Source organism: Martes martes, assembly GCF_963455335.1.
Source record: "Martes martes genome assembly, chromosome: 16".
NCBI classification, from domain to species: Eukaryota; Metazoa; Chordata; class Mammalia; order Carnivora; family Mustelidae; genus Martes; species Martes martes.
This window is the reverse complement of record NC_137904.1, coordinates 49583623-49653891: the sequence shown is the minus strand read 5'-3', so window position 1 is coordinate 49653891 and position 70269 is coordinate 49583623. Positions and strand designations below refer to the sequence as shown.

General features: G+C 54.1%; 1 protein-coding gene across 2 annotated transcripts; it reads right to left on the bottom strand.

The window, feature by feature from the left end:
- Positions 1-11561: 11561 nt before the first annotated feature.
- On the bottom strand, positions 11562-66852 carry MRC2 (mannose receptor C-type 2; the record flags this gene model as incomplete). Of its 2 annotated transcripts, none has more annotated exons than XM_080826831.1 (30): positions 11562-12918; positions 13049-13075; positions 13568-13747; positions 13901-14020; positions 14347-14496; positions 14592-14760; positions 14919-15157; positions 15700-15808; positions 15955-16118; positions 16255-16369; positions 19850-19992; positions 20287-20387; positions 21076-21143; positions 21242-21402; positions 21724-21759; positions 21871-22009; positions 22277-22379; positions 23482-23624; positions 24591-24808; positions 25369-25517; positions 26172-26287; positions 28388-28495; positions 29447-29601; positions 29743-29931; positions 32612-32755; positions 33133-33246; positions 33465-33629; positions 33834-34007; positions 34678-35079; positions 66714-66852. In XM_080826831.1, the coding sequence occupies 30 exons, from the start codon at positions 66850-66852 to the stop codon at positions 12695-12697; spliced, it is 4464 nt and encodes a 1487-aa protein (XP_080682957.1). In that variant the 3' UTR covers positions 11562-12694. The 2 variants fall into 2 exon arrangements, with proteins under 2 accessions (XP_080682957.1, XP_080682958.1); XM_080826832.1 differs by having other exon boundaries at positions 11568-12915.
- Positions 66853-70269: the final 3417 nt, after the last annotated feature.

Below are 70269 nucleotides of genomic sequence, written 5' to 3'. Positions count from 1 at the left end.
GCCCCAGGTGCTGAATATCATCACAGCCCTCGGCACCTCTGCCCCTTTAAGGTGATGTAAGGGATTCCCAGAACTTTCCGGAGAGCGGGGAATTAGACATCTGTTCACCATTGCTTTGGAAAAGCAATTCATTTTTCATTGTCTTCTTTCTCACAGTTGTCAAGAAATTACCCACAACCCAGACCGGAAGAAAATGAAAGTAGGTTTGGGGGTCAGTTCTGCCATTTTGAGGGTGTTTGCTAATTTATTCTTTTTCTGTCACTGTGTCGAACCTCATACTGTGGAAGGAAGTAATGACCACCACCCAGAGGCAAAAATAACCCCAAGAAGCTTGGGAAGCTCTAGCCGCTGTGGTCAGGAAGGCGAGTCCCAAGTCCGCTGGACGCGGAGCAGATAAGGATTTTAATTTATCCTGAAAGCGAGGACGGGGGCCAGCGAAAGGGAAGATGGTATTGTCAGGCATGACTTGCTGCAGGCTTCTTTCCCTTTTCCTTGGCGGTGATTTTTCCAGCATCCAGTCCTTGGGGAGCCTCTGGTTATCTTCTAAACCCTGGAAGGGTGCTATATAGCCACTACGGGAAGGGACCCCGCTCATCCAGGATCTAGTGCCCGCGGAGCTTATCCCCCTGCGGCCGGGTCACGTGGGTCTGCTGGACTCACAGGTTGAGCAAAGCAAACAGGTCTCCTGAGAAAGGTCCCCCAAAGGAGGGCAGGACAGCTGTCTTCCAACAGGTTCGTTATCCCATAGAAAACCCAGCTGACGAGGATGCGCTTAATGAAAGCAGGAGGGCGTGCGGCCAGGCTCTGGAGTTTCTCCCGCAGCAGGGAGAATAAACATCGCCGTGGACCAAGGCGGGGGTGACAATTCCATCTCCAGAAATTCTTCAGGGGAGAAATCTTAACAACTGCCTGCCCGAAGGCAGGTTTAAGGTTTAGGAGAGTGATCCCCACACTGGCTTTGCCGTCAGAATCACCTGGGGAATTTGCCGGAAAATTTCGAATTCCGCCCCACCCCCTACTCCCACTCCCACCCCACGCGGCAGAGATTCGGATTCAGACCCCGGGGTGGGCCCCTGGTCATCCCGACGCTGCCCGACCCGGGGATGCTGTGGGGAAGCCCCCCTCCCCATAGGCCGGCCCGGAGAAGCTGGACCAGCTCAAAGCTCCGTAGGGTGGGGCCCGGATTACGACCCTCGAGAAGCCAATTTATTATGCAGGGCACGCAGTGCTGAGAACCCAGCTGACGGTTTTCGAAGAAGCTGGGAGGGGACGCTTGCCTCCGTTCACAAAAGGACCCCGGAGCGCCAGCCCTGGGCGCGACCACGGGGTCCATCCACGCCGGGTGAGGGGCCCGGGGCGCACCCGGCGCTGCTGCTCCCCCTCCGACAGCCGGGAAGGGAGCGAGCGGGAAGGGAGCTGGAAGATCTAGAAAAGACCTTTGTGTCTCGCGGAAGGCGCGTCTGCGCCTTGCTCGCGGGTCCCAGCGGCGGCCTTCGGCGGGAGGCCCTGCTCCGAAAGGGCGCGGCCGCGAGCCAACCTCGGGGAGCAGCGGGGGGCCCCCGCGGCTCGGGGCAGGGTCTCGGGGGCGCCCCTCCCCGTCCCCCCACCCCAGCCCCGGCGGCGCCGGCGGCTCTTCCCGGTCCCGGGAAACCTGCGGCCCGCGCGCCCCGCGGTTCGGCTGGGCGGGGGCGACCCCTAGTGCCCAGCGCGGGCCACTGTCGCCCTGCCGTGCCCGGGACCCAGCCTTTCCCCGGGGGGTCTGGCGTGGGCCGGGGGCGGAGGGGGACCTCCGAGCCCCGGCCGCAAGGGAAGGCTCCCCTCCCTGGAGGGCTGGAGAAGAGCATCCCTGGGGCGATGCTTACAAAAACCAGTCACCGCGGAGGAGACCCGAGGGCCCTCCCTGCGAGTGCCGGGCGCTGCGCTGCTGCCCTCCTGCGTCGCTCAGAGGCCGGTGGTCCCACTGATAGTCGCCCGCCATCCCTCTTCGGGAAGCTGTAGGATCCGCCCCAATGTGGGAGCAGTCAGATCACCCCTGGAATGGTAGGTCTACGTTCTACCTACCGCCAGCCCCGGACCACCCCGGATGCCGCCTGGGTAGAGGGGGGAGCCCCGCACAGAGGGACTGTCCTGGCACGCTGGTCAGGTGCAGCCCTTGCCTGGCCGCCAGGGCTGCGATCAATCCAGACAAGCCAGGGCAGCCCGAGGCAGATGCCCCCGCCTCCAGGCCTCCCCCTGCCCACACACTCCTCTGGTCCCCAGCAGCCTGGCTTGACTCACCTGGTTGGCGGAGCTGAGTCACAGCTGTGACCTGCTGCCCTGGCTGGGTTCAGGTGAAAAGGGAGGAAAAGACCAAACATCAGGGCCCACCAGGTGGCACCAGGAGATGCCAGCCTCTTTGTGGCTCTGTGGTGACCCTGCCAACCTTCTTGCTGGGGAGCCCCTCCCGGACATCTGGAACACACACAGGCCACAGGAAGCACCGGGGCAGAAGCAGCTAGGGCGAGCCCTTGGGTGTGTGTGTGCCCAAGCCCCACAACTTGCCCCATGGCTCTGTGACCCAGCCCCCCAACAGCCGCTTCCCAGATGGCACAGATGACTGTGACCACAGCCAAGTCCAAGTCCTGGGAGGGGAACAATGCCTCCTGCAGCCATCCATCCAGGTGTGGACAGGAGCAGGCTTGCGGGTCTTCAGGCCAAAGGCTTGGCCAGACCACCTTACCCCCACTCCCATACATGCAGGTCAAGGCAACTAGTACTGGGGGACAGAAAAGGATAAGTGAGGGCACAGGGACAGCTCATGGGGCTTCCCTGTAGCAGAGGTAGAAGCTGAGAGGGTCCTAGTAGGAATGGGGGGATGTCAATTGCTCTTGCCCTTTGCCCTTGAGTGGTTTCCAGATAGTCTGGGAGCACTCACTCAAGCCAGTGGGAAAAGTATATTGAAAACAATTTCCCCCAGGAATAAAGACCGCTGCCCCCAAACTCTACCTCCTCTACTGGGACCCCACTGCCTTCTCACTGCCTCTTTGCTCCCCTTCCTCCCATCACATGACCCTCTCTACCTCCAGTCATTTGATCTCTGGAAGATTTCTTTAAGACCTAAGTCAGCCCTCCCCCCAATTCCCTGCGAAGTTAAGGAAAGGGGCGTTCATGTGGGCGTTACCCTGAGAGGAGGCAAGGCTCCCCAAGGGATTCCGCGCACAAACATTTGCAGCCCCAGGTCAGGTGAGGATGTGGACCTAGGTACTTCTGTTGGGGGGCTTACGGTCTCTCTGTACTGGTCTGGCTAGAAGCTCCAAGGGGCATTCGAGGATTTCAGAGAGAGCAGGCCTCTGTTACTCACACTGTTCCAGGCATTGTGGCAAGTGTGTGTGTGTGTGTGTGTGTGCGCGCGTGCGTGCACGCACACCCAGGGCTGGAGTGGGGGCAGAGCTCACCATCCACCATGGCTCTCCAGCCTGAGACACCTTCTTGCTTTCCAGATTCTGAGCTGGGGGATGGAAATGACAGCAGCAGCCACATTGTCTAGCAAGGGAGCTGGCCCCCCTGGAGCTCTGCGATGACATCTCCCCACAGCCGCTTTTTCTATGTCCCCATGTGCCTCCCTCCCGCCTCCTCTTTACTGAAACTGAAACCACAGTGTTTACAGTTACCATTTTCACCCTGAGTCCCTCTGTCCTCGGGGTCTGGCCTGAGCATTAGGGACAGCAACAGGGACCCGCACAGTCCCCAACAGCACAAGCCGGGCAGCCGGCGCTTCTTGAGTCCCCGCCTGCAGCACTGCTGCTGCCCCACCACACTGCCCCCAGCCGGAAGCACCAGGCACCGGCAGCCCTGGCAGCCCCGCAGCCTGGAGGCTCTCTGTACAGGGCACCTGTTTAGGCCTCCCTCCACCCCGAGTGGAATCCGGCCACATCTTCAATAAAATGACTTTATTCACCTAGCTTCCTTCTGTGCTTTTTTTTTTCTTCTTTTTTTTGGTCTCTACTTTACTCCGCTATTTACACCTTAGAGCCCAAAAACCAGATCAACATGCAAGGTTAAAAAAAAAAAAAAAAAAGGTCAGGGGCTCCTGGGTGGCTCAGTGGGTAAAGTGTCCCGACACTTGATCTCAAGGTCATGAGTTCAAGCCCTGCACTGGGCTCCATGCTGGGCTTGGCGCCTTCTTAAAAAAAAAAAAAAAAGTCTGGGAAGGTTAGTGAGAAAATGGAGTACGTGCTTATGAGACAAAGATAGGTCAAAAAATAAATATGGAGGGAATGAAGTAGGGATCGGTGCAAAAACATGATGCTGAAGGAGGCCAGACACAAAGAGCGACATGGTGTATGCTTCGATTTACACGCAATTTCTAGAAAAGGGAAAACTGTAGAGACCAATCAGTGGTTGCAGGGTTGGGATGAGGAGGACAGACCGCCTGCAGATGGGCTCAGAAGGATCTGGGGGACGAGGCTGCTCCAGGACTGGGTCCTGGGGAGGATTCTCCAATGTCATAAATTCACTAAAGCTCACTGACCCGTGTGCTCGCGATGTGTACGCCCTGTGGTGTAACTGTAAGATGGGCTTCAGTAAATTTTCTTTACAAATGGAGGAAGGGACAGAGAATGAGAGAGAGAGAGGAGGGACAGAGAGGGATCATGAAGAGAAAGGGGGGCTTCTCCCTCCCAGCTTCAGTACCAGGAGCGGCCATTGTAGATTTTGCAGCAAAGAGGGTTTTGCCCAAGAGGAACAGTGCTGCCAGCAGGGTTTTAGGAATTCTGGACTTGATTGAATTCCCTCTAAATCTTGTCCATCCCTGACATGCTCCACATTGAAAGTGACTCTCTTCCTGCGAGCTGGTGGATACAGCCAGGCAGCCTAGCGCCAAGATCCAAGAGCAAAGCAAAGGGACACCCTCGAATGTTAACAGAACCTAAGAGCCATTCCAGTTGAAAACATCTTCCTGATGTCAAACAAACAAACAAAACTCCTAAAACTTCAAATTTTTCCATTCGTAAATGCAGCTCCAAGCTCTAATCATTCTACGAGAAAATGGACCTTTATTTTTCAACTGGACTCCCAGGTTGACTGAAGATGATAGATTTGTCCAGGAGTCAACGCTGAGAAATGTCTAAGAAGGAACAATGCATATTTAAAACTAAGTTGTAGGGGCACCTGGGTGGCTCAGTGGATTAAAGCCTCTGCCTTCGGCTCAGGTCATGATCCCAGGGTCCTGGGATCGAGCCCCACTCAGGCGCTCTGCTCCACGGGGAGCCTGCTTCTCTGCCTACTTGTGATCTCTGTCTGTCAAATAAATAAAATCTTTAAAAAAATTAAAAAACTAAGTTGCATAGAGAGCTTGATGGAATCTGAGTGTGTGTGTGTATAAATGTTGTTTTTTTTTTTAAGATTTTTATTTATTTTTGACAGACACAGCGAGAGAGGGAACACAAGCCAGGGGCGGGGGGGCAGGAGAGGGAGAACAGGCTTCCCGCAGAGCAGGGAGCCCAATGCAGGGTTCAGTCCCAGGACCCTGGGATCATGACCTGAGCCGAAAGCAGACGCTTAATGACTGGGCAACCCAGGTGCCCCACGTAAATGTTCTAATGGGCTAAGTCTGCTGTAAGATGTGACAGTGTTTGGGGCAGCTACACTGAGACCTGCCCAGGTTCCCATCAGCTAACGTTGGGTTGTTGAAAATGATTTCAAGGGCTGACCCTGGAAACCAGGAGTGCTTCCTTGGAGGTTGGCCTGGGCGGGGGGGGGGGGGGGGTTGGGGGGGGGTGCGGGGAGACATGACCAGACACACCACAGAACTGATGTCTACCTGCACCATTAATTCCACATCACGATGGCCCAGGGGTCTGCTGATGGGTTTCTCATAGGCAGTGGTGCCCAAAGAATCAAGTCGCATTTATTAAAAGACCAGTGGGGGCACCTGGGTGACTCAGCCTCTGCTTCGGCTCAGGTCATGATCCCAGAGTCCTAGGATGGAGCCCCACATCTGGCTCCCTGCTTGGCGGGGGCCTGCTTCCCCCTCTCTCTCTCTCTGCCTGTCCCTCTGCCTACTTGTGATCTCTGTCAAGTAAATAAATAAAATCTTTAAATAAATAAATAAAAGAAAAGACCATGGTGAAAAGGACTACCTGGCCCCTTTCTGAGTAGATATTGCCAAAGTCTCTTAGAGGTTGAGACCCAGTGGGTGGAACATGAGTTGTTTTTTTTTTAAAAGGCTTTGGCTTCATCAAGACCCTCTAACATGTAGCAAGCATCAGTCATAGGCCGGGTTGTAGGGACACATGACAAACACACGAGCCCCCCCCCCCCCAGGAGCATAGTCTGACTTGGGCAACAGGTCAGGGCAAGCTGCGCCCACAGATACCACTTAGAGAGCACTTTCCATAAGCTGGGCCTGGGCACCCACACTAAGCCCGTGTGGCAGATCTTAACTCCGTGTGACATGAGAGGAAACCTGTATTCGGGTTCTCCAGAGAAACCGAGCCAGGAGGATAGATTTATAAATATGTAGAAAGAGATTTATCATGAGGGATTGGCTCACACCATTATGGCGGCTGAGAAGTCCCACCTCCTGCTGTCTGTGAGCTGAAGTCCCAAGCGAACCAGGGAGGTCCTTCTGGTTCGGACCTGCAGCCCTGAGAAGCAGGGAGCCAACACTCTGAGTCCCAGCCCAAGTCTGAAGACCCAAGAACCAGGAGAGCTGATTCTCTAGAGCACAGAAGGATAGATGTTCCTGTTCCAGCAGAGAGGAGTTCACCCTTCCTCTGCCTTTTTGTAGCACTCAGGCCCTCAACAGACTGGGGAACGCCCACACGGGCCAGTGGAGAGGGAGATACTCTTCACTCAGTCTCCCCGTTCAAACACTAATCCCTTCTGGAAACACCCAGAAATAATGCTTTTCCAGCTTAGCTTAATGCTTTCCCGCTTATCTTAAATGGACCCATAAAATTAACCATCACAAACCTGACCTTGGGCAAGTTATGTGCTGTGCCCAAGTTTACAAGGTGAGGTCAGTCTGGCGGCCAAGGCCAGGCTCCTGGCCCTGCCGGAGAGAGAGGGTAACATCCTTAACCAACTCCAGAAGCTGGAAATAGGTGGTCACCAGAGCCCGCGGGAGAGGGGCAGGGAGCCCTTATGGAGGAGAAAAGGGCCTTGAAGGATGGTGGACAGGCAAGCAGAGAGGTGGTGGAGGGAAGGGCGAGTGGGGGAGTGTACACAAATAAGTGGTGCGGTGGTAGCAGGTGGCTAGAAAGGGTTCATCGGGCAGGGGAGCCAGGGGACTTGGGGGCCAAGACTGGGAGCAGTGAGTCCACACATAGGCAGCTGGGAACTTCCGTAGCTACAGCTCAGGCTGGCGTGAGATGTGGAGAGGAGGAGCTAGAAGAGCAGGGGCAGGAGGAAAGAGGGGAGGGCACCCTTGGCTACAGTGCCTTGGGTGAGTCAACTCCCCTCGAGGGGGCGGATAGGAGCTTTAAAATGTCCAGGGCCCTGGAAACGCCTAATGCTTCAATCAAACCCCCACCTCATTTCTCTGCATTCAATGCCATTCTGTGCATTGTAGCCCATGGTCCTACCCCAGCCAAGGCTGCCCAGGTCTCCCTCCTCCCCTGCTTTGGAGTGGAAGCCATGCAAGACCAAAAGGAAAGCAGCCATTCTCAGCCCTAAAACTCACAAGAAGCTTCTGAAACTCTCAGCAGAGATAATAGCTTGAGATAACGTTCTCGAGTCTCAGAGCCTGACTGCAAGATTCCAGGGGCTCTCCAGGCTCCTTGCTGGTCCCACCACAATCTGTATAGCTGGGGGTTGGGGGGCTCTGCAAAGAGGTGGCATGGCAAGCCCTTCCCCTCTTGTGCCTCCATTCCTCATCTGTAAAGGGGGACAACAGCCCCTGCTTCATATATGTGTGTGTGTGTGTGTGTGTGTGTGTGTATACACATACACACATATACATATTAAATATATACATAGGGGGTGCCTGGGTGGCTCAGTTGGTTCAGCGTCTGACTTTTTTTTTTTTTAATTTTATTTATTTATTTGACAGAGAGAGAGATCACAAGTAGGCAGAGAGGCAAGCAGAGAGAGAGGAGGAAGCAGGCTCCCCGCTGAGCAGAGAGCCCGATGCGGGGCTTGATCCCAGGACCCTGAGATCATGACCTGAGCCAAAGGCAGAGGCTTTAACCCACTGAGCCACCCAGGCGCCCCATCAGCATCTGACTCTTGATTTCAGCTCAGGTCACAGTCTCAGGGTTGTAAGATCGAGCCCCACGTCAGGCTCAGCACTGGCCATGGAGCTACTTCAGATTCTCTCTCTCTCCCTCTCCTTCTGCTCAGCCCCCTCTTAAAAAAGAAAGAAAGAAAGAAAGAAAGAAGAAAGAAAGAAAGAAAAGGGCTGTACCTAGTAAATGTCCTGAGTCCCCTACAGCACCAGTGTGGGGAACGACACCATCCAAAAGTTTCCCACATCCCAGAGAGAGACACAAAAGGGCAAACGAAGGGCATCTTTGCATGACCCAACTTTGCATGACCCAACAATGACCAAGGACAAGGTCTCTGGACATGCCGCAGCACCACAGAGCTTAGAGGTCCCAGGGAGAACACCCACAGGGATAGAAAGCCATAGTGGAGCAGAATTTCCTGGAAACGGCTAAAACCAAACTCCTGCCATCTGATGACATCAGAAGATAGGCAATTTTTTTGCACAGGGTGCCAGCGACGAATCCATTTCCAGGGGTTGGGACGCCTGCTCCCTGCTTGGCTCTTCTCCCTCCCTCCCTCCCTCCCTCCCTCCAGAGCTGGCCGCCCGCCTGCTTCTCTGGACAAGGGAGGATGGCCATCGACCGCTCAGGTGATGCTGACTCTGGTGGGAGTCATGACATCACGCCAGAAGTCAGCCCTTTCCTGAGGCCCCTTGGCTGCCCTGTCCCCTAAGACAAAGGCCAGAACGTCTGGGCGCTTTCATCTCCTAGTCCCCTCCCCCAGGCTCCTCCCGATTTCCTCTCCTTTTCCCCTTTCCTCCTCCTGCCCCCCTTCCTCCAGGTCAGCCCTCTAGACGCAAAGCTCTACCTTGTGCCTGTGGCACACCCGCGGCAGGTGCTCAAGGCAGCTTGGCCGGGCTCAGCGGCCCTGCTCCAGGAAAGCCATGTGGTGTGGCTGGCTGGCTCCTCTCCCCTGCCGCCTCATAGTGCTGCCCACTGGGCCGGGCCGGCTCTGCCAGGACACCTGGGAGGAGGCCATCTCCGCCCTGACAGGGAGAGGCGGTGAGCCGGCCTGACGCTGTTCTCTGGAGAGTGGCCCCGTTCTCTGGTCCATTCATGGATTCAGTGAGCTGTCGCGGAACACCCCGGGGGCCAGAGCTGAGCCAGCTTAGCCCTGCAAGTGAAGGTTGGCCTTGGTGCCTGGCGTAGCGTGCCCCCTGGGCTGGGTCTCGGGGCATCCCCCACCCCAGCAAGGGTGGAGTGCAGACGAGTGCTTACTGCTTATTGAATTGAAAGGAGCACGAAGGCAGGAGGCTGGGTACCCCCCTAGAACCAGCCCTATCCCGGAGCCAGAGGCAAATGCCACCCCCCACCACGCTGGCCCAGAGCCTTCCTTCTGCCCTGATGGAGAACTGCCAGGGCACTCCCTTCCCCTCCTTCGGTGGCCCCCAAGCAGAAAGGCTCAGAACAAGGTCTATGGGGAGCCCCCAGGTGCCTGTGAAACTGCCTAAAATGCTTTTGGATGGGGATCAGGGCTCTGGTGAGGAGGACAGCCCCCGAGGGAAGGAGAGGGGAGCTAGGACAGGCATTTCTGGAATGATTTAAACCTCTGGGCGATCACCATCACTACCTCCAGGCAGCCCTGGGTGCCTCGGCTGCTCCTCCCATCCCCAGGGATCCCGTGACCCTGCCTTCACTCCTCAGTTTTGCCCCCCCTCCTAGGGCAAGGGTCAGCAGCCCACTTCCCAGAGGGCCTCTGGCGGGGGTGGGGGTGGGGGGGAGGGTGGAGGGGTGGGCAGGGGTGGGGGTGGGAGGGTTCCCTGGGGCCTGGTGCAGTGGTCTTTGAGCTGCACACAATGGCAGGGCACTTACCTCCCAGAGGGAGCCGTTAACCAATATGGAGAGCAAATCACTTCAGGGTGAAGTGGATTAATCATTAAGGTCCCCCCCCCATGGGATAGGGGCTCCCTCCCCAAAGTGACCAGATCCATCCATGGGACCCTGCTCCTGCCCAGCAGGAGCGCCGCTGCTGGGGCTGCAGGGCCAGGAGAGAGTAGGAGGAGGGCATCTGGCTCGGCCTCAGTCATGGACTCACCAGCCGCCCCCCACCGGGCTCCCCAGCTCAAAAACAGGCACCCCGTTAACCCTGCTGACCAGGCCAAAAGCCCGGGACTTGTCAGCATGTATCTGTTCATACGGTTTAGGTTTAGGCCTTGAATGAACCACGTGGTGGTATTACCTACTCAGAACAATAGAAACTTCTTTTAAAAACTCCCGAACGAGGTAAAGCATGTGTGCAACCCACACCCGCGTCCAGAACATGACCACGGCCAAGGCACCGATCCACACCACCGTCCTTAGGGGACAGCGGGATTGGGGCTTCCTGCTACACTGGAATAACATCCATCCTTTCCACCAGGGCCTGCATGGCCTGGGGCAATCCGGCTCGTCCCCCACTCCCCTTCCCCCGCTGTCCAGCCAGCCTGGCCTCCTAGCTGGGCCTCTGCAGGGCAGGGGCCACCATGGGGAGGTCCCCTCCCACCATCCTGCCTCCACCTGCCTAGATGCTCGAGTGGCTCATTCCCTCACCTCCTTCAGGTTCATCTCACTTCCTCTGATGAGCCCCTACCCCACCACCCAGCCCAAACACACACCCCCCTCCCACGTCCGGTTTCAGCCTCCCCCACAGCAGCCCACAGGACAGGCATAGTCGCCCATCACCTCCTAGCAGAGCCTTCTCTCTGTTGGCTACTCTGTCGCCAGCTCTGGTATCCTGAGTGAATACTGGTAGGAGGGAGGTCCTGAGAGCCCCTGCCTCAGCTCTGGTGGTTTCCAGGCGAGCCCAAACTCCACAAGGACAAATGTGCGCCTGCTCACAGCTCAGAGGCCGGTAGGACGGCCACCCCCCGCCCCCCACCTCCCAGGGCTGGCCTGGACACCTCAAATGCTCCCCCCGGGGAACCACAGCCCCCAAATAACATGAGCAGCGGGTGTTATGGGGCACTTACTGTGTGAGCTCGGAGCCTCTGGGCTCGCTGCCTGACACAGATGATCTCATTTAATCCTCAAATAGCCTTAAAGCGACCCCAGGAAGTGCGTCCCGTCCCCCCATCTCACACACGGTGAGAGGTGAGCTAAGCTGTCAGAGCTCACACAGCTGTCCAGTGGCTCCTGACTGTCACCTGGACACTCATCCCCAGTCACAGACAACAGGGTGAGCAGGCCCAGAAAGGAAAGGGCCCGGAAAAGACAAGAGTCCAGGTGTCCTCGTGGGGCCCAGAGATGGAAGCAAAATGACACGACGCGAGCTCCACACACGACATTTCTCTGAGGCAGTGGGAGGAACAAGGCTGACAACAGAACAAAGCCGAAACTCTCTCTCAAGCCTCTTAAAGGTGTGTTTTATTTGTTTGCTTTTCTTTTTTCTTTTCTTTTTTTTTCCCACAATAATGGCACATTAAAAAAATTAAGAACTACAAAAAAGGACCATGTCTTTGAGTCTGTGTTCACATTGTCCCATGCCCCATGGCACAGGGACTGGCCGTCGCCCCAGCCTGGTCCAGGCACGGCCTCTTGGAAAGGCACTGAGTCAGCGCCCTGGGACTGGGCCCCTCCGGAGTTGGGCACTGTTCCTCTGGGCCCCACTAGAGGGCGGTCTCCTGCTTCTGAGGCCCCAGGACTCTGGCAACCCCCTCTGTCTCTCTTCCAACCAGAGCCAGGAGCTGGAAATGTTAGGGAACTTACTTTGGTCCCCACAGGGGACTCTTTAGGGATAGAGCCTTCCCCCAACCAGCAGGAGATGACACCTCAGCCCGGTCACCCCTGGGGGTCAGGGTGTCTCTCCCAGTCCTGTTTCCAGCCCAGCTGACACCCCAGTGGGGCCCTGGTTCTCAGGCCTAACCCAGGCCCCTCCTCCCTGCCCCATGGGCCACCCCAGCAGGCACAGGAGTGACAGATGCTTAGCCCCCTTAGCTGACACCCACCATGAGCAACAGGGCTCTCCAAACTCTGGGGCCCTGGTTCAGAAGGAAGGGCTACAGGAAAAGCAAGGGGAGGGAAGGGGGAGAGGGGGCTCAGAGCCAAGGCTGCCAGGAAGGAGAGAAGCGACAGAGGCTAGCTGAGTGCCCAGGAGGATCCTCAGGCTCTGCAACGAGAAGGGGGTCCCATGACACGGGGTCAGCAGGCCTGGGCAGGGGGGCCTGGGGAGAAAGGGGCAGAAAGAGGCTTCCGTCCTGCTTCTGGTCACCGTGGGGGCACAGGCCCAGGTGACAAGACCATAGCCTCCCCCCAGAGGGAAACACCACGCTGCACTCAGCCAGGTCTCAGCCCAGCCCTCACGGGAGGGAGGGACCCCACCAGCCAGGCCCTGATCAGCCCCAGCTCCCAAGAGTGGCTCCCAAAGGCACTCTCCATAGGCCACCTGGACTGGCAGCTGGTGGGGGGCCTGGCTGACCCAGGGCCCGGCCTCCCCAATCCTCCTGTGCCCACCCTGCCCACCGCCCTTGGCTCTACTCCTGCTGCTCATTCATTTCCATGTCAGACACCAGAATGTTCTTCTCGGTGGCCTCGCCAGGGCCAGAGGCGCTGCGGCTGTAGCGGGCACCCTCGAAGGTCCCACGCTCCGCGCTCTGTCGCCGCCGGTAGAGGATCAAGGCCGCAGTCAGCAGGGCCAGGAGCAGCAGCACGGCCATCAGCACCACCACGAGGGCGGCCGGGTTCTCGGGGAGCGCTGCTGTAGCAAGCCCAATACTCAGTGGACAGGCCACGCTCCCGCCCCCCCGAAGCCCCCCACCACCCCCTGCTGCCTGGCATTCGGGACCAAGACGGGAGAAGGCTCACCTGGGCCCTGCCTGGGAACTTACCTGATGGTGAGAAGCTGCTCTCCTCAGCTGCAAGAAGAGGGAGGGACCCATTAATCACCAAAGTCGTGAGAGTAATAATGAGCAAACACGCAGAGAGCACTTCCCGAGTGCCAGCCGCTCGATTAGCCCACTTGGTCTTGTAGGGACTGCTATTATCCTCATCTGGCATCTGAAGAAACTGAGGCCATCGACTTTAAGGAACTTGCCCAAGGTCACAGAGTTGGTAAGTGGTTTGCCCGGGGCTTGAACCCTGCCCATGCCCTTAACCGCTACAAAATGACGGGTTGGCTGTCTCGTTTGGAAATCTGTAGGAAGGTCCAGTCCCTTCTACAGACCCATTTATCCTGGGGGGAGGGTTCTGGCGGCCCTGGGCCTGTCTCTTTGGGCCCTCCCATATCCGCTGTGTCACCGGCAGAATAGAATCAAGCCCGGGGCCCAGGCCCAGCAGCGGCTGGCCCTGTGGGGGGCAGCAAGAGGCCAGGAGGCGGATCTGAGGGCGCTCACCTCCGGGGAGCTCACCTCGGGGGAGCTTGCAGACGACGCCCATGGTGACGTTGGTGCAGGCGCCCGGGCGCCAAAGGCCGCTGCTGCTCTGGATCCAGTAGCAGCTGTTGTGGCTCAGCATGCTGGGGCCCAGGCCAGGGGGCCCCCAGTTGGAGTAGTTCACAGCTGTGTTGTCCTGCCAGACCAGGGTGCCTCCTGCGGGGAGGAAGACACTGAGGGCGCGAGCGGGTGGGAGAGAGCAGGCCTGTTCTCGAACCAATGCTCACTCCCCCTCAACTCCCCGTGGAGGCTCCCCCTACACCTGGAGGCATCCCCCCTCCCTTCCGATGCCATGTACAGGGTACCCACCTTTGGGGTTGAAGTTCATGCCCAGCCAGGCACCCCGACTCTGGCCCTCAGAGCTCTGCATGTGCTCCCAGACAAACACGTTCTCCATCTCATCCAGAATGGACAGGACCGCCCCACCCGCTGGACACAAGGGAGGCCCACATCAGGACAGACAGTGGTCCCCCTGGGGTAGCAGACCCACCCCCCAGAGAGGCCCCAGCCCTCTTCTCCGGTGGCCCAAGTGGAGGATGGTGTGGAGTGTGCCTCTGTGTGTGGGCGCCCGGGGTCCCTGACACGCAGTGCCCCGCGTGGGCTCCGTGTATTGGAAACTGACGGGGCGCTTCTGTGTAAGTGCCGCCTGCGGGCGGAGCGCAGCATGGGGACAGTGTTCCCGGAGCCTCTAAGTGCCCGACACAGGGGTCGCCACCTGAAATGACCCGTGGGGGCTCTGGCCTGCACTGGCCCACCTCGCTGGCAGCGCTGCAGCGCCTCCTTGTGGCCCAGCAGCAGCTCCATGTGGAAGGAGTAGCAGTGCTCCCGGAAGGGAATCCACGCTGAGTCCGCCAGCCCTTGGGGACAGCTGCCGTGGTAGCTTATTCTTCGGGGAGGAGGGGGCCCTGTGGGGGGTACAGGATTGAGGAAGTGGCCCGGAGTCCTCCCTGGGACAGCCTGCACCCTGCCCACCCCTCAGCCCCAGCAGCGGGCTACTTACCGCCGCTCGTGCTGCAGACGGCCCCCTGCAACTTGGTGTCGCAGCTGGCAGTGCGCCAGGCGCCATCCACGTCCACGTAGGCGCAGCCCCCTGGCTGCTGGGGCTCCCCGTCCTGCCAGCTTGCGTAGCTCAGCGGCTCCTCTGAGACCCAGGAGTACCGTCGGGAGCCCTGGACAGGAGGGGGCCGTCAGGGTGGGAGGAAGGAGGAAGGGGGCTGGCGGGGGGTGGGGAGCAGAGGCAGGTAAGGTAAGGCAAGGAGTTGGGGGGGGGTTGTTAATCAGGGGAGTGGTCCCGGCCACTCGGGACGGATGAAGTTCAGGGGCCCACCTCCTCACTGGCCAGCCCGATCCAGAGTGGGGTGCGCAGCCCTCGGGCAGCCTGTGTGAGGAAGGCCTGGGTGTAGGGGTCAGGCACACGGGCCAGGCTGGCGTTGCGGCTCTCACACAGCAGGAGGGCGTCCTGCCAGCGAAGAGGCTTCTGCAGCAGCCGGAAGGTGCCGTTGAGGTAGGAGAGCTCAGTGCCCGGGGCAGGGGGCGATGCTGCTGGGGATGGGCTCAGGGAAGGGTCTACAGGGAAGGGGGCAGGGCTCAGGCTGGGCTCTGCCTCCCTCACCCCATTCCCAGGCATGAAGCTGGGGGAGCATCAGACACCGGGCAGAGACCAAGTCTGCACTGGGCCCAGGGCCTGGCACGGACAGACAGTTAAGTATTAGCCAGTGTTCCTAGTAACACATTCTTGCTGGTCCACAGAGGAGCAAGCGGGAGCCTTGACACACTCCCACCCCGGGAACCCCTGTAGAACAGGATGGAGCCGCGGGGGCCTCAGACACACAACTTCAGGTTCCCTGACACCTAGCATGCCTGATGTCTAGTTGCCCCTGGCCAGCCCTCCAGAACCCCCGAACCTTCTTCCTGAGACCCCTCGGTCCTCACTGCCTTTTCCTCTGATTGGTACCCGGTCTTCCTGTGGTCTGCTTCCCAAGCAGCTATTGGACTCTGGGGGTGACCCCAGGGACCCCCTGAGTCAGGGAAGTTTCATCATTCCTCCCGGCATGGCCCACAGCATCGGGCCCAGTGCTGACCTTCCCAAGTTCACGGGTGATGTGTACCTGCGCCCTTCTGGCAGATGAAGCCGTGTGTCTCCTCTGCGCAGCTCCGATCGTCCCAGCGGCCAGTGAGGTGAGGGGAGGGGCTGTGCAGGACCACCACGCAGCTGGTCTGGGGGGAGGGAGCCGCTCAGGGGAGCGCCGGCAGCTCTGCCCTTGTGCCACTGCCCCCAAAGGGCTGCCCTCGGAGGAAAGAGGCTGGAAGAGGGGGACCGTGCAGGTTTGGGGGGCGGGGAGCAGAGGGAGGGGCTTCCTCACCGGGATGTTGCCGCTGGGAGCGGGGCTGGGGCCAGAGGGCTCCCCAGGGGCCCAGTTGGTATACAGCAGAGGCTCCTGCTCCACCCACCGGAAGTCCCTCTGAGAGGCATGGAGGCCAATCCAAAGGTCAAAGGTCACATTGGGCAGGCTGGCTGTGATGAAAGCTACAGTCCCCCAGAAAAGAGAGTTATGAGCAACAGGACAGCTCCTTGCCGCTCTGCTCTAGCCATGTTATTTGAGGCGGGGTGGAGGGAGGGCTGTGTCAGAGGACACTGGGGCCTTCCCATGGGCTGGCCCTACCTTGCTCTAAGGGGTTTGCAATGGTGACCAGCTGGGCCTCTTGCTGTTCACAGGAGAACTGTGCCTCGGACCACTTCACCCGGTCCTGGGGGTCCTGGCCCTGGATTCGGAAACACTGGGGCGGAGGGGGAGGCGTGATGTCCAGCTCCACCACCCTGGCCCGCAAACCCAGAAACTCATGCTGTTTGGCCCTCAGCGGCAGGCCCTGGGGAGGCTGCAGGCGCTGAGGACAATGAACAGAACCAGGACATCTGGGGCTTCCCGAGCAAGGCTCTGGCGCCCTCTCAGCCTGGCACAGCACGTTCATGTCCGCCGGCCCATGCTCAGGGGAGCCTGTCAGTCGCAGGAGGTCCTTGGGCCACCAAAGGCTCTACTACCTCGGACAACAGTACCTGGGCCATGCGCGGGGACAAGGTCGGTCTGGATTTCAGCTAACCTTCCCAAGGGTTGCCTGAACTCTCTTATTTTGTCCTGTGAACTTAACATTCATCCCATACGACACTCTTTTTTTTTTTTTTTAAGATTTTATTTATTTATTTGACAGATAGAGATCACAAGTAGGCAGAGAGGCAGGCAGAGAGAGAGAGAGAGAGAGAGAAGGAAGCAGGCTCCCTGCTGAGCAGAGAGCCTGATGCGGGGCTCGATCCCAGGACCCCAAGATCATGACCTGAGCCGAAGGCAGAGGCTTTAACCCACTGAGCCACCCAGGCGCGGCCCATACGACACTCTTATCTTCACTTCTGAATGATCTTTGTTTGGCAGCAGCTGGGTGGGAAATCTCTCAAAAGGAACAGGAAAGATTTCCAGTGATTCCCCTCCTCAGTGTGACAGGGTCCGGGCGGGGGGGGGGGGGGCGGTGCGGGGAAAGGAAAGGAAGGAAGCTTAGGAGCCACAAAGAGGGCCAGGGACACGGGCAGGTCAGATTCGACTTAAACTTTCTGTAAAATGGGAATAAAAGTATCAGTCTTTTGGGGTCTCATTAAGTGTCAAAGAGAACAGTGTCCACCGCGAGAGTAAGTGCTGAACAAGGGGACGCTCAGTTACTGTCGGGATGAGTTCGAGCATCAGTTTACTGATGCCAGTGTCAGATTTGGGGTAGAAAACTGTATATCCAGAAATAATGCAAGAGTTTGGGGGAGGTTTATCACCAAGCCCTTGCATTTCATTTCACAGAAGTAGTTCAGAGATACTCCAAGGCCTCCTTTAAATAACTAAATTTAGGGGCGCCTGGGTGGCTCAGTGGGTTAAACCTCTGCCTTCCGCTCAGGTCATGATCCCAGGGTGCTGGGATCGAGTCCCGCATCGGGCTCTCTCCTCAGCAGGGAGCCTGCTTCCTCCTCTCTCTCTCTGCCTGTCTCTCTGCCCACTTGTGATCTCTGTCAAATAAATTTTTAAAATCTTTAATAAATAAATAAATTTAGTCATAAAATTAGAAGCAGCGAGGTCACGCCAGTATCAGCAACGGAAGAGAAGAATCAGCTCAGTCCACCAACCCTTGGGGCCTCCCTAGCACATGCAAGTGTATTAGGTGGTATATTCGAGGCCGGGGGAGGTGCCCTCCAGAAGCTTAAAGCCAAGGGAGAGGCGGGCGCTCACTCTGTCTCCCTACGCCCAGATGCTGTGGGGCTGTAACAAAGGGCAGAGAACTAGGAAAGCAAAGTGTCTGGGGCCAGGCAGTGAAGGGGCAGCCTCTCGTACTTCAAAGGCTTCTGGCAGGGGAGTAACTGGTATTCCTACCATGATGCTGACACATCAAGAAAGAGACCAAGTGCATATATACCATATATTCTGTTTTCTATCCGGTGGAAGAAGCCACAAGAATAAATAAATAAATTTTTCTAATGTAATGACATTAGAAAAGTGTTCAAAATAGAACAATGAGGGCGCCCGGGTGGCTCAGTGGGTTAAAACCTCTGCCTTCAGCTTGGGTCATGATCCCAAGGTCTTGGGATCGAGCCCCACATCGGGCTCTCTGCTCGGCGGGGAGCCTGCTTCCCCTCTCTCTCTGCCTGCCTCTCTGCCTACTTGTGATCTTTCTCTCTCTGTCAAATAAATAAATAAAATCTTTAAAAAAAAAAAAAGAACACTGAGAAAGAAAAGCTGGATACAAAATCCTGTGATGTAGTATGATCTCAATTAGGTGGAAAAGGCAGGAAGCAGAGTAACAAATATTCATAGGGCTTATTTCTGGAAAGGATGAGTGAGTTGTATTTTCTTTCTTTCTGTTTTTTTTTTTTTCCCAAATTGTAATACTACGCGTGTTACTTTCTTTAAGGTCGAAAAGGTATAATATGTGCTTAAATATTCTGAAGACAGTAAGAGCTCCAGGACGCTAAGGGGCTGGCTACCCTCCAAGGCAGGACAAAGATTTACGGATTATAGGAGCTGGTGTTAACTAATCTAATCCTCACAATCCGGTTAAGTGGTTTTATCACAGAGAAAGCACGGATGGGAGCTCAGACTCGTGATGCCAGCATGAAGGAGAAAATAGTGCGCCTCTCTTCCTGGGACAAGCTCTTGTCGCCACCGGGTAAAAACAATAACAATCTAATCAGGTCTGATCAATCAGCCCAGGAGTGCAAAAGTAACTACTATAGGAGAGAAACCCGCTAGAAGGAACAGTCTGCAGACATGTCTAGAAACGTGTCCCTTCTGATTACTGTTACTGCCCCCCAACTGTCCCATCTACACGCTCAAAACCCTTGGGAAAAGAATTTCCTAAATGTTGTTTAAAAAAAAAAAAATCCTTCAAAGACTTGTTCTTAAACCGTCTTAATCAGGTCTTCTGATTAGTTTATGAGGCAGATTAGTTTAAAATACAGCAATGTACTAGCCAATTTTTACACAAAAACCTTTGTTTCATTGGTAGAAGGACTGAAAAATGAAGAAGGATGGACGGGCTTTTCCATTTTTATATATTTGCCTTTATGAGGCAACTTTTTCATCTACAATAACCACTAAACCCATGTGGTTTTTTTTTTTTTTTAAGATTTTATTTATTTATTTTACAGAGAGAAAGAGAGAGAGAGAGAGATCACAAGTAGGCAGAGAGGCAGGCAGAGAGAGGGGGGGAAGCAGAATCCTCGATGAGCAAAGAGCCCAAGGCGGGGCTCGATCCCAGGACCCTGAGATCACGACCTGAGCTGAAGTCAGAGGCTTAACCCACTGAGCCACCCAGGTGCCCCTAAACCCATGTTTTAAAGTAATTCGGACCTCAAACAAGACCTGTGAAGTACCAAATCACAAAGTATCAGATCAAAATTTTATAAAAAGAATGAAATATATGCAGTCACCTTGCTCTTACTAAAATTATTTAAAGGTGAGTAATTATTATAATTGATCATTTTTGAGTACTTTTCTCATACCACTAATAAAAATTTTTTTAAACTTAAAAATACTCTTTTTTCAGGGGCGCCTGGGTGTCTCAGTTGGTTAAGCATCTGCCTTCAGCTCAGGTCATGATCCCGGGGTCCTGGGTATAGGCAAGAAGCCATGACTTTGATGTTGCCAAAGAGCCAGGCCTCCTGAAGCTCGGCCTTCCCACGTTCACAACCTCTCCCCTGACACTATTGGGTGGCCCCTCCCCACCTCCTACCTTGTTGAGGAACTGGTTCCAGCCGGAGGGGCAGCCCCCTAGGGCTGTGGGTGGTAGGTCCGGGGGCTGGGGCTCTCCTGTGCTGTTACTGCGTTTACAGATGTAGGGCAAGGCGGTCAGGCACCTCTGGTCCCCCCAGTCCTCTGCAGAAAGAGGAGGGCAGTCACTCTAGCACAGGGCAGAGCCAGCAGCACCCTGGCCTCATGCCCAGTGAAGAGGACATGGGGGTCGGGTGCCCGTGTCCAGCTCTGAACTCCGGTCCTCTGTGGCTGCTGGATCATGGGGCCAGGTCCCCTCTCTGGGTCTAGCCCCTCTTGGGTTGTGGGAACAAAGAGAATGAGAAAAGACTGATAGGCCTGCCCAAGCTCACCACAATGACCCCAACATCAACCCTCTCCCCAGCTTCTGCACCCGCTCTGCCCCGCCCTCACCCTCACCTCGGCTGGCGGTCATGTACACACACTTCTTATCCTTGCCGATGGGCCGAGGTTTACCCGGCGCCCAGGAGATGAAGTTTATAATGGAACCATCGGTCCACCTGTAACGACACAGAACAGAGATGACTCGCCCCGGTCCCAACCTCTGTGGTATACAGCAATGAAGGCCACCAAGATGGGGGGGGGCAGGGAAGGGTCCAAGCCCAGGGGCTCAGTAGCTACAGGCTAAGCGTGAGGCCACTGAGCTCCAGGCCATTGGGGACCCAAAGACCTGGTACTTGCGTCCAGGTAAGCCCCAGCCCTCCCTGGGCACTTGCTCACTAACTAGAGAAGCCCAAGAAGCCCAGAGCAGAGGTCCAAAGGCAACAGTGTCCTCAGATACTCTTGTGCTCCTGGTCCTTCCTGTCTCGAGCTCCCTCATGCGTGGTAGGTGGGTACTGCATACAGAGACGCCCCTCCAGAGGACATCGTCTGTTCTTCCCCATGTCCTGAGGGGGCCTTACCCATGAGTGGCCCCGGCATAGTAGCAGCTGCCTTATTTGGTGCCCAATTATGTGCTCTATGTTGTGCTAAGGACTTCGCACACCTTATTTCTAATCCTACCAAGCAGGCCTCCTTATGCTCATTTTTAGATGAGAAAATCCAGGCCCACAAAGGTTAAGTCATTTGATCAAGGCCAAATCCACGTCTGTCTCCGTGGGCGGCCTCCCTAGTTCCCATATGGGGTCCCGGCTGGCCATCCAGGCACCCGCCCCCCTCCCACAGCTGCTGACCCTGGAAGGCTCCTACCTGAAACGCCCATCACTCTCTGCAGTGTGCAGGCCAATCCACCAGTGCTGCTCTTGGCCTGGGGACAACTGGGGAAACCCGTCAGGCAGATAAGGGTTGGCAGGGCCTCTCCTCCCTGGGCCTGCCCTCCCACTGCCCCAGGGCCCAGGCTCACCGGGGTGCTCACCTTCTGCAGGTTGTGCCCTAGGAAATCCAGCTCAGCCTGGCTGTGCACGGAGACCAGCTCGGCCTGGAACCACGTGCAGATGCGCTGCGCCTGAGCCCACGTGGAGTGGTGCTCGAAGAACTTATATTCAGCCTCCTGGAAACGCAGCCACTCCCGCCGGCCTGCAGGGACAGTGGGAGTGTGGGAGCAGAGGCCAGGCTGGGATTGCCCACTAGAGCCCTGCGGACAGGGCGGGACAAGGCCCAGGCAGGTCCAAGGGCAGGCAGCAGGCGGGTTACAAACCCCTAAGCACCCCCCGCCCCACACCACTCCAGGCCCAAGCTTGCTCCTGCTTGGACACGGAGGCCCACAGGGCTCCAGGCACCCCGATTCCCCTTCTCTCAGCTCAAACCCCTAACTCCTTTCCTTCCATCCCGGGCAGGCCCATCCCTGGAGGTGACGCCCCTTACCCTCTTCGGACCACCATGGCCTGGGGGCCTTACCTTGTGGGCTGACATCCGGCTCCCGCACATCTGTGCCTATGGGGACAACAGGGACAGAGATGCTGCAGGGACAGAAGACCCTCCCCTGGATTCCCGGCCCTGCCGTCCTTTGCCCCCTTCCGGGTTCCCAGTACCATCCCACCCAACCTCGAGGGATCTTGCAGATCCAGTCCAGCTGCGTCTCGCACTGCATGGCCACCCACTGCAGGGAGGCCAGGTCGAGCACTGCACAGCCCCTGATGTCGTCGTCGTCGTGCCGGCTCCGGTCGAAATTGTGGTAAGAGAACTGGAGGTCGGAGTAGGAGAAGGTTGTCAAGTTCTCGGCGTCCCCAGAACAGACGTACGGATGGCCATCTGGGCCTGAGCTGGGAACCCCCAACCCTGGCTGGACGCCCCGCCCCCCTTTCTTAACCTGGGGACTCCCGCCAAAGGCCCTAACTCTAAACCTCGCCCGCCGCCAGACTCTGTCCCGCCCTCAAAGACCACGCCCACCCAACCCGCTCCCTCCCGGGCCCCGCCCACCTGCTGACCCGCCCCCTCCAGGCCGGCTCACCCCCAAGCCGTCGCTCCAGCGCCAGCTCTGCCCGGCTCCGGGGTCTCGACGGTTCAGGCCGATCCAGAACCAGTTCTGCTCGTGGATCTCGGGCTCTGATTCACTTCAGCACAATCCGGGGGTGGAGACAGAAGAGATGGGGATGAGAGGAGCAGAAGCCCCTTGCAGGTGACGTGGGCTGTCCCGAGGGCCTGGGGCCTCTCTCCATCTGGGCTTCACATTCGCCGGCAATACGCTGTTGGGGCCACCTTTAGAAAGTTCTCTCTCCAGGGAGAACTGACCTAGCTGGACCAGGTGCCCGGCTCCCTGGGGGTGGGTGGCCTGGCTCCCTTCCCTGGCTTCCCTTTGGGTGGGTTTTGCCCTGCCAGCAAGACTCTGTAGGCTTTCACTTCGGGGAGTTTAGCAAGTGATGGAAATGGAGCATAGACCTGGGGCTCTGGAATCCGATAAAAGCAGATGCCAGCGCCGACTGGCCCATAAAGCAGCTCCCTGACCAGGGGCCATAACCCAACCCCTGTAGCAGCCCACATGGGTCCTTGATAATGTCCACTTTGTAGGGTTGAAGAAGAGACCCAGTGAGGATTCAGTGTTTAGTGCAGTATCTGAGACATGGTGAGAGGCCATCAGTGAGAGTTACAATGACTAGTCCAGTAAGGTAATCTGGATGTTTGCTGGAAAGACATGTCCCTGGAAATTAAGGTGTCTTTTGGGAAGCCTGGATCCATTCAGATTTTTTCCAGCGCGAAGGGAATATAGGTGCTGTGTGTCATAGGAGACCCACAGGACAGACATGGGAGGGACATGGAGGGACCCCCAGGGGCAAATGCTCACTTTTGTAACTTTTCTCCTCCTGTCTCTCAGGAAAGGCTGTTGTTTGAGGACAGTGGGCTGTTATGGGATGGTGTTGGGGGTGGGGGGGGGTGCTTGGCTTGGATCAGATTTTGCCATGGAGAAGGAGGAGTGAGGAGGGCAGTTATTTTTTTAAAAGTCCGTGAGTCTAAGGGGGAAACTGCTGGTTTCCTGACACTGGTGAGAAACCAGAGAGACTGGGCTCCCTGAGGGAGGGAAGGATGGTCCTGGCATTTGCTGCAGATACACAGGTCATTCTGAGCCCTCAGACAGGCCTCCCTGGGGGTGCATTCACCTCGTCCCCCCCGCCCTGTGCCCACACAGGTGCATGCGGGCCACTGCCCCAGGCTCAGTACCCAAAGATCTTGTTGAGCATGTTGGCCACAAAGTGTTCCTCCTCATAGCTGGCCAGGCTCAGCAGCTGGGCCCCCAACTCTTGGCAGGCCCCCTGGGCCTGCAGCCAGGTCTTCTTGTCCTGCAGCCGTTCTGAGCTGAACACCTACAGGAACAAAGTCCAGGTGTCTAAGCTGTCCCTACTGGTCCACCTGCCCTCCCATGACAGCAGTAGGGAGGGGGGCTGGGGCTTCATGGGACAGGGATGCAGGTTAGCTAAGACAATCCTGCTCATCAGAGAACGAGCCCCAGGGGAGGGGAGCCAGCATAGCCAGGTTCTAGAAAACACACCCTGCCCAGACCCCCGAACCAGCCCAAGACCTGGGTTCTCATCCCAGGGGAGCCACAGTTTGCTGTAGGCGAGTCCCTTCCCCTCCCTCAGTTTCCTCATGTCATAAAAGACCCTGGACTACATTAGTAGTTAGTAGTTAGTAGTAGTTAGTAGTAGAACACTGCAGAGTTCAAAAATCAGAGGACCGGGCCCTTCCTCAACCTAGTGAATCCCAGTCCTCATAAGGGCAGCCTGGAACTTATTATTTTTTTTTTTAAGATTTATTTATTTATTTATTTGACAGATAGAGATCACAAGTAGGCAAAGAGAGAGAGAGAGGAGGAAGCAGGCTCCCTGCTGAGGAGAGAGCCCGATGCGGGGCTCAATCCCAGGACCCTGAGATCATGACCTGAGCTGAAGGCAGAGGCTTTAACCCACTGAGCCACCCAGGAGCCCCCTGGAACTTATTTTTATCAAGCTTCCCAGGCCATTTTGAAAAGCAGCCAGCCCAGCCCCAATGTTTGGGAACGTCTGAAACCGATTATCTCTATGTTTTGTTTTGTTTTTCTTTTTTTCAATTCTTTCCTTTCATCCAGCACCCATGATGTACCAGATCTGAGATTCCACTGACAAGAGTGTCATCAGAAGTCACCTCTGTCTGCAGTCTGCTGTGGGGAAACAGGGTCCTTGGGGCCTCATTGCCTGGTCATGGCTGGGCCCTACTGGGGCTGCCCTTGACCTCGGCAAACTGTTTCTCTGCTCTTGTTCCTCTCCCCACTCCCATACCAGCAGGTTGCCTACCTTATAGCAGTGCCGGAGTTTGGGGTCCGACCCCCAGCCCTGGGGACAGGAGCCGGTGAGGCTGGGCGTGGGGTCGGGCCCCGGTACTTCGGGCGTCACTGGTGTGCCCAGGCTCTGGCGACAGATGTAACGAGCCCGGAAGGAGGTGCAGTTCTTCACCTCCCACAGCCCCATTGCGCTGCCCGTGGCCAGGGCCACGCAGCCCCCATGGCTGTACCCTGGAGGAGAGAGCAGGAGACGCACTGGCTGAGGACTCGGGGTCTGGCCCTCCCCCACATATCCGCAGGACACCACCCCGGCCTCAGTCCCCACACTGGGGATGAGCATGGCAGGCTCCACAGGGACCTGAAGGGAATGGACCAAGTCCTAGCTCTCTGCTCACTCCTGTGAGAACCTCTCTGAGGCTGTTTTATCATTAGCCTCATCAGGTCATTGAAAAGGCTAAAAGAGACCTTGAAGGTGAAATGGCAATGACCCTGATTGCCAGCACTTGCCCTATGCTAAGCACTTCACGTCTATTCATCCCGTTCAGCCTTACACCAGTCCCAGGAGGAAAGCACTGTTATCCTCAGCTGACAGATGGGAAACTGAGGCTCAAAGAGGTGCCAAGTGGTTTGGGCCCAGACCCTGAGCTCCTAACTACTCTACTGCACTGTACAAATGACCGGTTTCCTGGGAGGCCCTGGGACTTGGTCCTGGCCGGGGGGGGGCCGCCTCCTGGCTTCCCCGAGGAACGTCAGAGAGGGGGCTGACTGAGTGCTTCGGAGGAAGGGCTCACCGGGCTGGTCCCGGTTCCAGTGGGTATACATGACGTCATCCCCACTGAGCCAGCGGAAGGAGCCGGTGCTGTTGAGGTCCTGCAGGGCGGTCCAGAAGTATTCACCATCCCAGTTGTAGATGAGGCTGCTGACAAAGGCTTGCTCAAACCTGTGAGAGAGAAGCCGGTCAGGCAGGGAGCTCGACGAGGCCCAAACTCCCCCCTCGGCGCCCCCCCCACCCACCCACCCTGGGCCACAGGCCAGACGCTCCCATCCCGGGAGCCTGGGTGTTGTACTCAGTCGGCAACTTGCTGAGGAAGTGGGGGCCCCTGGGGACCCTGCAGCTGACACACAGCCACCGAGCTCCCCCTCTCCTGCCTGCCCCTCCGTGCCTGGCCGAGAAGAATGTCGAGAGGAACAGACACCTGCCCCACAATGGAGTCACTTAGTAAATGGGAACCATTCTTGGGACGGTATTAGAAAAAGGCCCTGGAGGGACGCCTGGGTGGCTCAGTTGGTTAGGCCACCGCCTTCGGCTCAGGTCATGATCCCAGCGTTCTGGGATCGAGTCCCACATCGGGCTCCTTGCTCGGCAGGGAGCCTGCTTCTCTCGCTGCCTCTGCCTGCTTGTCTGTACTCTCTCTCTCTCTGGCAAATAAATAAAATCTTTAAAAAAAAAAAAAAAAAGGCCCTGGAGCCATTCCAGGCTCTAAGGACTCAGTTTCCTGAGTGGTGATGGCACAAGGCCACCCCGTTTGGTGGGAGGCCACATCAGGCCAGGACAGGCAGGAGGGCTGCTCTGGGTACACACCCTGTCCCGTACCTGTTGGTGATGGTGACCAGCTGAGAGCCGTGGTCGGTGCACAGGCGCCGGGCCTCACTGTAGGTGACTTGGTCCTCTCCCAGCCAGTAGCAAGAGGGGCTGTGCCATGTCCAACCCTGGCTCGAGACAGTGGGCAGAAGAGGGATGTCTGTGGGGAGGAATCTCCTCCCTCATTCGGAAAGCCTGGGGACTGGTTTGACCCCGGAGACGGCCCTTCTCACGCTCTGTTCTATACGTTATGGCCTCAACCTCCCCTCCCTAGCATTGCCCACAGCAGCCAGACCGGGGGTAGACACATGGGGGGAGCCAGGGACCCGCCGGTGGGCTGGCAAAGCAAGATGACTGGGGCATTTAAACCCAGAGTCTCAGTGGGAAAATTGCCAGCTGGCTAAGAACCCAGAGCTGAAATGCTGGGAGAGCTGCAGGCTGTGGAGGGACCGGGTAATCCTCAGGTCCCGGAAAAGGTAGAGTGAGCGGAGGGTGCACCTAGCCTGGGGTTAGGGGACAGAAAGACCCTCAGCGGGGAGCAGCAAAGCTTTGGAAGAGACCACTGCTCTGAGCGGCCGGCTCTCTACCATCGGATCGGCACGAGACCAGGCAAGGTTTCCCGCGCGACAGACCCCACCTCTTCCCTTGGGCCACCCTGAGCTCTCTGCTCCTGCCTTTCAAAAGAGGAACTGGGGCACAGAGAAATTAAGTGACTGGACTTTATGTACAGACAGTACAAGGGGGAGCCTGGACTTGAACCTGCAGCACAAAGGCTGTCCTCATCACAGCCGTCATCACAGCTCCTCCTAAGAGACACCAGGTGCCTGCCCGGCCTTCCCCTCCAGGAGCCCTTGAAATGGGAAGCCTCTGGGTGCCTGGGTGGCTCAGTGGGTTAAGCCTCTGCCTTGGGCTCAGGTCATGATCTCAGGGTCCTGGGATCGAGCCCCTCATCGAGCTCTCTGCTCAGTGGGGAGCCTGCTTCCCACCCGTCTCTCTGCCTATTTGTGATCTCTCTCTCTCTCCCTCTCTGTCAAATAAATAAATAAAATCTTAAAAAAAAAAAAGAAAGAAAGAAAGAAATGGGAAGCCTCAGGGTAGATTTAAGTTTGGGAGAGAAACACAGCCCCTTGGGCAAGAGCCAGAGCAAAAGTGAAGCTGGGGGGCATGGGGGGCTGATACTGGGATGGGGAGTGCTGGGGTTGTGCTAAGATCCCAGCTCTCCCCAGGGCATTACCCAGGGCTGCCCAACACTGCACACACATTTCAGGTGGCCCTGGTTCCAGGGCACTTAGGCACTGTCCTCACTCCCCTACTCCCACCTCCCTCAGGGCAGGACAGGGCCCCTGGGCCAGTCCCTGACCACGCTGGTCCTCCGCGCACTTCAGCAGGGCCCCATCTGCCCCCCTCTCCTCCCCCTTGCAGCTCATGCCTGTTGTTGTCTCAGGCCCCTGCCCCCGGGGGAGAGCCCGGGGTTCCTGTGAGGTGGGGTGCAGTAAGGGGGCTTACTCTGAAGGGAAACAGAATGAATGCCAGACTGGCAGCAAGGGGCTGGCAAGGGCGTGGCCTTGGCCAATGGAGCCATCAGGGGCCAAAAACACCATCAAGTGTCTTTTTTGAACAACCTCTCTATATTATTCTCCACCACTGACCCCGCTGCTGGGCTGAGGGCCAGGCTGGGTGGTCTGGGGGGGGCTGGGTCCATCACCCACCTGCATCCTCATTCATCCATGCTCTGCCCCACTAGCCCAGTCATTCCTGATCTCCCTCCCTCCCTGATGGTCTGGAAGCCCCTCGGGCTAGGAACGAAAGGCAGGGACACCAGAATCGCCTCATTCCTCTGGGGGAAACAGACAAGCACACACTCTATCAGGTGGCATGGTGGGTGCCGGCAAAGACGGAGGTGGCGAAGCAGGACTGGGGTGTAGCCCAGCAGCCACACTCGGGATAACTTGGGGGCCCGCTCACACCCACCTCCGGCTCTCTGCTGCCTCTGGGAAGTGGCTTCTTCATGCTGAGTGGGGGTGGGGAACTCTGCTTCCTCCCAGCTGCCCCCACCCTACCCCACCCCACCTCAGCCGGTGTCACCCCTTCTGGAACAGAGCAGTCTGGAGAGCAGGAGGAAGGGATGTGCCCAGCAAAGGAGGCTGCACAACTCCAGCTGCCCCCTCCCTCCCGGGGGAGCCCCTCAGATTGGCCCCGCCCAGGGGCAGCTCCAGAAACACCCTCACCTTCCGGCAGCCGTGGTCCTCCTCGGCCGCCCCCTGGCTCAGCTGGCCAGCCTTCTTGCAGATGGAGGGCAAGGACTGGTTGCAGGGACTATCGTTCCAACGACCCTCCTGGAGACACAGGATGAGGGAGCGTCTCAGCCTCCCTCCCCCAAAGCCTTGGGTGAACTGGATATTTTAGACCCGCCCCTGCCTCCAACTTGAGCTGTGTGTGTGTCCCAGGCTGGCCTGTGTCCCCTATCCTAGCCAGCAGTTTGTCTGCCCTCGGCTCCATCCAGAGGGGAAGGGTGTTTGTGTCCCAGCCCCCAGGAGAAGGCCTGGCATGAGGCAGACTCTCAACAAATAATTGTCTATAAATTTTTAAATAGCATCCCTTATGCCAGATGGCTGTGTCTCCATCGTCCTGGCACTGTTTGCAGGATCTCACCGCAGAGTGTCCTCTCTGTCCCTGGAGTTGGTGCTCTGTCCCTCTGACTTTGTCTTTTTAAAGGGTCTCATGTCGGCTTGAAGCCCTCTATCGATTCCCTCATCTACCCACACTGCATCGGAGCCAAAGCCCTGGCAGACAGTCACCGCCCCATCGTTTTGGGAGGAGACAGGACCCTGGGTTGGGTCGGGCTGGCACAGAGCCACCCTACCAATGGAGCAGGTCCTTAAAATGCGGCTTCCGATGCCACCTGCCGGCGGGGAGAGCAGCTGGCATTCCAAGACGGTGCCAGGCAGCGCCTGCCCCAGGCTGCGTGAGCATGAACCCCTTTAACCCACCCAATGACCCTCTGAGGTCGGTACTTTTAGTGTTCCATTAGATGAGGAAACCGAGGCACAGAGAGGTTAGACGAGGAAACCGAGGCACAGAGAGGTTAAGTAACTTGCCCAAGGTGACCCAGCAAGTCAGGGGCAGGGAGGATTCAGACCCTGGCCATCTCTCCACGTGGAAGGGAAGGGGTTGGCAGACAAAGTTGGGGCTTCTGAGACGCAATGGGGGGGTGGTATGGAGGCAGGAGCTGACAGCACTCCTAAAACCAGGGAGGCACCAGGAGGCTGGGGAGACGGGGTTCTCACCGGCCCCCAGATGGTGACACAGTCCTCCAGGCTGTCCCGGAAGTTGTTGGGCTCAAAGGGGTGCCAGTGGGTAAAGCTCACAAGGCTCCCATCAGACCACTCGAAATTCATCTGCAGTTTCAAGTCGTTGAGGCCGATCCACAGCTCCTCCACCTCTGGGGTGCAGCGGGAGAGAGGGGAGAGAGAGCGCACGGAGAGGTCAGCCTCGGCCTCTGGCTGCGGACGGAGAGAAGGTCCCAGGACCCCTTGGGCAGGACAGGATGGGCACGGAGCAGTGTGGACGAGCAGCCCCTCACCTTGCTTGATCTGCTTGGTGATGAACTCCAGCTCGGCCATGCTGTGGATGCTGAGCAGGTCCCCACCAGCCCGCAGACACGCCTTCTTGGACTCCTGCCAGCTGCGCTTCTCCGCCTGCAGGCGGTAGCAGTGGCCCTGGAAGGCCTGCCAGCTGGGCTCGCACTCCACCTTCACGTTGGCCCACACCTCTGCAGAGACCCACGAGAGGTGCTGTTCAGGGACCAAGCCTTGGTGCCCCAGCCCGCTGGGTGTCAGCCTGGGCAGGGCCCCAGAGTCCCCTCCTCCCCACACCTGTCTCAGATTAGCCCTGGCCACCAGATGCGAAAAAGACCATGCCCTCCAGGGAGGTTGGAGGCCCAGAGGCAGAGCCCCAGGAGCTGGTGGCAGATTTCACCCAGGACAGGACAGCCCCTCCAACGGGGGGGTGGGGGGGTGGGGGGCTTTCAGAAAGAGATGGGTGGAGACCTAGGTCAGGCTAGCCTTAGGAGCCTCAGTGTCCTCCTCCGTAAATGCGGTTTCCTATTATAGATTCAAACTTAGCTTATGTCCACCTTGATTAATAAATGAAACCGTTGTCACTACCTCAAATAGCTTATATGGGGTGTGGACTTGGTGCCGACCATGGCAGTCCAGAATGAAGGGATAGGGAAGCGGGGCCCAGCAGGCTAGCGGCCCAGGAAGTCACTGCCACCTGGAAGGACTCCCCTAGCAGGGATTTCTCCTCTTTGCTCCTTCCCAAACATGCCAGCCTCCACCCAGGGCTGTGAAACCCACCGGTAACGGGTTCTTCCTCACCCCTGCTTTCACGCATTTCAATTTCCCTGTCTAGGACTGCGGTCCCAGAGCAGCTAAAGCAAACAAGCCCTCACTTGGGACTTAGCAAGAAAAAAACCAGACTTCACTGCACCATTCACACTGTCAGGCTCCGGCAGGATTCTGCCTGGCCAGGAGGGAAAGCAGGTGCCCACTTGAAGCATCACACCAGACTGGGATTCTGGGATCCACTCCGTTCCAAGAGACGCTCCAGGGTCCAGCATACTGTTTGTTGGAGGCCAGGCAGAGTGGGGAGGGCTAAGCCTGAGCAGACTGGCTCTTGGACTCAGGCTTGTCAGTCGTCTCCTCAGCCTCCCCAGCTAAGACCCAAGGCTGCAGCCAGACAGAACCCAAGCTCAGACCTGAGGGGGCCTTCTTTGGCTGATGGGAGGAGAGAAACCCAGGAAATGTGGATGCTTTGGGGAGCACCATGGTACCTGCCTTTGGAATGACATGCCTTGTGTGGGGAGACCCAGAAGGCAGAACCCATCCAAGAAACGGCTCAGAGCGGGATGGAAAGAGAAAATTCACGGCCACAGACATATCTACAGGTCCACGAGGCCCCCACAGGAGACTTCCTCCAACAGTGGCAACACTGGGGAGGTCCAGGGACAGAAGACTTGGTGAGGGGCCAGTCCTGAAGGATAGGCTGGGCCTGCCCCAAGGGGTCCCTCCTTCCTTCCATCACAAAGCAGCTTCTGAGAAGACCTAGAATTGGCGCCTGCTGCCTGCTCCCTCCTAGAACTGAGGTCCACTGGGTGCGGGGCGCTGGTGTTGTAGTAAGACTTTGCTCCTGACCCCTTAGGAGAAGAGGACAGAAAGCAGTGGCCAGTGATGGCCCTGAACTATCTTCAGCAATACTTCCACGGTCAGGAGCAGAAATCCTGCTCCGTAAGCTCTTTACTTTCTGGTGAGTTTGTGCATTTTTTCTGGGTTTGACGGATTTTCTTTACAAAAAAAATAATAATGATAATTCCCTCTTCACCATTCCCATGGCCACTGGACTGCAGGGGTGGCCCTTTGTATGCTGATAACACCTCTTCTGCCCCCAGGGGCTTGCCCCTCTGGGCCAGGCCAGGTCTCCTGCCTGACAACAATCCTCCAAGGGGTCGGAGTCCGATTTGCACTCAGAGACCGAGCAGCTTGCCCAAAGTCACACACCAGGGAGGGGCATGGTCCCCAAAGCCGCGCTGTGCCCACTGCCCCACCCTCCTCCACCGCCCCCAAGAGCCATCTCTGTGAATCATAAGTGCCAGCAAGACATTCCCTGGCTTAAAAACATGCAGAGGCTCCCCACAGCCTATCTGGCTCCGCCCCAACTGGGCCCCGCAGCCAAGACCCGTGGGGACTGGCTGCCACCTGCCTTTCTGAACTACTCTCCGCAAGCCCTTGAAGCCAGCGCACCTGCACGCACCGCCTGAGGACCTTGTGAAGTGCCGGTGGGGGAGGGGCGGCTGAGATTCTGCATTTATAACCTGCTCTCCGGGGAGGCTATGCCACGCCTCCAAAACCCACCCTTGGCAGTGATTAGCGGGTAGACTCCAACCAGACCTCAATGCTCACCAAACCGTTTGGTGCTGCTGTATACTTCCATGTCTCTACACCTTTGCATATGCGGTTCCCTCTGCCAGAAATGCTCTTCCCTCACAACTCTTCATGCCTTTTTAAAGTTACAGTCTACTTGAAAGGCTCCAATCAAATGTCACTCCCACGAAACCCTCCTTAACTCCCAGGAGCTTAAGCAGCTTCTTCTCTAGGCATTTCTTCTCCTCTAACATTTATTACATATGTTTTTATAATGGCACAGGACTCAGGTTATTATTCTGTGTGTTGAGATGTCTGTCACCCTCCAGCGGAGTGTGACCGCTGCAAGGACAGTGCGAATTGCCAACATTTAACACAGTTCTCGACGAATGTTCTCCGGAGGGATTAATGGAGCGGTCCACCGGTCCCCCACCAGGGAGGATCAGAGTCCCCTCGGGCGGGCGGAGGCCCCAGAAGCCCCGCCCCACCCCGCCCCGCGCCACGTGAGTTGCAGGGATCCGATCGGCTCACCCGGAGGCGGGCGCTCGGCCGTGGCGTTGGGCTTCTTCTTGCACACGTAGGGCAGCGCGATGCTGCAGTCGCGGTTCTGCCAGCCCCCCGAGGACTCCGTGCGGATCACCCCGCAGTTCTCCTCGCTCGGGTTGTCCGGCTGATCTGTGGGGAGGGCAGGGCGCCAGCAGCCCAGGAGAGAGAAACTCACACCCCAGCCCAGGGCTGCTCCCTGGGGGGGTCTAAGGGGGTCGCTCGCTCGCTGTCTCCACCCCACCCCCCCACCCCCCGGCGCCGGACCGCCCTCCACCCAGCCCCGGTACTGGATCCAGCCGCCTCCGTGGCCAGGCCTGATATGCAGCCTGTTCCCCAAGCCCGCTCCATCAGGTTCTAGTGGGGCCGACCCTGGGGGAGGGCAGGGGGAATGTTGCCCCGCCACCCCGCCCCCACATCGCCTGGAGCAGGGTACCAGGAGAGGAATAAACAGGCCAAAGGCCTTTGCAGTCCCCAGGACGCCCTGCGCCCCGAACCCCACGCCTCACCGCTCTCCCAGTTGAGGTACTTCAAGGGCGAGTTGTCGGACCACTGCCAGCCTCCACTGGTGTCCAGGTCATTCAGGCCAATCCAGAGTGTGGAGCTGTAGCCAGTGAGGAGCCCTGAGCACAGGACAGACTCAGTGAGAACGGGATCGCCCCACCCTCAGCCATGTCACTCTGTGCCCCCACCAAGGGCCTCCCAGCCCCACCAGCAGAAAGGGCTCGGTGCCCTCCAAAGATGGGGACGGGTCTCGGGCTCCTGCCCCCCTCCCTGCCATGCCCCCAATTTGTCAGGCCCAGCACCTCCCCGCAGCTACCCCAGGGCCTTGCCACCTCACCATTGATGTAGGTCTGCTCGTGGATCTCAGTGATGCTCAGCAGGTCTGCCCCCTGCTGTTCGCAACTGGCCCAGGCCTCCCTCCACGACAGAGTGGACTGGAAGTTAAACTGGTAGCAGCTGTCAGTCAGCTGGTCCTTGTCCCAGAAGGTCTCACAGTCATTACCTGCCACCACGACAGCCGTCCCTCAAGGTATGAGGAGACTCCCCTCACAGAGACCCCCACCCCCTCACCGCACGCTGCTCTGCGCTACGAGCAGGGGCGTCTTATCACCCCAGTCGGGAAAGTTCTTCCACCTGCCCCGAGGCCCCTGAAGGTCAGCCTCCCTCCGGCAGCCGCCCTGGCCCGCCCCGTCCACCCTGCTCTCACTCTTGATGGGGCAGAAGCCCCAGCGCTCGTCCTTGCCGTAGTCTTGGGTGGTGGCGCACCACAGGTGCCCGTCCTCACGGCCCGTGCTGGTGCAGCTGTGGAACCACTGGTTGTCATACTTGAAGGGGATGGTGCATGGCTTCCCGTGGGAGTTCCCCTGGATGGTGTAGACCTCTGCAGGAAGGGAGCCAGTTCCTTGGCGTCTGGACCCCAGAGGCTGCCTGCCTCCCTCAGCCCTCGGGGAACATCCCCTATCCCAGGAGCTGGGGATGGGGTAGCCCTAGGTGGTGCTTCAGGCTTCAAAGCTCCCTCTGCCATGAGGTGAGCGCAGGAGCCTGGGGGAGGTCCCGATGCTCATCCCATAGGGCTGGGAGGGGGCTCCCTATGATGCCAGTCCAAACTCCAGCTGCCCCTCCCCCCAAGTTCCATCTCCGAACTCAGGCTGTCTTACAGGAAAAGGACCCCCCAGGATGGAGAAGTCCACCATGAATGGCCCCGCACTGGGTGACTCCGGTCCCCAGGGTAATCCCCGCAAAGTGGGGATCAAGACACCTAGGGCAGTTACTCTAGGGTCTACCCTGGCGTGTGGGCCTGGAAGGGAATTGTCCTTTAATATTATGTTACACACTTCTGTACTGTTTGAGGTCTTTACAAGCATGTAGTCCTTCTGTAATTTCTTAAAAATAAACGCTTTGAATTTTCTTAATTATTCCCAAATGCTTCCCACTGCCATTAAAGATCGGGCCGCCAAAGGTCTGCAGAGGCCAAAGTCCCCATCACTCCGTGGCTTCTGGGCCTCCTGACCCTGGAGGGCCCCACCCCTTCCCTGCAAGCCGCCTCTCACCATAGTAGGGCCTCGCACACAGATCCTCATCGCTGCCATAGATGCGCCACTGGCCGCCGCGGGTCTGGTCGCCGCGCTCGGGGCCACCAGCCTTGGACATGTTGCCGGTGCGACCCCCCAGGAGCTGGGACAGCTGGTCACCCAGTGTGCGACAGTGCCAGCGAAGATTCAGCGCCTCCCGGTCACATTCGTACATGCCCAGGGAGGCTGTGGTGTTGGTGCCCGGCCAGCCTGTGCCCAGACACTGCATGGTGCCCAGGCTGAACAGCCGGTTTCGGGAGACCCACTTCCAGCGCTGGGCGGGAAGACTGGCATTGCAGGCTGGGGAGACTCTGACTTGCCCCCCCTGGGCCTCCAGGCAGCCCTGCAGTCCGTGGCTGAAGATGAGGAAGACGTTGGGCTCTGCAAGGGAAAGCGGTACATGAAGCCATCGCAGGGGCTCTCCGGGCTGGCTCCTGATGGCCGGTGCTGCCTTCAGATGCTGCTCCCAAGCCTGGCGCTGGCTTGTGAGCCTCCCTCATACGGTAAATCAGTCCTCACCCCCAACACTTTGAGGAGGGGGTGAGACGCAGTGCCACCCTCGTGTGCCCAGAGGAGGCACAGCCTGCATGGCCAGCCTCTGCTCCAGCCCCACGCTCCACCTCGAGGCAGGACTCAGCCCTTCGTCCCACCTTCAAAGGCAGACCCAGCCCCACGTGGGAGGCGGGGTACTGTATGCTTTTCCAAAGATCTCATGAGGAGCAGCGGGAGGCACTGACATCACAGGGGCAAGTTGCAACTTTATCCCAATCTCCGAGACGTAGTGCGGTTTTCCCACCAAAGCTCCTCTGTGGTTTGCTGTAATTTGTCTTATTATTCCCCTTTGCCCCTCAACTTTACTGGCTCCTTCCTTTCCTGACTTCTAGAATCTTCCCAAGGCCCCACCCCCACCCCATATCCAACCATTCACACCTCCCATCACCATTTCGCACCTTATTTTGTAAGCAGCGCTTAGCTCTAAATAGGGCACCCCTGCCATCCTGCATCACGTCCCCCCATCCCCTCACTGTGCAGACACTCCAGGGAAGCAGGGAATCCAACCTGTGCCCAAGTGCGCTGAATTTACACGTTAAGAAATCGAGACTTAAATGTATGGAAAGTAGATAGTGGTTGCCTGGGGCTGGGCTGGGGGTGATGGGAATGGGAAGTGACTGCTAAGGGGTACAGGGTTTCTTCTGGGGTGATGAAAATGTTCTAAAGTTAGATCGTTGTGATAGCTGCCAGACTCTGTGAATCAGTAAAACCCAATTAATTGTACGTTTTAAAGATTTTATTTATTTGACAGACAAAGATCACAAGTAGGCAGAGAGGCAGGCAGAGAGAGAGGGGGAAAAGCAGGCTCCCTGCTGAGCAGAGAGCCCGATCCGGGGCTCGATCCCAGGACCCTGGAATCATGACCTGAGCTGAAGGCAGAGGCTTAACCCACTGAGCCACCCAGGCGCCCCTAATTGTACATTTTAAATGGATGAATTCTTTGATATGTGAATTATATCTCAGTAAAGCTGAGAGAGAGGGAGGGAGGATGGAAAGGAGAAAAAAAAGTTTAGAGAAGTGACCTCCTCAAGATGTCACACAGCCAGGAAGCAAACCCAGGTCTGACACCCATGTTTGACCACCTTTTACTTGTTTCCAGGCTGCTGCTGAAGTGCCCAGCACACACAGACAGCACACCCCTGTCCCCAGGGAACTTTTGCATCCATTAGCCACTAACCCCTCAGGATAATTTCTGTGTCTTGAAGGCATGAATCTTACTGCTAAGGCTCAAACCCCGACTTGTGACTTGGGCAAGTTGCATCACCTCTCTCTGACTCAGTTTCCTCATCAGACTACTGTGAAGGTTAAATGAAAGACTACGTGGCAAGGGTTTGGAGCAGGGTCTGGCCCACAGTATGAGCACTGTAAATTACTATTGTTAACATCGTGATGGTTCCTCTTCCGTGCTACACACAGAGCAATCGACTAAGGGTAGTGAAATGATTTGACCAGTCACGGGGCTGGTTAGAGATGGAGCCGAAATTTCGTCCTGGTCTTCTGAGCCCAAACCCCAAGCTCCTTCTGTTTCACCTTGGCCTTATCATCCTTCTTTAATCCATTCCCATGGCCAGCCTGGATGATTTTTAAAAGATATAAATAAATTTCCCCCAAATTATTTATATATATACATATATATAGAGAGAGATTTTATTATTTTATTTTTATTACATTTTATTTCATTATTATATTATTTATTTATTTATTTATTTATTTATTTGAAAGAGAGCAAGAGATAGCATGGGGGGGGTAGGGCAGAGAGAGGGAGAAGGTGACTCCCCCCCTGAGCAGGGAAATTGATGCGGGGCTCGATCCCAGGATCCCGGGACCATGACCAGAGCCGAAGGCAGCCACCTAACCAACTGAACCACCTAGGTGCCCCAAAGTTCCAGAAATTTTTAAAAATGATATTTGAGGGGCACTTGGTTGGCTCCAACATTAAGTGTCTGCCTTTGGCTCAGGTCATGATCCCAGGGTCCTGCTCAGCAGGGTGCCTGCTTTTCCCTCTCCCACTCCCCCTGCTTGTGTTCCCTCTCTCGCTGTCTCTCTCTCTCTCTGTCAAATAAATAAAATCTTAAAAAAAAATAAATTCTAACAAATCAATTTTTTAAAAATGATATTGGAGTGTTGAAGGTCATAAAGGAAACAGTGATGAACTCCGTGACATCATAATCTTTTTCATGGCAAAAGAAACATCACAAGCAAAGCCGGAATGCCAGTGACAAAAACATATACAACTTATAGGTGGCAAATAGCTTATTCTCTAATATAAGTCTCCCTGAAGTCTCCCTCTTGCTTAAAGTCCTTCAGAGGCAATTCATGACTTTTCAAATAAAAATCACACTTCTTACCATGAGCCACGGACCCTATATGGTCTGGTCCTGCCTGCCAGTCTGACCCTGGATCCCACGTGCTCAAGTCACATTGCCCTCCTTGCCCTTCCTTGAACAGACTTGGTTCTTCCTTCTTTTCTTTTTTAAGATTTTATTTTTTTAAAGTAATCTCTACACCCAACATGGGACTCCAACTCACAAGTCCAGCTCACAAGTTTGAGAGTCACAAGCTCCACCGACTGAGCCAACCAGGAGCCCCAGGCTTGGGGCTTTCTTGCCTTAAGCTCTTGTGTGGCTTCCTCTGCCTGGTATTTCACTTTTCCAAGAAGTCATTTTAAAAAAAATTTTTTTTAAAGATTTTATTTATTTATTTGACAAACTGAGATCACAAGTAGGCAGAGAGGCAGGCAGAGAGAGTGAAGGGGAAGAAGGCTCCCCGCAGAGCAGAGAGCCCGACATGGGGCTCCATCCCAGGACCCTGTTCAAGGAAGGGCAAGGAGGGCAATGTGACTTGAGCACGTGGGATCCAGGGTCAGACCCTTTTTTTTTTTTTTTAAGATTTTATTTATTTATTTGACAGAGAGAGAGAGAGAGACAGACAGACAGACAGCAACAGAGACAAGCAGGGGGAGTGGGAGAGGGAGAAGCAGACTTCCTGCTGAGCAGGGAGCCTGATGCAGGGCTCGATCCCAGGACCCCGGAATCACGACCTGAGCTGAAGGTAGACATTTAACAACTGAGCCACCCAGGCGCCCCTCAAAAGTCCCATCTTTAAAGAGGCCTTTCTGACCTAATCTAAAGTAGCCACCCAGTTACTCTCTATCATATAGCTTGACTGTAGTTCTCTTCACAATATTTATTATTATCTGATTTTTTTTTCAACATCTGGGTTATCTGTGAGTCTTTGTCTACTGGTTATTTTTTTCCTCTTGATTATGGGTCACTTTTCCCAGCTGCCTGCATGTCTAGTAATTTTTGTTACATACTGGACATTGTGGGTAATGTTATGAAGAATTTGGGTTTTCTTTCTTTCTTTCTTTCTTTTTTTTTTTTTATGATATACAGGATGTTGTGGATGACATGTTCCAGGGAGTCTGGATCCTTTTTTTTTTTTTAAATCTTCCTAAAAAGAATGTTGAGTTTTGTTCTGGCAGGCAGTTAAATTACTGGTGGATCATCTTGATCCTGTAGAGGCTTGGTTTTAGGCTTTACTAGGGTGGGGTTGTTTTGGTTTTGCCTTTAGTCTTAGGGTGCGGCTGTTAGCCTTGGGTTTAATCATAAGGTGAGACCCTTCTGGAGTTTCAAAGGAAAACCTTAGGCAATTATCAAGCCCCTCCGACTTGGTGCAACTTGAATTCCAAACTCTGTTCCCTCAGCACCAGGCAGCATCTGAAACCTTCTCTCTCTGCTGCTGTCTCTTGGTGGGTTTCTTAATGATTTACACCCCCCACCCCCTCCAGGAACAGTTTATTCATGGCCAAGGATTTGAGAAGAATCTGTAAGACAACACCATTATGGCTCCTTCCTTTCTAGGATTTTCCCTCTTGACTTTTAGCTTTTCTGGTAGCCCTAAACACTGACCAGTAGACCTACCACTTTCTGCTTGAAGCCCTCAAAGTGGGGGCAGTGCTCCCAGGGGGAGACCCTGCTTAAATGAACCTCTCACCCCATATGCTTCTTTTTTTTAGGAGATGGCTTCCTCCCCAGCATCTGGCTGTTTTTGATTGCTCTCAAACCATGGTATTTTTTATTCTATCCTCTTTTTTTTAAAATTTTATTTATTTATTTGACAGAGAGAGACACAGTGAGAGAGGAAACACAAGCAGGGGGAGTGGAAGAGGGAGAAGCAGGCTTCCCGATGAGCAGGGAGTCCAATGTGGGGCTCGATCCCAGGACCCCGGGATCATGACCCGAGCTGAAGGCAGACACTTAACGACTGAGCCATCCAGGCGCCCCTATATTCTATCCTTTGTCTCTAAGTCCTCTTGGCCAGAGAGTTAGATTGGTGCAAGCTACCCTGCCATTTCCAGAAGCAAAACTCATTATCTGACATGCTTCTATTTTGCGTGTCTCTTCTCTTTTTCATAAGTTCCAAGGACTCTCTCTGTCTTTTCCACCACTGTATCCAAAGCACCTACAACTCTGCCTGACACACAGTAGTGCTTATAAATACTGGATGAACACGTGAATGAATGAATGAAACGATCAGTCAATCTCCTGTCTGGGTAACAATCACAACCAATTTGTCAATCTTTCTGTTCCCTATTTCACCTGCCAAATTAATTTCCTTAAAACAGAGTCCCCGCAGCTCCTGTCACCGAGTGCTTACAACACCATGGTTAGGAGGCTGGTGGGGCAGGGACATCGGTCCTCTGCATTCTTCAACAACGCCAGCATGTGGGTCCTCTCTGTCCCCTCCCCTCAACCTGCTCCTTCCTTTCCAGCCGCCCTCTAGAACCATAAACCAGCCCCATGACTTGATCCAGGCCTGGATCCTCTAAGGACTGGGTATTTGATTCTCAGAAACTCCCTTGCAGTGAGGACAGTCAGTAGTAACAGAAAGTGGCCCTTGGCAGGGGGTAGGGAAAGGGCCTGGGACAGGAAAAGGGAAAAAACAGTGCTTGCTTTTGTAGATGTTTCTCAGAGATGGGAATGGACAATGCAGCCCCAAAACGTCACAGGAGTCCACAGCAGCCCAGGGGATGGAACCCTCGCTCCCCCCAACCAGAAAACCACACACGGCCTGAAGAGAGTCTAACCAGGCTGGGCTGCCATAATAAACAGCAAATGAAGGGTCTGAAAGAGGTCTGTGTCAGTCAGGAGAGACCGTCCCAGGACCAGGCCACCTGCCCCTCGCTTGACAGATAGGGAAACTGAGGCCCAGAGAGGGGAAGAGGTTAGGACGCCCAGTCGCAGTACTGTTCAAGGCCAGTTTCCTCCTCTGTCACATGAATCACAGCTGCAAGTCCCGTTTCCTCTGACATCCTGGGTTCTAGGTTCAAAGGCACCTGATTGTCCTGGGGCACCTGCTATGTGTGTGGCATGTCCCAGGCAATACTGGGCCATGAGGAGACCCAGCACTGTCCTAGTTAGAGAAGAACAGTGCGTTTGGATATGGCGGAACATGAGGCAAACAAGCCCTTACAATCCAGGTGTCTGGGGGCGTAGGAGGGAGCTGTGCCTTCTGGGGGTGGGGAGACTCTCTGAAGACACGGAGGGTTTGGAGGAGGCAGGGGTGAAGAAAGCAAGTCGAGGACCTGCCTTGGCAGCAAATGAGAAAAGAACAAGGAATTTGGGAGCCGAGGGGAGGAGTGCAGGAGAGCTACAGAGCAGAGGGGAGGCTGAGGAGGATTCTCGGAGGTGGATTCCGGCGACTCTGCCAAGCTGAAGGCCCGGGGGCTCTTGGGAGAGCATTTTCCACGCCAAGTTTATTTATTTTTTTAAAAGATTTTATTTATTTATTTATTTGACAGAAAGAGACACAGTGAGAGAGGGAACACAAGCAGGGGGAGTGAGAGAGGGAGAAGCAGGCTTCCCGCCGAGCAGGGAGCCCGATGCGGGGCTCGATCCCAGAACCCTGGGATCATGCCCTGAGCTGAAGGCAGGCGCTTAACGACTGAACCACCCAGGTGCCCCATCCACCCCAAGTTTAGAGGTGTGCCTGGGCCCTCACAGAAAGGAGGCTCCTTCTCCAGGGCCCAATGCAGGAAGAGATCGAGCCCAGCCTTGGCCGGGGTGGAAATGCTAAGGGGGAGAGGGCAGGACACGAAGGTGTTTTGAGAACAGACCGTGTTCTTCGCATCCTAGCACTCAGCCAGCACACGAGCAGCAGCAGAGGGAGCTCAACGCACAGAGGCCTGGTGCCCCCATTGTGGGCACCTTACCCAACCCACAGCCTCACTCCACAGGCCTGGGGAGCAGCAGGTGTCGCTGCAGGAGTGGAAATGCCCCCTCACGAGGCATACGGTATGTCTCTCATGGAGGACAAAGGCACCCTGCATTTGGATGGCAACCACACCACGCCCAGCATGGTGCTGGTATTCGTTCAATGAATGAATCAATAAATGAATGAAACCAGGCAGGGAACTGTGAGTTGAGCACATCCATCCATCCATTCATTCAACAACTGTGTGTTGAGAATTTCACAGGTGCCGAGAGTACAGTGGTGAGCAACAGAGACAGGCTCTGGCCCCCTTCACCCTATGGTCTGATAGGCACTGGGCTCCCCATGGAAGATCTGGGGACGGCGACAGAAGCCTTGAACCTTGCTGAACTGCCCTTACTCTCTGGCCTTTGTTTCTGTCAGCCCAACAAACTTCCCATCGCTTCCTTATTTATCATTTCCTTGCACCATGGTCTGGCTACGCAAGCGGGCTCGAAGTCTCACTCCTGGCCCGGAAGCGTGTCCATTCCCCCGGCACATAACTCAGGGCTGATGGGAGGTCTCCCCTAGAATGTGTGCTTTTCTCTCTCTGCAGAGATCTTGAAATTGGGGCTGCCAGTAGCCATGTTTCCTGCCACGAGGAAAAGACCTTCCTGCTACAGACAAGAACGGAGACACAGCTAGGCGTTCATCGTCCCAGACCCGGAGTTCCTGTGGCTCTTCCTCCAGCCTGTGAATCATGGGCTCCTCTGCAGCCACATTCCCCTGGTCTGCTGAGCCTGTCTGCCCTGGGTTTCTGTCCTTGTAACCAAAAGAATCCTGACAAACACACAGCCCCATGTCTTGGAGCCAGAGACCTTCCCCCAGCCGCCTTACTCCCAGGAGGCTGTTCCAGGATTCCCTCCGACCCTCAGACCAGCCAATGAGCCTCGGGGGCTTATCTGAGGAGGTGCTGGGAGGCCACACTTCCACCTCGTCCTCCTAATCACTAATCTGCTCCCCCAGAGGCTTTCTCACTTTCAGATGACTCGCGTTTATGAAGCGCTGTACTTGGTCCTACAGGGGAATTAAACAATCCGGCCTCTGGTCTCCTGACATTTGTGATGAGACTGCAGGGGCAGAACGGTCGAAGCAATCCGTGACAAAGTGACAAGCAAGACGTCAGCAAGTGTGCAAGCCCGCCAGGTCCAATTCATACTGTGCGGCTGGGGGTGAAGGTGTTAGAATGGATTTTCCAGGTAACTGACATAGAACAGGAATCATTCTGCGGCGGTGTCCCCAGGTCCTTGCCTTCTCAGACATCCGGGTCATCCCCCTGGACACATATGCCTGTGCTCAGAAGCTATATGCTCGACACTGAGTAGCCCCTGTCTCCTCCCTCCCTGTTGACCGTGGCCTCTTCTCCTTTCCCATCTGCTGTAAGGTACACGCAATGCTTTGGTGGAGTCCTGAGGCTGAGGGCAGAGGCTCAGAGCCGTCTGTCTCTCAGCTGTCCCAGCAGCTTCCCGGGACTCAGGCCAGCCGCGAAGGCAGCCAGAGGTCTGACCTCGGAGAAGACGGCTGCTCTCCATTACAAGTGAAAGACCTCGTGCCCGAGGAAGCACAGGGCAAGTTAATTCTAGCAGAGTGCCTGGCACTGAGCAGACTCTCACTAAAATCTGAATGAGAGGCAAATCAGCAAAAGCGGGAGAGGCACCAGCAGGGACAAGAACAAAGGAGGGTGTGCCAAGGGGTGGGGGGGGGAGTGGCAGGAGCAGAGCCTGGGGACCCAGTGACCAGCCTGGCTCGGCTCCTAGGGACCAAATCTGGGGGCTGACCAGATTGGGTGCCTGAGGGCATGGCAGGGTGAGGCCCAATGCTGAGCCTCTCTGCAGTCGGCACCCCCTCCTTAGGCCTCTGCAGGCCATGCAGAGGCGAAGGGTCATCCCAGGGAGAGCCAGGGGCCGCAGGGCCACCAGCCAAGAGGAGCAGCTGTTTTCAATAAGCCATTTGGCCCTGAGGCCAGGCCTGGAAATGTCCCTGAGTCAGCAGAAGCTGCCAGCCCCACCCTGTTGAAGGGCCAACCCTGGGGACTCAGCACCCGAGCCTGCCCCACCTTCTGCTAAAGGCTCCTTCCGTGTGCACTGGACCTGGATGGGGGCGGGGGGAGGGGCATCCCTTCCACAGAGCGCCAAGCAGTTACAGGACATGGAGGCTCGATGTCCTGTCTAACTTTGCAATATCCCCACCCAAAGTCTGAGCTCTTGTGGGCTTCTGTCTATCCTCCACCCTCCACCCTCCAAGCTTTTCACACTCTCCTCCCTCCTCCCAGCGGCCCCTGCATTCCAGCCGGGCCAAACTGCCTGCTCTCCATTGCTTTAAGAGCATGTGACTCCACCGGGCTCATAGGGCCCCCAGTGCTGCGGTCACACGTGGGTGCGGTGTGTCTCTCTCTCTTCCTTCTCCCTTGCTCCCTCCAGCCACGGTGAGCTTCCTCTATCACTCATTTCTAGAGATGCTCTTCTTCCTCCTTGCAAAATGTGACATGCCCTGCCCGTTTCAGGATGGCGTTAAAGTGAACTCCGAGCAAGGAATGGGTTAAAAGGTGGGCTCGTCACCACCACCGGATAAACGCAAAAGGGGCGGTGTGAACGGGGTGGTGGGGAACGGGATTATAAGTAAATTCGGAAAGGCAATTTTCACCCTCCCCGGGCCCCCCAGGTGCTGCCAGCTGACTAGGGCTGGAATCTGGGGCACTCTGGGAACGCAAAAACACCCGCCCAGGCTGCTCCCCCGTCCTCCCCCACCCCCTCCCGGCGATTAAGTGGTCTTTGATCTCACCCTCTGCCCACTTTTGCCTCCTCAAACTAAAGCATCACAATCTGTGCGGCCTGTCCTTTCCCAGGCCCCATCTTGCAGAATGAAACGCGGGTGCCGCCCGGCCCCGAGAGAAACCATCTCGCCTCCAAGCTCGGGTCGGACTGTCCGCTCCCAGGCAGCTCCTTTGCCCTTTCCCCAGCTCTCCTCCTCACGGGAGCATCCCAGGGGCGGACGACCCCTTCCTCCTCAGCCCGCCCGCAGGCGCCGAGAGCCGCCGGCCCTCGGAGTTCTGGGTCATCACCATAGCGCCCTTCTCCTGGTCGTGCGCATCCCTCCTCGGTGCGCCCCCCCAACCTCGGCCGTGCGCCCTCCTCCTCGGTGCGCCCCACTCCTTGGCCGTGCGCCCCTCCTCGGTGCACCCCCCTCCTCGGCCATGCGCCCCCCTTCTTGGCCGCTCGCCCCCTCCACGAGATGCCGCCCCTCCTTGCCGGCGCCCCCTCTCGGCGGCGCTCTCCAGAGCGTTTCCGCGCGGGGCCTCCCTCCCCAATCCCGGCGGCGAGGTCAGCCGGCTCCGCAGCCCAGTCTGCGCACGGCGGGTCCGCGCGGCCCGCACCCCCCGGCGCCGTCTGCTAGCCCGAAGCCAAAATAAACAGCCCCAAGCCACTTCCTTCCCCAGGGGGCCGCTTTCACAACGCCGGCCGGCTCCGGTCGCGGCAGGAAGCGGCCTTCTGGGCCAGCACCAGCCAACCCCACTGACCTGCCCGCCGGGGGCCGAATTCCGGAATCCGGACTGGAGCCGGGCTGAGCCCGCGGCGCGCAGGAATCACCTGCGCAGCTCGGCCCACCCTTCGAGCCCTCTGCCGAGCCACACTTGGTTTATTTATCTGGAGGAGGAAGTCGCGAACTGATTAAGTCCATAAACTCTCTGACAGCAGAGCCCTCTGGGGCCCCAGCCACAGCGCCGTGTTGGGTACCCCATACCTGCCTGACTGAGGATGAAGACATGAATGACTGAGAGAATTAATTTATTAGGAAACACTCAGGCAGATTTGGGGAGGGCAATTTAAAAAAAAGTTTAGTTTGGGGGCGCCCGGGTAGCTCAGTGGTTTGAGCCTCCCGTTCTTGATTTTAGCTCAAGTCATGATCTCAGGGTGGTGAGATCCAGCCCCACATCTGGCTTCCGGCTCAGCGGAGAGTCTGCTTCTCCCTCCCCGCTCCCCTGTCCCGCCCCATCCCCACCCCCCCCCCCCACTCCGCGCGCTCTGTCTCAAATCAGTAAATAAATCCTTAAAATCTAGTTCTGACAAAGTGGCTGCAGAGGTGTGTGGGGGTGGGGGGAGTAACCTAAGGCCCAAATACTAGAAGCCCCCATGCTCACTGCAGAGTCAACAGAAGAAAGAATTTCCTTTGGGCCTTTCTGGGTTTTCCAATTTTCCACACTGAAACAATTTTTTTAAAATATAGACACCCACTCACGAAACAGAAATGTGTAGAGAATTATACTGAATGTAATGGTTTGTTTGCTAGAAATTGAGGTTTCCGATATAAACATTCGATTCACTAGGAACATTTTGTGAACAATTTCCACGTAACAGTCTTTCAAAGGACACTTGAAAAACAGGGTAGGGATTCCCACCCTGCTGCACAAGAAGACGTCCTTATTGGCCTCTGTCTCTGGCTTCTCCACATCCGGGGCATTTGGCTGGCGTGGTCTGGTCTCACACTAAATGTTTGTCAAATGACAAAATGAATGTGAACTGAGGGATCTTAGAATTCATCTTGTCAATCCTCTGGAATAGTAAAATCAAACACAAACCAAGACCAGACTTGAAAATTCCCCCGCGCAGACAAAAATCAGTTTAGTCACCCAAGCAAATAATTTAGCTTACTTGGCAACACAAACAAAGCTACCTGAAATGGGGTCAATACTTAACTTATGCCTCTGAAAATCATAAGCAAATCTTAAATGGATCCCCAAAATTGGTATGAGGCAACCACGGACCAAGGTCCTTTCATTTTAGAAAATTCTAGTATTATAACTAGTCACTGTGAAGAATAACCAGTCACCACCTCCACACTATCCGAGCTGCTTTATAACAATATACCTCGGAGCATCATTCTGTGTTTTGGTTTGGGTGCTCCTGATTTACAGTCTGTATGGGGTGTGCACAAGAAACTTTTACTAATTATACTTCAGTGATTCATCGGTTTTATTTCTGCTGTTTTCTGAAGCTTTGACAAGCATGTGGAAACAGAAACATGGAAAGCTTCAGTTCAAGGATCCTCATGTACTGAAACACAACCTTTCCATTTGAACTACAACTTATTGAAGTCCTAAATGGGACAATGCCCGTATTTGCTTACATAGGATGAGCGTGTAATTTAATGTCTAATATTGAGAATGGAAAGGGGAATTCGTAATAATTACACCAGTGCAACAAGCTTGAACCAGACCAGTCCTGGGCAAACAGAACATAAGGTCACCCCGCACTTACAAAAAAAGAGACACAAGGGGTGCCTGGGTGGCTCAGTGGGTTAAGCCTCTGCCTTCGGCTTGGGTCATGATCCCAGGGTCCTGGGATCGAGCCCCACATCAGGCGCTCTGCTCTGTGGGGAGCCTGCTTCCTCCTCTCTCTCTGCCTGCCTCTCTGCCTACTTGTGAGCTCTGTCAAATAAATAAATAAAATCTTAAAAAAAAAAAAACAAAAAAAAAACAAAAAAAGAGACACAAATAATGATGTGTAAATGTATCAGAGCATCGAAGGTAATGTTTACTGTGGGCTTGCTAGGTACCAGCTGCTGGGTTCCAAGGCTTTCTTGTCAGTCCTCATAGCGACCCTCAGAAGTAAGTAAAATTCCCATCTCCACTTGACAGAGGAGGAAAATGAGGTATTAAATGAGAAATGAGACATCTTGGTAACACAGCTGATAAGGGGCAGAGCTCAGATGCAGAGTTAAGCGTCAAACAACTATTCCAGGTGCTTTATTATTTTTTTTTTAAGATTTTATTTATTTATTTGACAGAGAGACAGCGAGAAAGGAAACACTAGCGGGGCAGTAGGAGAGGGAGAGGGAGAAGCAGGTTTCCCACTGAGCAGGGAGCCTGACGTGGGTCTCAATCTCAGGACCCTGGGATCATGACCTGAGCCGAAAGCAGACATTTAATGGCTGAGCCACCCAGGTGCCCCATCCAGGTGCTTTAAATTGGTAACACATAGGCGGGTTATATTTGCCCTTCACAGTGTGAAAGAAAAGTGAGCCAACCCTAGATTTCCAGTTTCTCTTAGAAACACTGGAGGCGTAACAGCACCGAGCCAGTGTGCCCACGGGCAGCCAGTCCCCGTGAGTGAGTGAAGCTGCCCACTGGGCGGGGTCTTGCTAGCTTGCCACAGTCTCCACCCATCCCTCTCGCAATCCACCCCCCTCAGCCCCTGTCCCAACATGAAGTGGGATGAGAGTGGCCACATATTATTGTGCTTGCACAACTGTTTTTATCAGAGAGGAGAAACATTCTTCAGTATCCTGATCTCTGTCAAGAATGACCAGAGAGCTGTGCCTAGTTCAGAACCAAAAATAAAAAGGGGGGAGGGTCCTCTAAATGAGGCTCCACAGCAACCACGATGTCCCTATGACATTCCTTTCAGGAGACATTTATGAAACACAGCACAACATGACAAAAATCATGACACGTTTCAAAACAAGCTTTTGCTCTCCTTACTGGCAATTTCCTGACCTTCTGACGTGGCAACATTCAAGGATGACTTGTTTGGTTCTAAAAGCAAAGCATGGCACTCTTTAAAGTTAACTGAATTTACAATCTCCTTTGCTTGGGAACCTTCAGGATCTCCCTACGTGGGAGACTCAGCCCTTGCTGACTTCTGCAGTGACAGGCCAATAGGACCTTCTCACACCTCGTCCCGGAGGCACTGCGGTGGAAGGATTGGAAGAGGAGCTCTGGACTCTGTACCCGCCCAGGTTCAAGTCCCTGTGTGGGCCCTGGGGCTGGCTGCTTTACTTCTGCGGGCCTTGCTTTGGGGAGGACACGAATGAGACTCTTCGCCTGGGATTCTGGGAGGATTAAGCAAGAAAACGCTTGAAGATGCTCTGTACCTGGTAAGCACTCCTTAACGGAAGGAAGGCCGTTACTACTTTAATATTTAAGCGAGAGCTTCGGCCCTGACTGGGGCTGTGAGCTCAAGAATCTGTTTGTTTCACAGCAGAGAGCCTGGGAACCAGGCTTAGCAGACACTGCTATCTGGATGAAAGGAAACGATAAGAGGAAATAAGGCCAAGGACTCGAGTGTTTAAGCTGGTCTTCCACAGAATTAAAAGAAAAATAAATTCACAGTCCAGATGTGGAATCCTATCCCCCCCCACCCCGGTTCCCATGGGTACCCTGGCAACCACCATTTGCTTCTGGCCTCTGAACTTCTGGACCCCACCCCAGGTGCGGCTGGAAGGGAGAAGCAGGTAAAAGAGGCCGTCCAGAGTGTGACAGGGCAAAGTGGGGGGGATCTTGGGGGGCGGGGCCAGGGCAGTTTGGGGGGCACTCTGCTCCCTGCCACATTCTGGCTCTGCAGAAATCAACTCCAAGGGCAGTTGTGAGCGGAAGATGAGGTCACAGAATAGGCAGCTGGAAGGGAGAGTGTGGAAGGAGGTGGGGTAGCATCCACACTGCTGGGCCTGGCAGACGCAAGGACCGGAGGACAGAGTCTGTATGGGACCCTCTCTGGGGCTCGGGCAGTTGTGCAGCTATGTGGCCCCTTACCCAGAAGAAGGAGAGGAGGACAGGAAATCTCAGATTTAGCCTGGGAGTTCAGGTTGTGACCCTGCCATTACAATCTAAATGACTTTAGGGAACCCTGTTTTCTTACTTTAGGGAACCCTCTTTCCTGAATTATAAAACACCCTCCTTGCCTCTTCACAGACCCCTGGGGAGATCTCTGGGCAGAGGTCTACGGAATACTGACATGATTCTTTTAGGGTGTATCTCCCCCATTAACCAGTTCCTGGAGAACAGGAGCTGTCTGTGTCTGATCTATGCGTCTTCCCCGTGCGGGGCAAACAATAGGTGTTCCATGTGTCTGTTGAATTCAGCTGGACCAGGGGAGGGGAAGCCAGTTGCACTGTGTCCTACGGGTAAGGGTTGAACATCCTCTAAATTATACCCTCCTTGAAAACAGATCTACAGGTGCCTGGATGGCTCATTCGGTTACGTGTCTGCCTTCGGCTCAGGTCATGATCGGAGGGTCCTGGGATGGAGACCCACACTGGGCTCCCTGCTCAGCGGGGAGCCTGCTTCCCCCTCACCCTTTGCCGCTCCTCCTGCTTGTGCTCTCTCTCTGTCAAATAAGTAGATACAATCTTAAAAAAAAAAACACCACCACAGATCTACATATGGACATTGAACATAAAGGAATAAAGGAAACACACAATTATTTGTTGGGCCAGGAGGCGGGTATTATGTGTAACTTTTGATTATATTATTATCATGTTTCTAGGGCAAATGAAGCTGAGGGAAGGGAGACACAGGGGATCTGAAGACCTCTGAAGAAACCAAATCTTTCTGTATTTCCCACAGAACCCTATTCGGTGCTCAATGTTTGTGAATTTAACTTGCTTTGCCCAGGAGAGACACAAAGGGTCACATACCACCACCACCATTTGTGACATCACCCAGACCCCCCAAAATAATGCACTAGACCTGACCTACAAAGGAATGTCTGTGCTGTGCCCGCAATTTACTTCTGCTTCCCCACGCATTCACTCCCTTCTGATTTCTTTCATACATTTTTTAGAACCATATAAAAAAAGTACTGCTCCCCCAACCATCACTCTCTGATATTAACTGAAAATCATGGTGTGGTTAAGAGAGCTCAGGTCCTAAATACAAGACCGGCTTTGAATTCCTGATCTCAGACTCGCCATCTGACCTCTTCATCCCTCCGTGTTGTCATCTGTTCAGTGGAGAAATGGTTAGCGCGTGCCAGGAGCCACGCTGGGGGCTACCCATCAGGGAGTTGGCAGGACTGGTGGAGACCACGGATGGAAAGACCTCACCGGCCTGCCCAGCAAAAAGTGAGTTCGTGATAGTAGTAGCAACCTACATAGTCATAGGAGGGCAACTTTCCCAGAGAATTTGGCAACATATATCAAAATCTTTCAGGGGCGCCCGGGTGGCTCAGTCAGTTAAGCAGCTGCCTTAGGCTCAGGTCATGAACTCAGGGTCCTGGAATCAAGTTCGGTGTTGGGCTCCCTGCTCAGTGGGGAGCCTGCGTCTCCCTCTTCCTCTGCCGCTCCCCCTGCTTGTGCTCTCTCGCTCGTGCACTCTCTCTCTCTCAAATAAAACCTTAAAAAAAAAAAAAAAAAAAAGCTTTCAAAAGCACAAGTGCTTTGACCCCAGAACTCACTTCAAAGGAATTTAACTTAAGGAAAAAAAACCCTTAACTTAAGGAAATAATTAGGGATCTATGCAAAGATTTAACCACACAGCGTTATTTGCAACAGCAGTGATTGGAGGGAATGTCCAATAATATGGTGCTGAGTAACCTGAAATGTCCTCATGCAATGGAATACTTTGCAGACAATAGAAATACATTTTAAAGAGAGTATTTAGACATGGATAGAGGTTCACATTCTGATTACACCAAAACCTAATTCAGGGCGCCCGGCTGGCTCAGTCTGAAGAGCACGTGACTCTTGATCTCCGGGTCGTTAGTTCAAACCCCACGTTGGGTGTAGAGATTACTTAAGTAAATGTTTTTTTTAAAAAACTCGAATGTATAATATGATCTCATTTCTATTTTATTTTAAATCAAGTAAAGTCTGGAACAACATTTTTGCTTTCTTGTTCTTAAACTTGAGTGTTCAAGGGGCCTGGGGAGAAATGCATGTGCCTCGGCCCAGCAGCAGACCTACTGGATTAGAACCTCCGAGTAAAGGAGTAACTGGATTGTAAACGAGAGTCCCAGGCACACCAGAGTTCTAGAACCACTGTATACACTAAGTGTGAACAGTGCTTATCACTGACTTACGGGCTAGGGGGTGATTTTTTTTTCTCTCTTTTCATTTTCTACAATGAACATATTTGCTAATTTAAAAAAGATAGAGGGCGCCCAGGTGACTCAGTCAGTTAAACATCTGCCTTCGGCTCAGGTCATGATCCCGAGGTCCTGGGATAGAGCCCCACATTGGGTTCCTTGCTCTACGGGGAGCCTGCTTCTCCCTCTAACCCTCCCCCCTGCTCATGACCCCTCTCTCTCTCTCTTTTATTTATTTTTAAAAGATTTTATTTATTTATTTGAGAGAGAGAGAGAGAGGTAGTGTGTGTGTGTCCTTTGTTTCAAACTTAACCAGAAGTGACCTCAATTCATATGTGCAGAGTTCTAAAGTCAGTCCACCTGGAAAGGAAAATTAAAGGAATGAACCAGAAGAGATGGTCCCTGAGAGATGTATAGATGGGAAAAAGTACACACCTTGTCATGTGCCAAGGAACAGAGACCCCTAACAACAAAGAATGGGTGAGTCCAAAGGCATTTGGACCTTCCCACCCTGTGTCAGGATCCCCATCAGTTTGCAGGTCTAATGCACTAGATGCATACAGGGTTATCTGTAACAGTGAAATGAGAAATGACCCAAATGTCCAACAAGGAGGTAAGTGGTGGTACATTCATACAATGGAATCCTACCCAACCAGTAGAAATGCTGGGTGGAAATACATCGATGACATATTGGCACACAAAAGAATGTTATAGAACAACAATATAACGTGAAAAGATTTATGTCAAGTTTCATAAAAGAAGAGGGAGAGGAAGGAGAGGCTACTTGAAGTTTTTTTTTTTTTTTTTTTTTTTAGATTTGGTTTTAGAGAGAGAGAGCAAGGAAGAGAGAAAGGGAGGTGAGGCAATTTGAAGATTTTTTTTTTTTTTTTTAGATTTTGTTTGTTTATTTGAGAGAGAGAGAGCCAGCAGGGGGAGGAGTACAGGGAGAGGGACAAGTGGACTCTGTGCTGAGCACAGAGCCCCATGTGGGGCTCAATCTCACAACCCTGAGATCATGACCACAGCCGAAACCAAAAGTCAGACCCTCAACCAACTGAGCCACCCAGGCACCCCTGAGGAGAGGTAATTTGTAAGGATATTCTCCAAAAAAAATTTTTTAAAAAATATTTTATTTATTTATTTGAGAGAGAATGAGAGAGAGCACAAGAGGGGGGAGGGTCAGTGGGAGAAGCAGACTCCCACTGAGCAGGGAGTCCAACGTGGGACTCGATTCCAGGACTCCAGGATCATGACCTGAGCCAAAGGCAGATGCTTAACCAGCTGAGCCACCCAGGCGTCCCATATTCTCCAAAATTTCTTAGTGATGAGATTTCAGGTAATTTTTGTTTTTTGATAACTTTCCCCATTATTTGAATTGTGTGCTATAAGTAAGCGCAAGTTTTTACAATCATGAAAATGTATTTTTTAAAGTAATCTCTACACCTAGTATGGGATTCAAATTTATGACCTGGAGATGGAGAGTCACCTGCTCTTCTGACTGAACCACCCAGGCTCCCTGAAAATGTATTCTTATCTTGAAAAAACATATATGGAATCTTGTCTTTTCACAGCCTCATTAATGTTCACTAACTGAAGCTTCCCACATGTTTAGATGTGCTGTTGAGGGCCTAGGGAAGGAAGGAGAGTTAGTCAAACAGAAAAGATGGGGGACCAAAAGGGGGTCATTCTGAGCCTTCCCATGAAGGGAAGAACCCAGTCTAACCCCAAAGGGCTTTCTATATCTTACTAAAAAGATCAAGATTGTGGAGGATGGGAAGATTAAAGACACATTTCCCAAATAAAAATCTTTAAAAAGATTTTTTTAAGTAATCTCTACATCAACCTGGGGCTCAGACTCACAACTGAGAGTCGCAGTCTCTACCTACCCAGCCAGCCAGGTGCCCCCCAATAAAAACTTTAACTGAAAAACAAATGGGAAGATATTTGTAACAAAAACAGCAAGAAGCTTATATAAATCCATGAGAAAAACACAGATACCCCGATAATATTAAGCCTAAGATCTGAAGAGGTAAGGTGATCAAGGATATGAATACCATACACAAAGAAAAAAATATCCATGTCCAATTAGGCTATGGAACATCTTTACAAGCACTTGGAACACTAGTAATGTTCTTACTTGCTGGATCTGAGCCCTGGTTACATGGGTGTGTTCAGTTTGTGAAAACTCATTGAACTGAACATTCATGTGTTCATTTTCCTGTACTTACACTATACTTAAAGAATTAAAAATTTTAGTGGTGCCTGGGCTGCTCAGCTGGTTGGGCGTCTGTCTGCCTTCAGCTCTGGTCATGATCCCAGGACCTGCACAGCAGGGGGTCTGCTTCTCCCTCACCCCCTCCTGTTCCCGCTCTGCTCATGCTCTCTCACTTTCTCTTTCTCAAATAAATAAAATCTTAAAAAAAAAAATTTAAAAACAAGGGATTCAGGGGCGCCTGGGTGGCTCAGTTGTTGAACGACTGCCTTCAGCTCAGGTCATGATCTCGGGTCCTGGGATCCAGCCCCAAGTTCCCCAAGTCGGGCTCTCTGCTCAGCGGGGAGCCTGCTCTCTCCTCCCCCCTGCCTGCTGCTCTGCCTACTTGTGATCTCTCCCTGTATCAAATAAATAAATAAAATCTTAAAAACAAAAAACAAAAAACAAGGGATTCATATGTACTAGATTCAGGGCAGAGATTGGGTTGGTGGGAAGGAGGGAGAAGACAGAGGAGAAGCACATAGCTAGATAGAAGAATTGGACTGTTCTGTCTTGGATTAGGTGGTGGGTTCACAAATATTCATTATATTTTAGTCAATATTTATTTATTTATAAAATAAAAGAAGACCATGGAGGGAACCAAACAGGCCCGCATGGCATCCCTGGCTTTGCCACTCACCAGCTATGTAATCCTGGCTCTAAGTTTCTCTGGCTCAGTCTCATCTGTGAAAAGGAGAATGGGAGACTTAAAATAGAGTATTCGTGGAACTGCCCAACACTGACTGTGACAGACTTTTACACACTTAGCAAAGTGTGGTCTCCATTTGTTGCGCAGTCACACAGAAACTTTTGAAAAAGCAGAAAACTTTCGAAAAAGCAGAAATCCTTCCAAAAAGCTGTCCCCTAGCTTAGGCCCCTTTCTGATTTGCTCTCCAGTCTGGGACGAACGTGCGGCTGTCGGGTGCCTGCAGAATTCTGTGTCCTGCTGTTCAGTAAGGTCTCAGCCCCGCTGCCCCTTCTGTCAACACTCAATGGTTAAGTGCAAGGTCAAGAGGGGCAGACTCGCGTCTGATGGGCTGCTAACGGGAAGGGCGTCGAGGCGGCCCCCCCCCTCCCCGCCCCCGGCCGCATGGGGACCCTGCTCCAGCGTAGGGGACAGGCCCGCGTCTTCGGAAAACCCGCCCTGAGGCCAACGAGCCTCCCCCTCCCGCCGGGGCCTCTCTACCTGCAAGTGAACGTTGCGACTCCAAACCGTCGCTTGGAAAAAAAAAAAGACGGGAGGGGCCGGCCAGGAGCGGTTGGGGAGAACTGTAGCGGGGGTCTCCGTCCCTGGGGCCGCCCACCCCGCTCCCTAGCCTCCCTCCGGCCCAGCACTGCCACTCAGCCTCGACATGCAGAACCTAAGTCCCAGAGAGCACCCAGGGCGCCGGGCCCTGGGGGAAAGGACCGCCCTCCCAGGGAGCCTCTGATTGGCTCCGCGGAGTCACGTGCTGCACCCTGGGACCAGTTACGTGATGGGAATCGGAGAGAGCTGCTGGAGTCACGTGGTTAGGCGAGGTGAAAGTTGCCCCTTGTGCCCCCATTGCCAAAAATGTAGACAAGTTCAAAGACAAAAAAGCCTTCTCTATAAGCACCACTGTCAGATACTAGATAACACAATATAGTATAGTACAGTAGAATATGACCTGTGACTTCTTTTAAGTTTTGATGTCACTTTTCTACCAATTTTGTCTATATACTCAAACTACGACATATGTTCATGTATATATTATAAATATGCATATATAACGTATAGATGTATATTAATACATGTATAATATAGGTATACATCTACATGATATATGTGCAGATACCTCACATATCTATACACACTTTTTTACATCTTGTTTTTGTACTTAATATTTCAGCAAAAGGATTTTTCTGTCTCCAAAAACTTTTGTAAAAAACCATTTTGATGGCTGTATGATATTCCATGAGGTGATATACCACATTTCATTTGTTCATTATTAATAGTCTTCAACTTAGGGGCGCCTGGGTGACTCAGTGGGTTAAGCCTCTGCCTTCCGCTGGGGTCATGATCTCAGGGTCCTGGAATGGAGCCCCACATTGGGCCTTCTGCTCAGCAGGGAGCCTGCTTCCCACCCCCTCTCTGCCTTCTGCTCTGCCTACTTGTGATCTCTCTCTGTCAAATAAATAAATAAAATCTTTAAAAAAAATAGTCTTCAACTTATAAAGAGGTTTTCCTAATGATAAATAATGGTATATTGAATATATTGTTACATCAGTCTTTGTTGGCACTACTGTCAGGGCTGAAAATGGTACCTTGTTTGTTAGTAATTTTAAAACATGTTCTGTAGCTTATTAGACATTGCTACTCGTCTTCTCTGTGAACTCTGCTCACAGTCTATGCTGTCTTACCTATTCTGATTTTAGATGCCTGAAAACTACTGGAGTTCTTGTGTTTTTCCTCATTGGCTAGATCTCTCTTCCCTGGTCATTGTTCTTTTAAAATTTCATTTAAGACCCTTTCTTGTCACAACTCACTAATGCTAACCACTCTCCTGATTGGGAACAGCACAGATCAGTTTTGCCTCTTTCTTATATTTTATACTGATGGGATCATATGGCATGAGACCCCTTGCATCTGGCTCAGTGTTGAGAGCTTCATGCACACTGTTTCATGGAGTTGTGGATTGTTCATTCTTATTGCTTTAAAGGTTTTATTTATTTATTTTTTATTTATTTGATAGGGAGAGCACATGAAGGAGTGGGGGAGGGGCAAAGGAAGAGGGAGAAGCAGACTCCCCACTGAGCAGGAAGCCTGACATGGCGCTCAATCCCAGGACCCTGAGATCATGACCTGAGCTGAAGGCAGACGCTTAACCAACTGAGCCACCCAGGTGCCCCTGATTGCTTTATACCACTCACTTGTGTGGAGCTACCACAATGTATCCCTTCTACTATTTTTTTTTTTGAAAGATTTTATTTATTTATTTGACAGACAGAGATCACAAGTAGGCAGAGAGGCAGGCAGAGAGAGAGGGGGAAGCAGGCTCCCTGCTGAGCAGAGAGCCCGATGTGGGGCTCGATCCCAGGACCCTGGGATCATGACCTGAGCCGAAGGCAGAGGCCTTAACCTGCTGAGCCACCCAGGCGCCCCTCCCTTCTACTATTGATGGGCATATGGGTAGTTTTCAGTGGGGCTGGATTTCAGTATGGGGCCATTATGAATAGTGCTGCTGTGAACAACTTTGCTTTTTTAGGTGTTCCTTTCCTTGGTTTAGTTGAAATTCCTTAGATTACCTACTAAATACAAAGGGTAAAAGGTATCTTTTATCTTTTTAGTGTAGAGATCTGATAAATAATCTGAACCAAGTGACCAAAGCTAGCATTACCAAAGTTAGCAAAAGGGGAACAAACCTACTTAATTTGATACAATGGAAATAACACAGCACCACCCATGTACATGTCTTTCCAAAAATGTTTAACGTGAAATGTACTGAGTGAACATCAGACAAATATAGACTGCGGACATTCTACAAAACAACTGGCCTGAAGTCATCAAAAATGCAATGCTGTAAAAGTCAGAAAGACCAAGTAACTATTCTTTTTTTTTTTTTTTGAAGATTTTATTTATTCATTTGACAGACAGATATCACAAGTAGGCAGAGAGGCAGAGAGAGAGAGAGGAAGGAAACAGGCTCTCTGCTGAGCAGAGAGCCCAATGCGGGGCTCAATCCCAGGACCCTGGGATCATGACCTGAGCCAAAGGCAGAGGCTTTAACCCACTGAGCCACCCAGGCGCCCCCCAAGTAACTATTCTAAAATAAAAGAGAAGGAGGGGCTCCTGGGTGGCTCAGTGGGTTAAAGCCTCTGCCTTCGGCTCAGGTCATGATCCCAGGGTCTTGGAATCAAGACCCGCATCGGGCTCTCTGCGTGGCAGGGAGCCTGCTTCCCTCTCTCTCTCTCTCTGCCTGCCTCTCTGCCTACTTGTAATATCTGTCTGTCAAATGAATAAATAAAATCTTAAAAAAAAAAAAAAAGAGAGAGAGAGATTGAAAAGACAGGACACTGAATTGGATCCTGGACCTTAAAAAACAAAAACAAAACAGCTGGAAGAGGGCATTATTGGGACAACTAGAGAAATCGAAACACGAACCGCATATTGCAAAAGGAATTGTACAATATACTTCTTGAATGTCATTATGGTACTGTGGTTATAAAGGATAATGTCTTCATTTTTAGCTGATACATGGTGAAGTATTTAGGTGTGAAATGCCACTCCTGCAACTGCCTCAAAGCTTCACTACACACACACACACACACACACACAGAGTGAGGTAAAGCAAATATGGCAACATGTTAACAGGTGGGACCTCTAGGTAACAGGAGATATATATATATATATATCTATATATCTATATATAGATATATAGATATATTGATATATATACCAATATATATCTCTAAGATTCACCCAGATAATACATGTAACTGATAATACATGTAGTTTCACCACTGCATTATATCCCATTGTGGGTTTATACCCTGTAATTTATCCCTATGTCTTTCTTTTTTTAAAGAATTACTTATTTATTTCAGAGAGAGGGAGAGAATCTCAAGCGGACTCCCCGCTGAACTCAGAGCCCAACACAGGGCTCGATCCCATGACCCTGAGGTCATGACCTGTGCCAAAATCGAGAGTCAGACACTCAACCAAATGAGCCACCAAGCGCCTCTATCCATATGTCTTTCAATGCACATTTTGTTTTGGTTTGGGCTGTTATAAACAGTGCTTCCAGGTTCTTTCTAAACCACCAATGCTCTTATATCCTCAGAGCCTTCAGAAGTGAGGTTAAAGATCTCTAGGTTTATACCAGAAAATCCTTCCTCAGGGACCCAGACAGACTACAAGGCTATTTCCAGTTGAATTCCTACTTGCCCTAGCTGGTCTCACTCAGGGCTATTCTCACTCCTCTCAGACAGGTTCCCGATCCCAAGTCTGAGATTTCAGAGGTGTCTCTGGCTCCCATTTTTTTTTTTTTTAAAGATTTATTTATTTATGTGGGAGGGGTAGGCAGAGGTAGAGAGGTTTTTGTTTTGTTTTTTAAGAGTTTATTTGCCAGAGAGAGAGAGAGAGCGTGCACAAGCCGGGGGAGCAGCAGGCAGAAGGAGAAGCAGGCTCCCCGATGAGCAAGGAGCCCGATGCAGGACGCGATCCCAGGACCCTGAGATCATGATGTGAGACGCTTAATGACTGAGCCACCAAGGCGCCCCTTCCATCTTTCTTTTGATGAACTTAAAAATTGCAACTAAAACGGAATCAGTGAACATTTGATTCTATTTATGCTGCTTTATATTTTGGGGGGATTACTTTCAAAATACAAGCTTCAGGAAGGTAGAAACCGTGCCCAGCTCGTTCACCCAGTGTCCTCAGCACCAAATACTACACTATGCCTAGCACATTGTTAGTGCTCAGGAAAACAGAACCAAAACAGGTAAATGAATGGGTGAAAAGATGAATGTCCATGTCAGGCATGCCTCTCCACTTGTTACTGGTATGTGTATATTGTTTTGTAAGATTGCCTTGTGGTCATGAGAACTCGCCTAGTTAGACTTACGTCTGTGTACTGACATTAGCTGTGTATCTGTCACGTAGAGTTACATAAGTTGTCCCTCGTGTTAAAGATATCTTAGTTTGCTTAGCCATAATCTTATCATCTGGCATTTAAATGATTTCGTTTGTTTTGCTACTATAAATAGCACTAGTATGAGCATTTTTTTTTCTCCTTGGGATTAATGCCTTATAAATCCCCCAACGTGGAATTATGAGGTCAAAGGACATGAAGTCTTGCATAACTAGTTTCTTACATATTGTCTGAAAGACTGAATCCTGAAAAACTGAACCAATTTATAATTTATAGTGCGCTAGTCCTACATATGTTTTCTCATAGCTCCGCAGAGAGGAGGTGTTCTGGTTTTGCTAGTTTAACCACATATTTAAAGAAAGTTGATTCCTTTAATTTCTCATGATCTTGGCACTTTCCACATGACAACTTGCCATCGGAACTGCCCCCAGTGTGATCAGCTACGAATTTATCCATATCCATATTTATCCATATCCAAATTAAATTTTTCATTGTAATCCAGTTGTCCAATGACATTTAGAAGTCAAGATTCTTTTCCCCATTAGTGTGTTGCTTCTGGCTAGGTCTCCCATTAAGTTCTTTTTTTTTTTTTTTTTTAAGATTTTATTTATTTAGGGTGCCTGGGTGGCTCAGTGGGTTAGGCTTCTGCCTTCGGCTCAGGTCATGATCTCAGGATCCTGGGATCGAGTCCCGCATCGGGCTCCCTGCTCGGCGAGAAGCCTGCTTCCTCCTCTCTCTCTCTGCCTGCCTCTCTGCCTACTTGTGATCTCCCTCTGTCAAATAAGTAAATAAATAAATCTTAAAAAAAAAAGATTTTATTTATTTATTTGACACAGAGAGAGATCACAAGTAGGCAGAGAGGCAGGCAGAGAGAGGAGGAAGCAGGCTCCCTGCTGAGCAGAGAGCCCCATGTGGGGCTCGATCCCAGGACCCTGAGATCATGACCTGAGCCGAAGGCAGAGGCTTTAACCCACTGAGCCACCAAGGCACCCCTCCCATTAAGTTCTTAAGATGAGTTTAAATCTACTTCTGGAATTTATTCCAGTCCGTCAGACGTTTTTTCTGTTTAATTCAGTGGTGTATGTTTTTCATGATCGTGACATCATCTAAACTCTGGAAGGGTAACTCTCCTTATTGCCTTTTTACTACAAAAAAAGTCACATCATAAGAAAAAAAAAATTTGTAGCCACCTGAGGTGATGGATGTTAACTGAACTTGCTGGGGCAATCATTTCACAATGCATAAGTATCTCAAATCATTACACTGTATACGTGAACGAATCCAATGGTATATGTCAATTATACTGCAATAAAACAGCGGTGGGGGGACCTCTTTGGAACACTTGTCTGCTCTTTCTTTTTTTCCTTTTTTTCCCCCCCCCTAATAAAGACTTGCTAAATGCCACTGTGTCCTGAGTGCTGTGCTGGGCCAGGGCAGTAAATGCCTGTCCTGGAGGCCAGGAAGGGAGGAAGTGGCTCCACCCGGCAGGTGGCCGGGAGGAGAGGAGCTCTGGAAAGAAAGGCTTCTTCCAACTGAGAACAGCTGGGAGGGCTCAGGTCTGCCTGCCTGGGCTCTCTCATTCTCTCTTTCTCTGACAAATAAATAAATAAAATCTTTAAAAATAAATAATTAAAATGGGGTCCCCTCCGTGTAAAAGGAGTATTTGGGTGTGTGTGTGCATACTATAAAAACCAGAAGATGACGTCATGAATGACTGACAGGGGTTACTACAAGCTATGGGCTGAGGGGAGGGAGGACCTCAAACTGTTTACACTCGACTTCTGTATGGTCTGTGTTCTGCTGAGCAAGCATTCTTCTCACTGAGGTTATCAACAGCACCCGCCAGACTGCAAGGTGGGGTGGGAGGAGGGTCGCTGAAATCAGTAATTAGGGAGCCTTGCGACCAAGGGGAGGCAGCACCCCACAGTGACCAGGGCTCAGGGAGCAGCTCCTGTTTGCCTGGAACCGTCTGGGGTTTCACAATGACAGTCCAGAGGGGAAGAAACTCCTCAGTTCTCGCCTGCCGGTCAGCTAGAGAAGCTTCATAAGGGGAAATGAGGAGGGAGGGCGGGGAGTTGAGGGGGTTTAGGAGTCAGAACAGCAGAGGAGAGGGTCCCCCCCCCCCCAGGATTTAAATTGACGTTCAGAAAAAGGAAGAAGTATGGTTACTTTTAGGCACTTAGAGTAGTTAGCAAAGTGTCACCAAGAAGTAATGGGGTTAGACCTGCTTTGATTTAAAAACAACAACAACAACAAAACTGCTGTAATTAGGGTTTTGTATGTTGAGGACTGTGTTTTTTCACATGTAAGTCCCTTCATATTCATGTTCTCTGTTCCTAATAATAATAAAAAATGGCAACAATTTAATATTATTTGCTACGAAATGACTGTACCAGGCATGCATCTCATACACATATTATCTCATTTTCGTGTAATTCTTACAATACCCCTACGGAGGGGGTACTGTTTTATTTTTCCCATTTTACAAATGAGGAAACTTGAATCTTGGCCTGAGGTCACACAGCTGGTGAGTGGCATTACCTCAGTCCTGATTTACATTTCTGGAGAACTGAAAAGGGAGGCGGGAGCATTCCTGGCCACACCAGGCTCCTGCCTCAGTCTACAGTGGGGAGTACCACATCCGCTTCCCTTTCCAAACACTCTCGGAGGATGCCAGGAAAGGATGGGAAACTGGCTTCTTGTTTTTCCCTATAGGAAGGTGATTGTCCAAGCTTAGGGCAAAAGCTTGTCACTGTGAGGACACGTGATCCCAGAGAGAGGGATAAAGAGAAGGCCCCTCCCCCATACTGGGGTTTATCCCCAAAAGCAGCGTCTGGGTGTTTGTCTCCCCTTAGCTCAGGTGAGCCCAAGGCAGTGACCGAGACTCCTCTGTGTCCTTCTCAGGATCCTGAGTCTCGGAAGGAGGGGCAGCGACGGCCATGGAGGAAAAAGGCAAGGGCATCCTAGGCAGAGGAAGTTGTGCGCAAAGGCCTGGGCAGGAGTGGGCAGGGAAGGTTCGGAGGAGATGGGGCGGAGCGGGCTAAAGGAAGTGAGAAGAAGCTGAGGTTTCAAACCCATCATCTAGCAATCCAACCAGAGGAACCGAAGTGGGGGGGATGGCAGGGCTGAGGTGAAGCAGAAAGCATAGGTCCAGCCAGGCACCATGGCAGGGGGCTCTGCATGGTCAAGGGGCCAGGAGAGGACACGGAAGGGCAGGAAAGGAACTAACCCTTGGGGTTCCCCATCAGGCCACGTGTGAAGTTTGGGGGCCCACCCAATCTGTCCTCTAAGTGACTGGAGCTGGCTGATGCTGGCAGGTCCCCGGGATCAGATGCCACGATGCGGCCTTCATCCGGCTTGCCTGTTTACAGACACCACCCCTGGCTGAGGAGTGACGGGGACCTGCAGTGCCCAGGGTGAGATCCAAGAGCTGCGTCACCACTGCCATGGCCCACCCCACCCAGATTTATAGGATCCAGTCATGGGGAGCGGCCCCTCCCATCTCACGAAGGACCAAACAGGAAGGGACACTTCCCGTCAGCCATACCTAGGCCCTCTGAGTCCAGGGACGCCCCACTGGAGATGCAGTAGGGTGGTGGGCTCAGAAGAACAGGCCACCATCCTCCAAGCTGTCAGCATGGTGTGGGCTCATCAAAGCAAATGAATGAACCCAGGAATCCCTGCCCTTGGGGAAGTGGGGGGGCGGGGCTGGGGCTGCCTCCTCCTCCGTCAGGCCCCTTCAGTCAGGAGCTTCTGGATGCCCCCTCAGAGCAGGCACTTCAGATACCCTGAGGATGCTGCGGCCGTATGGGTCCCTGTGTCTTGGGCCCAGTGGGCCCGAGGGAGAGACAAGCACCCTGACAGTCGGGTATAAACAGAGGGTTGCCCACTCTACCCTCTTCCTAGGGTTCCTTGGAGGACACATTGAGAGGATGCTCTAGAGGGCTTAGAGCTATTGGAGAGACACCCATCAAGCAAGATTTTCCAGCCTTTCCTACCACACACCCTGGCAGTGTTTAACTCACAGAGACGCAGCCCAGTCTGGTCCTGAAGGGTTTGGGCTCCATGGCCACCCCCGAGTTCAAATCTTGCTTTTATCACCTGCTCGTGTGGAGCAGTGCGGTCTTGAGCAAGTGACTTGAAATCTCGTGTCTCCTGAGTGCCAGTGTGTAAAACGGATGGTAAAGCCCCCCTCCCCGCCAGGGTTGTGTGGTACAAGGGCTCTTGCCCGTGGAGCACTGGGCATGGCACCCGGCACAGGAATAATGGTGGCCCTTGCTGCTACCACTTCGACCCTCCGCAGGGAGCAACAGGAGTTAAATTAGTGGTGAATCCACACGAATCCTCTTCCGAGACTTTCACGGTATTTCTGAAATCATCTTATCCGTCCAAATCACTGTACCCATGCAAGCACCAGAAAGGCAAGATGTCTCTCATGCGACAGACGGGGACCAAGACCCGGGCTTCCTCTTCCCCTGCCTGCACCCTCACCTTGTCCAGGTAAGCCGGCTCCCAGCACCAACCAAAGCTCAGCCAGCCGCCACCCAGGACCCGGCAGCCCACAGAAGACAAGAGGTTGGAGCCAGGAAGCCCGGGTTTTGCGGGTGGGGGAATAAGAAGGATCTGAGCTCCCTGACTCACCAGGGGCTGGGCCGGAAGTACAGGCCATGTGTCTGGCTGACCCACAGCGGCAGCGAGTACCTGCTCCTTTCAAAGGAACATCTCCTTCTCTGTCCCCTAGGCAGCGGGGTCTGTCCCCAAAGGAAAATCTCTCTCTTTTGTTTTTTTAAAGATTTTATTCATTTATTTGACAGACAGAGGTCACAAGTAGGCAGAGAGGCAGGCACACAGAGAGAGAGGGGAGGAAGCAGGCTCCCCGCTGAGCAGAGAGCCCAACGCGGGGCTCGATCCCAGGACCCTGAGATCACGACCTGAGCCGAAGGCAGAGGCTCAACCCACTGAGCCACCCAGGTGCCCCCCAAAGGAAAATCTCTTAACCTCCTTTTACTCCTCAGCCTGGGTACATGAATCCCCCCCAGGGCTCCCAGGAACCCTCCTTCCAATCTGCACCTCATTCCTCTGTTCAGTAACCCCCGGGGTTCCCCACCATCAGCCAGCAAGCCAGCCAGCAAGTGGCTCCCCAATTCTGGCCTCCCGGGCACCTGGCCAGCTTCCCCTTCCACTCCAGCTTCTCTCCCATCCCACTCTCTACCCCAGCCCAGCAAGCTTCCACATCGTTCCCAGACAGGCAGGCTAGCCCAACTTCCAGGTCTCCCTCTCTGCTCCCCGTCCCTGCCTCTGCAAAGCCTGGTCCCACTCAGCTTCCCTCCAGAGAACCCTGGCGACCCTTGCCCGCCGTCCCCCACACAGTTTCTCCTGTGTCGCAAATACACACCAACGCTGCAATTTACAAAGAGGTCTTCTAGCCACACCTGGTGGGGCGCCCTATGGCGGTGGAGAAGACACATGTGCTGCCATCACACACCGAGGCACGGCCAACCGCCGCCCCCAAGGGGCGCCGTGGTGCCCCCTACTCTCCTTCCACGGGGCTCCCCTGCTGGTGCTTAGAGAGCCACCGGCAGACACCCGAGATAAGTTCTGCCCCAGCAGCGCATTTCCCGAACCGCTCGGATCCAGCAGACTGTTCCCAGGGACTACCAAATTCATCAGGTACAGGGGGCATGGAGGGAGGAATTCGGCCTCGAGGAGGAGCATCGGGGCAGAGGGAACAATGATGTATGTGCAGGGACCACGCTGGTTCAACTTTTCACTCCTGTTACTCAACAGCTGCTTCGAGGACTCATCCTTCCAGTGCCACACCCCTAGCTTCCTCCCTGCCTGTACCTAAGCTTCGGATGGGCGTGATCAGAGCAATACCACTGGGACGGGCCCCCTCCGAGGCTGTGGGGGCTACAAGTTCTGAGACATGGCCCGAGGAGGGTGCCAAGAGGGGGGGAGACCAGAAGGTAGAGGGGGCACTCCAGGCATCCTCCCAGATGGGGCCTCTCACCATTTCCAGCTCCGTCAAAAGCTCCGTGGGGGAAAGGGCCGAGTCAGCACTCCAGCCACCACTCTTCCAGGGCCTGGGTTTAAAATGTGCTCTAGGGCTCTTGGAATGGCCATCCTCCTCCAGCCCTCCCGCCCTGCCTGTGTGCGGAGTTCCTTCACCGAGAAGACACAGGCAGGAGGGCAGGGAGGCAGGGGGACAGCGGCTGAGCCTTGACCTGGGGTGGGTAGGGCCGGATGGCCTGGCTGGTGTCTAATATTCAGCTCCAGGTGGGTCTGGAATTCAGCGGGTGGGGGAGGGGCTTCTACTTGATGTGACTGTGGGTCCCTCCAGACCCCACCACTCCCATCCGCACAATCGGGACAGCTCCGTCGGGCAAATACGTGTCTTGGTCCTCTACGTCACACCGGGCGGGCCAACTGAGCGAGCATCGGCCTCGGCTAGAGGGCCTGGAGCCTCCAGGGGGCTGTTTGGGTTTTGCACCAAACTGCAAACACTGCACTGACTGTCCCCTTTCATTCACCCCCAGCCCCAAATTAAACACCCAGCCAGCGGAGGCTGGGCCCAGCGTGGGGACTGTAATAACCACACTCCCCCACCGAGCCAGCTTTGACTCCTGCAACCCCCCACTCTGGAAGTGGATCTTTCCCTTTAGCTCTCAAATTCTTGCTGAGGGATCTGTCTGTCCCTACACGCACTGTCACCCTTTGAAAAAGCAGCAGAAAGAGAAGGCACAACTTGGGTTTTTTTGTTTTGTTGGTTGGATTTTTGCATCTTTAGCAGCTCTTTTGGGGCCCAAGGTCTGTCTACTCTGGAGGGGCGCCAGTTTGGTCAGAGCCACCCACGCCACGCCACACACACACACACACAAACACACACGCACACGCACACACACACACACAGCACCCCGCTTGTCGCTGCATCCTGGGGACACGATATTGCCCCACAGAGCTCCCTTCAAACAGCGCGGATGCCACATGCCACAAACTGTCCTTGAAGGCCGAGTGTGGAAAATATAACCCCCACCCCCCAGATGCCAGGAAGGGCAAACAAGCCCTGACGAATAATTCGAAAACAGTAATAACGCAGGGGTGAGACTGGCCTGGAGGGAGATCCTGGACGCACGGAGCCTCTGGTTTCCCCGGACGCACGTCTCCCGGCCCAACGCAGGGCCGGCGCCGGGTGGTCCAGGGGCGGGGGTGGGCGCGGGGGTCTCCCCGGAGCCCGCCCTCTTCCTCTGAGGCGGCTCGAGACCCCCGGGCTCCCCTCCCCCGCCGCCTGCCACATCTGGTTCCACTCAGGTCCTCCCCCACCTCCAGGCGCGCTCCTCCTCCCCTCTTCTCCCCCCCACCCCACCCTGTTTCCAGAAAAGCGGAGACGATTTTTAAAAACCCAGTCACACACACACACACGCACGCACGCACACACACGAACACGCACACGCGCTTCTGGAAGAAAAAAAAAGAGGGAAAGTCGAGAGCGGCCCACTCCTGTCCCCCTCCCCCGCCCGGCCCCCGAAGTTGGCCAAGTTGGCAGCGCCTTACCCGGGAGGGCGGCGGCGGCGGCGGCGGCGGCGGCGTACACCGGCGCGCCGGGCCGGCCGAGGTGCAGACCCCCGAGGAGCAGGACGCAGCGCAGCAGGTGACGAGGCCAGGGCGCGGGGGCCGGCCGGCGGGGCTCCATGCCCGCGGCGCGGCGCCGGGGGACGGGGAGGTGGAGGGACCGAGGGCGCACGGGCGCGGCGCGCGGTGGCAGCGCGGGCGCAGGGCTGTGATGATCGCCCGCGAGGGGCTCGCGTCTTCCTCCGGTCGGGACGAAGTGATGCCTCCCGGGGAGAAGAGGGGAGGAGGAGGGAAGGAGGCTGGCCGGGCGGAGGGAGGGCGGAGGGAGGAGCGCAGAACCCGGGAGGAGGGTTTGAGGGGCAGAGGGGAAGGGAAGCGGGCAGCGTGGGAGGGGAAGGGGAGGAGGCGCGGGCGGGCGCGGGGCCGGGGCCGCAGAGGGAGCGCCAAGGGGGGAAAGAAAGGGGAGGCGGAGAGGAGAATCCGCGCGGTCGAGGAGGACCCCGGCGTGCGCTCTTTCTCTCGCTCTCCGTCGCCCTCCCTCTCCCCGCCTCGCCGTCCCTCTATTCTCAGTCCGGGCTTCAAGCCCCAGACGCTGCGTCACAACTCCCCGGCTGGCGCGGGCGGGGAAGCAACGGCAAAAGTTTCCGCAAACTTCACGGCGTGGCGGGACCTGGGCTGCGAGGCCCGGTGGGGCGGGGGCGCGCGGCCGACCCAGGCGGCCAGACCCGGGCCGCGGGCGCCCCCTCTATCCCGCCTTTCTGTGCAAGTCTGCAGCCGGCGAGCATCCGCTACCTCCACGCCTAGGAGGACCCCTCCCCCGGTCTGGGGGGGAAGGGGCGGAGCCCAGGGCTCGGCCACCAGGGCGAAGACTGGGGGAGGGGGAGGCAGGGCCCCTGCCATGTGCCGAGCGCAAACACTGGCACGTCTTGTTTTAGCATTTGCGGGACCCCGGGGTCAGCGTCCCTGGCGCAAACGGGTGCAGTGCTTTTGCTAGTTGGGGCTGTATCCAGAACCCAAGGGAAAATCTGTGCAGCGAACGCCCCAGCAGACAGACTTCCTCACTCTCACCAGCAACCCTACTGCTGGCCGGTCGCAAAGGACCAAACGGAAATTTCATAAAAGGGCAGACAATCCACAGTTATTCCGTATTATGCAACAGGTCACCGCAGTGCAGAGCACTGGACTGCGAGTCAGGATGTTGGAATCTAGCCCCAGCTCTACTACTGATTCCCTGAGTGGCTCTGGAAAAGTCGCTTGTGATCTCTGGGCTCAGAGCCCGGCTGAGACATTTAGAGACCCTAAATACAAAGGAGATTCACGTTCTCCCACCACCAAGTAATCAAATAAAAACACTATGAAACGGTAATATAACTTTTATTGTTTCCTGTGCTGTCCACCTCAGTGTTATTTTTGGAAATAACAAACTCAATTTTTTTTCCTCCTTTTAAACCACCCTGGCCTTGGATAAATCTTTTCCCCATCTCTGCAATGAGGATATGGGGTCCAGAGATGCTCCTTTAGCTCTTCCTATCTTTACTGGGCTGACATTCTTGGCTAGTGCCAGTCCAGAGGCTGCAGAGCATGGCAGTGGGCACCCAGAAGTCTCCTACAGTCCCCTGGAAAAGATTCCTCCTATCCATACTTTGGCCCTAGAACATAGTTAGCAGCCAGGCCAAGGAAGTTGCTGGCGTTGCACAGCAGGCTTGGGCAACTCTGACAGAACCAAGGCCCTTCTGGTGACTGTGGCTTCACTGCCCTTTGGGACACACCTTGGTGTGGCATGTCCCAGGATCCAAGTGCTCTGCGGGTGACTGGCCGTGCTGGGGCAAGCTCACCAGATTATCCTCTTGGCCTCTCCTTTCTCACAGTCCTGTTATCTCCAGGGGGTTCGAGGATTGGCCAGCTTCACTAAGTGCTCTTTTGTCATCTTGAGAGCCCAAATCACAGCATTCTTCTGCTCGAAGTCGTCTGACAGGCTTCCCTCTGCTCACTTATCTCTGGATGTGCTGGCCACAGTTCTCCCTCTCACCAAGGGGCCCCCTTTCCTCTAAAAGGGAACTCTGGCAAGACACCCCAGGAGCCCTCCGGGTTCCAGAACAGGACTGGATCTCCCTTCCTCACCATTTCCTCCCACCAGCAGGGCAGAAGCCAAATACCCGACATCACCAGTGAATCACGTGGGTCCTGAGTCCTCTACTGTGCGGTCTGTATAGTACAGAGCCCCACGCACATAGGAGATGCTCGCTAATTTCTTCATTCACCCACTCACTAACCACTGATGGCTAGCTCTGTGCTAGCTGCTGGGGCAGCAAAGATGAGCGCTCTTGGCCCTAGGAGAGTTTCATGTAGTGGGGAAAATCTGACCCAACTTTTGCCATATTCCAGGCAGAGAACACAGCCTCTCAGGGGCTGAGGAGCACAAGTGCACTGCGCCCGCAGGGACAGATGTCTGTCCAAGTCTCTGAGGCCCTACTGTAGTCTCTGCCGAGCGTGAGACTTCCTGCTCCAGCGGGTGACACGCTGTCTTCTGCTGACTGTCTGGGCCCACATCTGCCGCCACCATCTGTCTTAGATCTTGAGCTCGCAGGGCAGAAAGCTGGGCCACTCTCCCAGGAGAAGCCAGTCACCCCCACTGCTTAAAGACCCTGCACACCGTCAGGTTTCCACGGGACATGGTCCCAGTGTGTGGGAGCAGTGGGTGTCCTGAGGGCTGCGGCTTTCACCAGCACCCGGGCCTCCATCTACTTCCAGAGAAGGGCCAGTGTCCTCTGTGCCTACAGCTTCTTCAGCATTCCTGTTAATGCTCAGCTGAATGGCCACACATTACTATGTGCCAGGCATCTGGCGAGGGGCTGGGGACTGGTGAATTCTGTGACCTGGTCTAGGAGATTTTTACCAGGTTGGGAGCTGCTGTGGTGAAGCCGATCCTGAAGAATGGCTAGCTCTCCTTCAGACACTGTTAGCCAGCGAGAGGTACTGTGGGTTTGCTGAGCTCATCACAGCCACTTCAGTGCAAAGAGCAGAGACTCTGGAGTCAGAAAGACTCCAGTTCGAACCCTGCCTTGCCCACTCAGTAGCTTTTCGATGTTCAGTGAGGAACTTAAGTTCTGAAGTCACGATTCCTCTGTGTAAATGGGGCAACAATTCCTACCTTGTCCTGAGAATTAAATGTTGTGTATAAAGGTACGGCACAGCCCCTGAATAAAGATGCTCAGGTAATGTTCATCCCCTCCCTGTTTCCCAACTTCCTTTGCCACTCGAACATCAGGGTGTCTCTCTTACTCCTTATCCCCCACCCTGCCTGCCCCTCCGCTGCCCAGCACCCTGCTGTCCATGAGAGCTGCACCCGTCAGCTGGATCAGGACTGCAACACTGGGTGCTTTTCTTCACCGGAGAGGACAACACAACTTCCCTCCCTTTCTGAACATCTCACACTAAATGATGTACAAAACTGGTATTCTGGAGTGTAACCAATCCAGGTAGAAGCAGCTCAGTGCTCACTGGGGCTGGCTCGTAAACACATGCCCATAAGCATGGA